General features: G+C 35.1%; 1 protein-coding gene and 2 long non-coding RNA genes across 3 annotated transcripts; all 3 read right to left on the bottom strand.

Annotated features, from left to right (window-relative positions):
• Positions 1 to 20,250: 20,250 nt before the first annotated feature.
• On the bottom strand, positions 20,251 to 26,607 carry LOC141338225 (NLR family CARD domain-containing protein 3-like). The gene is made up of 2 exons (XM_073843770.1): positions 24,795 to 26,607; positions 20,251 to 20,341 (listed from the first exon to the last, which is right to left on the bottom strand). Exons 1-2 carry the CDS (start codon positions 26,567 to 26,569, stop codon positions 20,251 to 20,253), a joined length of 1,866 nt encoding a protein of 621 aa, XP_073699871.1. The 5' UTR covers positions 26,570 to 26,607.
• A 774-nt stretch (positions 26,608 to 27,381) lies between these two features.
• On the bottom strand, positions 27,382 to 27,970 carry LOC141338969 (uncharacterized). The gene is made up of 3 exons (XR_012355885.1): positions 27,904 to 27,970; positions 27,552 to 27,659; positions 27,382 to 27,443 (listed from the first exon to the last, which is right to left on the bottom strand). It is a non-coding gene; the product is annotated as an uncharacterized lncRNA (long non-coding RNA).
• An 8,883-nt stretch (positions 27,971 to 36,853) lies between these two features.
• Positions 36,854 to 47,798, bottom strand: LOC141338968 (uncharacterized). The gene is made up of 3 exons (XR_012355884.1): positions 47,631 to 47,798; positions 38,106 to 38,279; positions 36,854 to 38,021 (listed from the first exon to the last, which is right to left on the bottom strand). It is a non-coding gene; the product is annotated as an uncharacterized lncRNA (long non-coding RNA).
• Between the last annotated feature and the right edge of the window lie 24,291 nt (positions 47,799 to 72,089).

The following is a 72,089-nucleotide window of genomic DNA, read 5'->3' as shown; positions in this document are numbered from 1 at the left end:
AACACATGGATAAACACGTGAAGAACCGAAACACGGTGAGTATCGTCAATTTTATTCAATGATTTCTTTTTTAATCCAACTACTTTATAGCTCATCGATACACCAACATATGAACAGTCTATTTAATATTTGTAATGATAGTTTGTAACAAAATTTGAGCCGTTAATGTATGTTTTTTCGCCTTTTTTCCCCGAAAATATTTTGATAGCTAACGTTAGCCTTTAACCTTGGACTTTTTGTAGACAAGCCATTGTAAAAAAATTGATTAAATTTAGTTGACATTAAAGTAGACCAATTAAATACATTAAGTGTGTTAATATCAAAGAATGTCATCGTTAATTATTTTTTACCTTTTTTTAATTATCGGAACTTTTCTCCTAAAACTATAAATTGAATTAATTAATGCCAGAGTAATTATTTTACTTTATATAATTTATATAGACTACTTAAATTAGTTCTTAAAACGTAAGTATTAAAATGGATCAATATTAATTTTACTGTTTTCTTTTTCCTGAGGTAGGCCCGCACATGTTTGTCAATTGGATTGTTTCTATTATTGCCATATATGAAATGTTTTATACATTAATTAATGTATTTATTTATATGGACAGGCCATCATTCATGGCCTATGTGAGCTGCAGGCATTATCCTGGCAGGAGGCTGAGGAGGTGTTCCTTCGTGGCCCTACTTATCACCCTAGGTATGCTTGTAATTTGCATTTGCAAAAAAAAAATTATTATTACACAATATTTTTGACAATGGCATTCATCTTTTCTTTTAGTGAAGTTGAGGAATTTGACCGGGTGATTGCAAAAAGAATGAGAAAAGAAGCAACATTTGCCTCCCAGAAAGTAATTATTTTACCTTATGCATTTACATTACATTTTATATTTATTCATTTAGCAGACGTTTTTATCCAAAGCAACTTATAAATGAGGAGTTTTTTTTATGCAATTGAAGACGAAAATAAAGTCACTAACACGATTCTTTCTTCCTTTTTTCTTTGCTTTGTCCTGTTTACAGCAAGATGACAGTGATTAAGGTGATCGTTAAATAAAATACAGAATTGTTCATTATTGGTGTTTTGTCTATTATTTGATTTTTGGTTCACATTCAAAATATCAAAAAACAGGTTTTGTAATGTTAGCATGGTATAATGTTAATTAGACCATTATATGTTGAGCTGAAAGAAAAAAAATGGAATTTGAAACATTGTACAAAAACAAAATAAAACATTGTAGCAATATAATGTCACATAATAATTTTCAGATGATAGTTCAATTTGTATTTGTATCGGTTGCATCAGTAATTTCCTTTCAATTACACCCACGCTCAAAAAATAAATACTGGGTAATTAGTTAGTTTGAGAACACAATGATTTTTTTTTTTTTTTTTTTGCCACATGCATTAAGCAGGGAACGCAAATATATATTTGGATAACTTTAAATAAAAAGAGACCGTAATATTGCATTCTAATGTTTTCAATGGCATTTGGATAAGGGTGTTATACGATCTTCCGAACAGCAGGAGGCGCTGTCTCGAAAAACGAGGGGTCTGAGAATGCGGGACTCTGGGTGCGGGACTGTCGATGCAGCAGGCTCCGAGTCTGCAGCTTGATAATGTTGCACTCGATTCATTAAATGCTAAATCATTCAGTTCTGAAACACCGCTGTGTTGCTCGGAGATTCATGGAGGTTCTGCTGTTACTTTGCTTAGAACTATTTTCGTTAGCAAAAACAGTTAATGATGTGTCTAAAATGTAAGTCAGTTAATATTAACTACTAGTTTATTGAACCACTGTTGTATAAAATCAATGTCACGTTTGCAATCGCAATGGTGCTTTTCTACCGCAGTAGGTTTGTTCATGCTTGTTTCTTTGTGTATGCTGTTGCGCCTATTAGTTTTGATTTTCCGTGAGTCAGATAGCCTGCACGAGCTTGATACTTGATACTGCTCGTTTTCAGTCATCTAAAGTAATAAAATCTGAATTATGCTCACCAAAGTTTTGTTGCTGCGCTAGTTACTGTTTGTAATTGATGTTTAAATTGGGTTACTTGTCCGGTCGTGCAAGTAAAATCCTCTTTCACTTGCCCTTTCACAAAATCCACTTGTCCCGGACAAGCCTTAATGTCGAGCCCTGTGAAGTATTATATAGACAATAATATTAAAATATTAAGAGTAACATTATAGCAGAGATGTTCACAAGTCTTTAACCTGAAGTCTGAGTCGTATCTTAAGTCTTTGGTCACGAGTCAGAGTCGAGTCTCGAGTCATTTAATGGCTTGCTAAAAAAATCCATTTAAAATCCTCATGTATTGAAATCTTCCTATTTATGAAGCTGTTAGACAAAATTTATAGACCTTTTTCCTGAGTAAACGATGAGCGCCGCCATTACGAATTCTAACGTCAGATTGAATGCTTTTTTGTTCCGGTTTCCATAGGAACCCATTCAAATAGCGTCCATCTGTTTTTAATGTAGCTAACGTCCGCTGCTTCGTGTCACCTACACACTCATGAAAGTGAGGCACTGACAAATGACGGTCATTGAGACATTGCCAAGTGATGGCGCTATGGAGCCATGTGCTTTTTAAAAACATTTTAATAGGTTTAACATTAGTTTATTAGCTCGGAATATACCCTAATTTGACTAGAAACAATGCAGACCGGAAATGCAAACCATTCTTTCAGTTAAGAGTCTGACTTACTTCCGTGTTCAGGAAAAAGGTCTATAGACAAAATGTGTGATCTGTGATCTGCTTCTTTTAATTTTGATCTTGCTTTTTTTAAGAGGTGTTGAGTTGTAAGGTTAATGTACATCCAGCCTGTTACTTATATGTTTTAATCCATTACTATGTTCAAAACAGTTTTTCTGTAATCAAATTCCAAAAAGAGCATAACATTTTTATATATTTTCATACCGCGTGATGGATATTGCTTTAAAATGAAAAGAAAATGCAGCAACAGGTAAGACTTTAAAACTGCACAACATTTTTCATAGGACTATGAGTTTTGTACTTGAGCGTCAGTCCTCGGATATCAGTTAAAATAGCATCGCGCCACAGACTTAACGCCATCAATTCTAAGCAAAACTGCGTCACTCAAATTTTTGAATTAATCTAGATTAAAATGGCTAATTTGAATTCTGCTGAAGGCATTCAGAATATGTGTGCTCCCCAAATAATGACTAAAAGTAAGTCTTCGAGAACGGGCCAGGTGGCGCATTAGATCAGGTGCTCATCTTCTGTTTCCAAAATGCATCACAAACTGCTTGACAATTACATTTACAACATAAGTACCTATACAAACTTGTGTAACCAAGTACTTCTGCGCAAAAGGCTGCACGACGTGCACCAGTAAAAAGGGTCTAGCAACGCACGCACCTGCCCTGAAGCGGCTTCATAACTGCATCCATGTTTGCTCGACTCATTTGATGTGGTAATTTCACAGAAGTTGAAGACTCGTTCTCGCCCCCTACAGTGCAATTCGACCAGGTATACGTCATCCACGCTAAAATATCAAGGTGAAAGTCATCATATCTTACGTAGTTTAGACCCAGCTCCCAACCCAACTTTGAGAACAGATTAACGGCGATATTTTTTTTAACGGCCGATAAGAGTCTCACGTTAACGCAGCACGCTAACGCCGATAACGGCCCACCACTAAATACAATACAATACAGTTTTTAAATATACTTCAAAACGTGGTGCATTTCTGCTATACATTACTGCGTCTTAAATAATACTTCTATCACTGATGGAAATTATTTTGTATTACATTAAAATAAAGACAAAGTTAATCAGCATATTCTCCTTACGTTTGTATGTGAAGTTGAAATCAACCCCAACTTTGCTTAAAATGCATCGCAAAAGCTCCTAACTGAAGATCACATGATCACTAACCAAAATCACTTCCGTGAAGAGACCCTGAAATATTCCCTTCGCCCACAGACTTCTGGAAGGGCCTTTCGTGAAGGGATTAAGCTATGTTTATGTTTGGTGTGACATCATAAGGGTGTCCCTTGTTTTGCCTGTTTAATTTTTTGTGACCTATTTTTAATTTGTTGAATGTGCTGTATTTTCACACATATTGCATGTTTGTACTTTTATTATTTGTGTTAATTTATTTCTAAACTGCTCTTAGCTGTAAAAATACTCTGCTCTGCACATTTTGTATGTAAGTCTTATCTGACACAGTCTGGCCAATCCAACTTGTACTGTATATTAGAGCTGCACAATTAATCGTTAAAAGATCGCAATCTCGATTCGACCCCCCACACGATCTTAATCCAGCCAATTCACGATTCAGCTAATTATATTTTATTTATATTTTACAAAACTTTCGCTAGTCTAACTACTGCACAGACTGCTGTGAGCTGATGCAGTGACAGGTTCGCCGTTCTCTCCAACATTACATAACCATTTAAACTTCATCTTCATCTAAATTACATTTAATAAAGATTTGATATATTAGCCGTCAATCGCTCCCTGACACTGAAACTGCGCTCCGCTGAACTCGGAACCGGCCGCTTTTTTTCTCTCTCAACCAAACTCCGGTTCTGCACAAACAGCATTGCAATTAGGGGGGTGTGATCTGACGATTTTTGATGTTGGACAATTAAAAGGTTTTTACAATCTGCTTTTGAAGAAATATACTGTCAGATGCAATTCATGGAGCCTCTGTCTCAATGTACTGTACGACGCGGAATACATTCACATCAAATGATCATTGATGTTTCCCCCGGTAAGTCAGCGGCAGAGTTCCACTCACACAGGGGAGCAGAGGTGGGTAGTAACGAATTACATTTACTTCGTTACATTTACTTGAGTAAATTATTGGGGTAACTAGTACTTTTAGAGTATATTTAAAGATAGGTACTTTTACTCTTACTCAAGTACATTTATAGTGAAAAAACTTTACTTTTACTTCGCTACATTTGATGCAGTTCCTCTGTTACTGTGTCGTTGGAATCTTCATTTCATGTCTGATGAAACTGCGTTAATGCTGCTTTGTATTCAGCTGTTACTATGGAAACCGTAATATTTCAGCGCTCCTAAAGCGCCCCCTCGTGACAGAGAATTAATTTTTCATTTCAAAACATTCTTTTCAGCTGTTTATGGTTAAATGATTGCAATTATCGACCCATGTTTTTTTGCAGCAAACACAGAGTTGTAAATGTAAAAAGTTAAGGTGCCTTCTAAAAATCTAAACAAGTACAGTAATATTTATGTTACAAATAAATATAATAAATGATATACTCAATTTATCCCTTTTAATGTTATAAAGGATGAAATGCCATAGTGTAACATATTTTGTTTTTGTGTGAAACTGTATCTGAATGATAAATCATGCCATTTTATGGCTTAATATTCTACTTTACATTGTCCAATCCAATTAATGTTTTTAATTTTACTTTTGCAGATCTTAAAAATGGTTATGAATTGCTTTAAATTAATATTTAAAAATTCTGCAGATACACTAAATGAAATAAATATAATGAAATAAAATTACTTCCTTGATATTTGTTTATATTTGTGTATTAAAAACATTTTTGATTAGATTCCTGACTAATTTTCTATATTAAATAAAAAGGTCTTTTTTTTATTTGGGCTAGTTAAATTAATTTTCGGGCTACCAAAATCTGAAGAGCACCTGCCCAAAGGGCTACCAGAAATTTTGCGAGCCCTGTGTATGTATGTATATGTGTATATATATATATATATATATATATATATATATATATATAATGTTTTCAAGGAGAGGTGTGCGGAAGCTTTCCAAACAGTTTGAAATTCAGGGTCTTCACTTCATATCAAGAAGTAACTAGTAACTAGCTACTTGAGTACTTTTTTCATTGGATAATTTTTTAATCTTACTCAAGGAACTATTAAGATTGTTACTTTTACTCTTACTTGAGTAAATATTTCCATAAGTACTTGTACTTTTACTTGAGTACAGATTTTGGGTACTCTACCCACCTCTGCAGGGGAGTAATTTCCACTGGGGACACGCTTTTCAAAATCCCGTTGGTGTCCACCCACCTTCAGATGGCTTTGTTAAAGTAATTTCTTGCATTGCAGAATGCACGCTCTGCGCCGCCGAGATTTTCGCGCGATCGTTAAAACAACCCAAAAGTAGGCTAAAACACTGACGCACATTCAAAAGCAATTTTAATGCCCTGCGTTTACAGAGCGACTCCCCAATGCGCGCAAATTAGGCTACATGAAATATCTAGGCTGTTATTAGTATGTGGCCTATAATAAGTTGTGTATTAGCTCTGTATCATGCTGCAAAGATTCGGTCTCTATTTGCACTTTGAATATTGAAAGAGTAGTACTTTGATCATGCCAGATTTATGAACTAGCAGAGCAATGGAACAATATATGAGCATGACGATCAATTAACCTCTTAACTGTTACTCCCATTTTTGAACAGAGACGTGAAAATGAAGAATTGAAACTTAAATCTTTATAATTCATGGGCAAAAACATTTTGTAATATGATTTATGTACATTGTCCATGTTAATGCAATGTCTGATTTTAAAATGGTTTCAAAGGATGAATTTTGAAATTAAGTTTTATTCATCTGATATATCATTTCTTATTATTTATAAAGTGTAATAGGGAAAAAGGCAATGAGGAAGTCTGTTTGTTTAAAAGGAACTCCTGTTATGAAGTAGATTTTTGAGGTGCACTCTAGTCATAAAATAATCTATGACACTCTTGTCATAAATAATTTTTCCGACATAATTTGTAGCACAACAAAAAGTCAAATATCTATTTAGGAGCCTTAGACCTTTCCAACATTATATGGTTTGTTATGATTAGATTAGAGTTTATTTGTAAAATGGTGAAGAAAACTTGGGCATCCCACAGACTGGACGATGAAAGCCATAAAATGTTGATAGGCAAGTGTTTCTAGCTAAGAATCTTTAAATCTCTTTACTCTGACATAAGACCTTTGTATGTTTGTTTTTTTATGTTTAATGGTGATTTTTCCCCCTTACATTATTACATTATTTTTCATTAAATGTCTTTAAATTTAAAGCAAAGTTTATTATGTCTTATTTTACTGCTGTTTGATAACCTAATGTTCAGGGGTAAATATTTAAAATAAAAAAGTTCTCCAGAATCGTGAGAGAATCGTGATCTTTATTTTAAGCAAAAAAATCGTGATTCTCATTTTATTCAGAATCGTGCAGCTCTACTGTATATTGTCATCAAGCTGTCAGTTTTGCTTGTTAACTTTTACATTAATAACAATTTTTTTATTTACTGCAGGGAAGAAGACTCCAGCCCAGCAAGATGATGCCAGCTCATGTCCATCTCAGGAAAGAAAAAAAAAGGATTCATGCTGAACGTCACACGCAGAAACCAGAATCAATGCATCCCGTTTAGGTCTTCTGTATGCACTCGATACATATAGAGCTGTTTTACATAAAATTATTTGAAGAAAAGACACCAAAAGATAAGATAAATTGATGTTTGTAATATATGAAGATTGATATATATATATATATTGGTGGCCAAAATTACTTGAACATTAGTATTTTTACCGGCTAAACTGGCTGGTTTAAGGTCAGTTATTTCTATCTTTTGCTGTAGTGTGTAAGTAGGAAATATCAGTTTACATTTCCTAACATTCATTTTGCCATTAATTGAAATAATCCAGTGAGGTTTCTGTGAGATTTCAGCTGGTGAAAATACTAGTGTTCGAATCATTTTGGCCACCACTGTATAAATGTTCATTATTTTTATTCTCACTGAGATTAAAAATGATATTGAAAACACTTTTCTAAGTTAGCTTTTAACTCAAAACAAAATCAATAGATATCACTGTTATTTTATAATGCTGTTAACACTTTCTCTGACAAGCAGCAGTCATGAAAACTGGTTTGTCATGTAATGTTTGACATATACCCTGTACTGGAACTAAAGATTTTATAGTTAAAATCTATACATTTTTAGGTTTATGCAAAATAAAAAATGTTTACAGACTGAAAAATACAAAATTGAAATGTATTGTAGGATATTTTTAAATGTATTTTCACATTTTAAAGTCAATAAATGTTATTTTTGTGAAAAACAAACAAACAGTGGCTTCATTTTAGACTACACACAATTTTTGAAATTGGGGTGAATTTCCCTTTTACGTGACTCTGGGAGGGAGGATTTTTTTATTATTTAAGCGGTTGAGGGGGGCTTTTTTTCAAAATGTTATTAAATGTTTGATCATGCTGTGTACTTTAGTTTTTACAATAGGGCAATTATTGAGTGAGCATGAGCACACCGTCTCTGGAGAGCGCAGAAGTGCTGAATGGTTTAAATACTGGCCAAACTTGAAAAGAAATGCAAATTATAAACTTTAGTGACGATGTAAACTGTGACAATTCCTGTTTCAACCGTGCAGTGTGCAGCTCGCTTATAGTGCAGACGCGATGTGGTCATTTAAAGACAGAGAGCTTGCGGAGATTCACTCGTGCTGTTTGTAAAATAACTCCTCACAGAAAGATTTCTAATTATTTTGTAAGTTATTTAATAAAGAAATATGAATTGTACCTCAACGCAATTGAACACCCTACTGTGAATATCAGTATTTAAGGATAAAAGACTCGAGTTGCTTTTAACATATTCACAAGTCCTTCTCCTGGAGTCGGGTCAAAAGTAATCGTCAAGTCAAGTCTGAAGACTATAAAAATGCAACTCAAGTGCGACTGAGGCCAGAGTTAATTTATCTCTCCCGGGAGTTTATTTGAGTTTACTCTCAAGAGCAGGGGCGGATTAAGGTCGTCAGGGGCCCCTAGGCTGCTCTTTGTGTGAGCCCCCCCCCCCCCCCCCCTTCAAGTGTAACTTTAGTAATTTACGTTTTTGTGCTCCACTTTCATGCTTTCTTTCAGCCATTCTGCCACTATGCAGTCCAGCAATAGCAGTGATGTAAATGTAAATGATTTGACCAGCAGCAGCTGATTTAGAATTATAAAAAAATCGTATAATTATAAGCTCATAATTTGTGCTAAAATAGTCTAAATATTAGTTTTAAAAAGTTAATTTTAAAAAGCTGATTATGTCTTTGATGTTTCTGCGCAAGTTCAGCAGACAGTGGTTCGGGTTTGTTCCGATCAGAGCATGTGAGCGGAGAGCGCATTTCTGAATATTCCACTTGCTCATTCCACTCAGGGTCGCTGGCTCAACCCAGAATGGCCTGCAAATATGTGGAATAAGGGCTACCTCCGACTAAAGTTTTTTCTAGTCGACTAGTATAGTTGTTCATTAGCCATTTGTGGACAAATCGCCCCTTTATATTAATTACTTAGGCTATATACCCGATAGATTAGCGTTTACGTAATATAGCTGCACTCAAGCACACGACCACAAGGAGACATTTAATTATTTATTAATAAACTGATGTTTACTGTGTCGCAGCAAAGATGAAGTTGACGATGTGGTCTCGCCATTAACGCCAGAGAGAAATGCACATTTCATATGATTACATATTCAGAGAGAAGGGTAGCCTATTTATTTTAGTTTGAATATTTTCGTTTAAAAGTAGACATTTCAAACTTTCTATAATAGATAGCCTATATTTCTCAAATCTGTGAGGCACAAGCTGAGTTTCGGCGCCCTCCAGTTCACATGCAATGCAAGTGATCGTGTCGGCGCCTTATTACATTGTCTGCTATATATTTGCTTGTTATTTATTAAATACAGGCAATTGGTTGATAAAACATTGATCAAAATTAAGATACAATTTATACAAAACGAAAATCTTTGAAAAAAAAAAGACTACAAAACAAAACTTAATGAAGTGGTCAAACTATTTTACCCATGTCTCCAGACATATTGCACAATCTCATGATGTATCATATATTTCTCATGCTGCATGCTCACTTTATGCTCACTTTCATAATCAACATTGATTAAATTAAAAAACATAATGCATCACATATTTTCCAACCCAGCCCTCGGCCCTGTTGCAACAGTCATTGTTTAGGTACCTTAAACGCGCGTGTACAGTCTCGGAGTCATCGCTGCAACCAGGAGATGAAGAGGGCCAAGATCCACATCACCAAGCACATATATTTGTCTCTGCCACCCCAGGATGCTAGCGCGACCAGCGCCATTGCTAGGAGGGCGCCAGGGCCTCTGCCTCTCAGCGTCTCTGCCTGGCGAGTGGATGATAGCCCTGAAGACGCCTAGCAATGGTTTAACCTTTAGTTAAGTTATACCTTAAGAGTCTTCGTAGCGTGCTAAGAGACAACGTTATCGGGAAACGCAGCCCAGGAGTAATGTTTATGATGCGTAATGGAGACTCCAAAGCGCTCTTCTTTGGTCAGAACCACGGAGAGCGATCGCGGAAAGGTCCGTCCTAGAGGTCTGCGCGGGACTGCTTTTCTAGTCCCGCTCCCGTGAGGTTTTATTCCGCACCCACCCGCTCCCGCTATGTATTCACGCATTGTTCACCTGCTGCCCGCTTAAAATAATTTTCTTCCCGACCATTCCCGCTAAATTTAGATCTCGTACATCCATTATATTTCCATGTTCCACTTTTAAGACGTATTATAGCTTGCATTCAGCCCGTCATATCAAATGTTAGATCAAAATTATATTTTAGACATTCAATGGTGATTAAAAAAAAAATTGCAGCGCTGGTGATCCTCCTCATCCATCTCCACATTAGAGAGAGATACATGTTTACAGATTAGCTACATAATAAAAGAGTTTTTGTTTTCGATTTATTTCGTTAAGTACTAAGTTAAAGCTTTCTACATATATTTATCATGTCTGACAAAAAAATAACGGTTAAATAGTTTCCACTGAAAATGTAACTGATCACGCTGGCGCCTCCATATAAAACACGTTTCCACTCTCTGCACAAACGATTGGATATGCGCCTAATAGTGTATATATATATATATATATATATATATATATATATGTATGTGTGTGTGTGTGTGTGTGTGTGTGTGTGTGTGTGCACTCAAACATATAGAGAAGGTCAACTTTGGTCGTTACTTTAAGAAACAAAAAAAAAACAAACAAAAAAATACGTTTAATGAACAAAAAATGCTCCAAACGTTTTTTTTTCTAAATGAACTTAATAAAAAAGAAACGAAATTATAACCACTATAACCAAAACTGAACTATTTTACTTGCCAAAACAGTAGTAGGCTATAAGTTGTTTTGGCAAGGGGGGTGGGGGGGGAAGAAAAATCGAAAAATCAGTCAGCATAACCTTATGAAGATTCTGGCACTACAAACATGGCTTTGCGCTCTGGAGTAACGCTGATAAACTGATAAACAGTTGTCCACAGAAAAAACACCATCAGTACTCGCACTTCCCGCGCCTATGAGACCTTGCCAATAAAATGCATGACGCAGAAAGCACTGGTCTATGAGTGCAGCGAGTGAATAGCAGTTTTGAGCGCAGGCTGTAGCCTACAGTTGCTCGATAAGAGTGAGTAAAGCGCAGATTTGCTGTTCAGAAAAGACTTCGGGAACGGGATATTGTTACCGCCCGCTCTCGTGCGAATTACACCAGAGTTACCAACCGCAACGGCTTTTATTTGGAAATTTATTCCCGCGCCGCAAGAAATGTGGTCGGGTCCCGCGGTTCCCCGCGAGAGAGCCTCGGGAATGCAGACCTCTAGTCCATCCTATGCACCAAAACTTTTTTACAATGCAACAAAATATTTTAAGAGCAAGCTATTAAAATCTATAATATGTATAGTCACAGATAATTTAACAGTATATTATTAATTTTTATTAGGTTAAACAATGATTAGATAACGTTTTTAATTTAGCGTTCACAAAAAAAAAAAAATAAATAAAAATTGTCTGGCCAATCCGAGGCCCCCTGAACACATGAGGCCCCTAGGCTGCAGCCTATGTAAGCCTGTGCGTTAATCCGCGCCAGCTCAAGAGTGTAAATTAACACTGAAGCAGAGTTTATGACATTAAAGTTAATGAGATAATTAGTGATTAATTAAGTGATGATTGATCATTATTGAAGACACCTGATGTTAACAAGCAGAATCACCAAAGGAGAAAATCACATTTTGTAAGCAACCTTTAAAGTGGTCAATGTTTGCATTAGTTGATCTCTTGACCCTTACATTTTTAACAATTTAATTTGACATATTACTCTGCTGTTTTTAAGATTGTGAAGTGGTTTAGAGGGCAGGGAAATTTAGAAAATGAACATCACTGTATTTTTTTTCTCACACTGAATTAGAGAAAGTAGTATTTATGAATGATGTTCTCTCTTATATAAATACTCTTCAAACTGATTAAAATATTCAAGTCTTGGTGCCACTGAGTATTTGCAAATCTGTTATTCATGAACAGGAAAAAGATTTGTCAATTTGTATTTTTGTAATTATTTACCTGTATTGGCTGTATTTTATTGTCAATGAACAGACTGCGTTGTCCAGTTAGTAGCCTAATGCTTAACTGCCAGAGGCGCCGACACCATCACTTGATTTATTCCTCCCTTATAAATGTGGAAACAACTTTACTCAACAATAGGCTACTCCTTCTGTGGTATTTTAAGAGTAAGACATTTTTCGAAACTATTCTAAATATTTATTATATTTGTGTAGGCTATATTCACAATAAAAACAACACTTTTTTTTAAATGACGGAAACAAACAGGATGCCACTGTGAGCGCATCACAAAAATGAAACTAAATTCTGCATATAGGCTGCTACTTGTTGCACAGTTTATTTCATTTTGTTAATTTAATAATTATATAGAAAAATATATATAAGAAATATATAAAAGTTAATCAGAAAAATAATGTTTTTTGTTTTTACGCATATTTTCTTTGTCGATAACAAAACATCAAAAACCTGATGGAAACTTAGCAAGTGTTCTTCAAAATGAATTCTAAAAATCTTTTCTAATATTTTTGACTTTGCCGTATCGAATTATGCCTTTAATGTATGACAGAATACACAACAAAAAAAAAAAAAATCATTTATTCAGTTAAAAAAAATGTAGGGTAATGTAGGGTAGATTTAATCAAAACAAGGATTCTCATTTAAGAAATATAAACAATTATTTATAATTACTACAACTGACTTCCAGTCACAGCCTCAGATGAAATCAACTGAAATAAAACATTAAATCTCTGAAGATCTCAGCAGAGGAGGATTAAACAACTCCACAAACAGCAGCACCAGCTTCACGCATTACTAACCGCTTTGACTTCATTTCTGTCATATGTCTAACAAAAAAGTTATTATTGAGAACAGAGGTTTAGATGTCAATCAAAAGTCATCCATGCCTCCCAAAATGCACTGCAATATGAATAAATGAATTGTCTTAGTATTTTCTTTTATACTAACTATTTGCTTTAGTTTTTGCTATTTGTGTCGTGATTCTCTACTGTTTCCTGCAACTCTAAGAGTCATGGTGGATGGAAAGCCCAAACTGTTTCGTTGAGCCGAGGATGCCGATCTTTTTTTCCGTGACTACTTATCCTCTTTTTTAAGTGACTATTTTTTTCCGGACTATTTATTCTTTATTTCGTGAGTGGAGGATTGTGAGTAGGTCTCTGAATTGCAGCTGTTTTTTTGTTGTTGTTTTTTGATTCTGTGAATATCAATTTCCTTTGTGATTTGATTGTGAGTAGCACTTTAAGTATACTTTGCTTTGTAACCGCTGCTAGTAATTTATCTGTTTTTTATCACCTTATTTGTTTATATTATCGAGTTAAAAGGTCCTTTTTATGTTTAATATTATTATTGTATCAGACTTAACCTGTAGTAGCTTTTTCTTTGGTCATTCTGTTTTCTATTTTGTTTTTTTGTTTGTGTTTATGACTGTGTTGTTTTGCAGCTCTTACCCATATGTTACCCTAACCAATTCTACGACTTTATTTAATTTAATTTATTTTTTGAATTATAGTTTCACCTAAAGGTTTAAAAATTGTACATTTGAATATCAGAAGTCTTCTCCCTAAAATTGATCTTTTAAGAGCCTGGGTTTCTCTTTATAAACCTCATATTGTTACTTTATCTGAAACTTGGTCACATGATCGAATTAGCGACGAGGATATACAACTTGAAAAGTTTGTTTTATTTAGAATTGATAGACCTTCAAGAGGAGGTGGTGTTGCTATATATGTTGCTGCTCAGTTAAATTCTGTGTGTGTAACTCCGTTAATATCACCAGTTAATTTTGAATGTTTATTTGTAAATATTAATTTTCATGATAACAAACAGCTAACTATAGGTTGCTTGTATAGACCTCCATCTGCTCCTGCTGATTCCACAAAATGTATTTTGTCAGTTATTAATTCTTTAGGAAGGCATACTGAACTCATTATCTTGGGTGATTTTAATTGTAACTGGTTGGATCGTGCTTCCTCTAATGATAAACATTTATTTAGTAGCATCAATCTTACTCAGTTAATTGATGAGCCCACCAGAGTTAGTCCAAATGTATCATCTCTGTTGGACTGGATATTGGTCACTAATCCGGAAAGAATTATTAAATCAGGTGTAATGTCAGATTGTTTAAGTGATCATTCTGCTATATTCTGTGTTTGGAAAATCAAAATGCCTCGCCTTTCTTCAAAATATATTACAATTAGACAATATAAGAATATTAATTACGACTATTTTATTTATGATTTAGTGTCTATTAATTGGAACAGGCTTGAATTAATTCCCTCAGTTGATGACGCCTGGAACTTCTTTTATTCTGAAGTCATCAATGTAATCAATAAGCATGCTCCTTTGAAAACAATAAGAGTTAAAGGCAGGCATCTTCCTTGGATTAACTCAGATTTGATTCATCTTTTCAAGCAAAGGGATCAGGCTTGGACTATATATCGCAAAACTAAATTGCCAGAGGACTGGGAATCTTATAGACAGCTTAGGAATATGTGTAAAACCAAGACAAGGAATGCAAAATCTAATTACTATAATGATTGTTTTTCTCAAGATTTTCGTAACCCCAGACATTTCTGGAACCATTTAAATAACGTGTTTAATAAGAGAAACAAAACCTCTTTAAAAGAGATAATGATCAATAATGAACATATTTCTGATCCTATTCAGATATCTTATGTGTTTAATAATTATTTTACTTCCATAGGTACACATTCTACTATTAAATATTCTGATACCTTCTCTTCTAGTGGCTGTTTAAATCAGCTATTTTCTTTCAGTAAAATTTCTCCCTCTGATACTTTAAAAGCAATACGTGGGTTAAAAGAATATAGTTGGCCTGGTCCAGATGGTTTGGAAGCTAAATTTGTTAAACTAGCTTCTCACATCTTAATGTATCCTTTGACTGATTTATTTAATCTATCTTTATCTTCTTGTTCAATGACTTCCATATGGAAATGTGCTAAGACTATTCCTCTTTTCAAAAGTGGTGACCCATCTGATTTGAATAATTACCGTCCAATTTCTATTATTTGTACTGTAGCAAAGGTTTTTGAGAAATTAATTTTCAATCAAATATCTAATTATATTAATCAGTTTAATATTTTGTCCCCATTTCAGTCAGGTTTTAGACCTAATTTCTCTACCACTACAGCTCTAATGAAATTCACCAGTGATTTGTTTACTTCTTCTGATAAATGTCAAACTACCGGTGCTATCTTTATCGATCTTTCTAAAGCATTTGATATGGTGGATCATTATCTTCTGCTTGATAAGTTACATTCTATAGGTTTTGATCAAAACTCTCTTCTTTGGTTTAATTCTTATCTTCATAATAGACGACAATATGTTTCATTCCAAGGTTTAAACTCGGATTACTTGGTTGTTGACAAGGGTGTTCCCCAAGGATCAACCCTAGGTCCTTTGCTTTTTTGTTTATTTATTAACGACCTTCCCAAAATCTGCTTACATTCGTCTATTCAGCTTTATGCAGATGATACCGTTATTTATTTTTCTCATTCTGATACTTCATATATTCAGTCCTCTTTGCAGTTAGACTTTAACTCATTACAGAATTGGTTTTATAAAAATAAACTCATTCTTAACAAAAAGAAGTCCTGTAGTACGGTGTTTTCTAGAAGATGTCATCGTTCTCACTCTTTTGACTTAGATATTATTTTTAAAGATGGGTCACTCTTATGTAAAGTCGATCGATTCAAATATCTTGGTCTTTGGCTCGATCCTGAATTGTCTTTTAAGCATCACATTGACTATATTACTAAAAAATCATATGGGTGTCTCGGTTCTCTTTATCGCTCAATTAATTGCTTTTCATTTCAAGTCAGGAAAAGATTAATCTCCCAATTAATTCTTCCTATTATTGACTATGCAGACATTATTTATCAAAATACTTCTGATACCAATTTAAAACCTTTAAACATTATTCATAATTCTTTATGTAGGTTTGTTTTGAGATGTCCTTATAGAACTCATCATTGTATGTTGTATGAAGCTCTTGGTTGGCTTCAACCTAAATCCCGAAGGCAATATCATTGGCTTCAGTTCTTCAAGTGTATTTATTTAAATTTTCCTTCTTATTTAAAACAGTTTTTAGTTTCATCTACATCTATTTATTCACTTCGTCATATGCAGTATCCACATTTTTTTATTCCTAGAATCCTTACTGAAGTTGGTCGAAGGTCTTTTCAATATAAAGCTCCATATGATTGGAACAATCTTCCTTCTTCCCTTAAATCAATTACATCTTTTCATCTTTTTAGGATTAATTTAATATCTCACTTGAAAACAACCTGTTTATGTTTTTAACTTTAGGTTGAGAATTGTCTATAGGCAATATATATATTTATGTATATGTTATTTTTATTTTATTTTATTTTATTTTTATTTTTTATAAAAATGTTTTTTATTAATATTTCTGATAAACTACTTATTTATATTTAGGTTTTCATTACTGTACTAAAATGTATATTATTTTTTATGTACATGCTTTTTTTTGACATAATTGTAGATTATGGGTGGGTGAATAGGGAAGTGAGCTGTGAATTTTTTGTATGTTTTTTTTTTTTTTTTTTTTTTTTTTTACTTGTGTTGTATTTCGTATTGTTCTATGTATGCGTTATAGGGTCCCCCTCGAAAATGAGATGGAGCATCTCAAGGGGCTTTCCCTCAATAAATAAATTCAAATTCAAATTTGTGTTGTGATTTTTTAGTAGCTTGTTTCGTGATGTTCAAAGATCTGTATATCTGAATTTTTCTTTGTTATGATAATGTGCTTTAAAAAACAATGTTATAAAGACAATGACCTAGTGACCAACTAAAGCAAACACTATTCAAAAAATGGTAACCTTCAAATGAAATTCACTAAAACTATGAAAATAAACCTCTGTTAATTCTCAGTGTGAACTTCTGTGTGACAAATAAAGTCAAACTGGGGTGCGTTTCCCAAAAGCATCATAAGCCAACTATGGTCACAACTTCTGTTGAACTCTGTTGGTAACGACTGAACTTGTGACCAAAGTTGGTTTTGGGAAACGCAGCCCTGGTTAGTAATGTGTGAAGCTGGTAATGCTGTGTGTGGAGCTGTTTAATCCTCCTCTGCTTTTATTTCAGCTGATTTCATCTGAGGCTGTGACTGGAAGTCAGTTGTAGTAATTATAAATCATTTGTAATATTATTTCTCAAATGGGAATTCTTGCTTTGATTAAATCTATATCTTTTTGTTTAGATCAAAACTAGAATTTAAATTCATTGACTTTCTTCAACAAGAAAAATATACTTTCGTGCCAGGTTTCATAAAATAGTTTTCATAGAAATATTGTTTAGTGCAAGTTATAAAATATCGATGTGAACCATTAAATGTGAACCTGGACAAATCTGTTTTACATTCAGAACTTGTTTTTTCACAGTCTTGACTGCAAATGTTTGTGATTTGTTTTCATATTATTTTATTTGTTATGTACTATAGATTCTGACAATTCAAACAAAAATCAGGCTCCTGTATTCATGAAATCAATTACTATCTTTGGTCAAAAATGCAAGTAAATGTTATTTGTGTGCTATACTTTTATATTTTTAGTAGCTATATACAGCAAAACTACAGCGCTTCCATTAGACTATTTTTTATGAAGCTGTCAACACTGTAAACTCTGACGACATGCAATCAGTTGATGAACATCCATTCATATGTAGACTATTGTTATTAAATTATATATATAACATTTTTATTTTATTCAGCCTGTAGAGAGTGAAGAACATGAATGATCTCTGAGATTGTGTTTAATCTTTAGGGTGAGAGTGTGTTTGTTTGTGTGTTTGTATGAGCACTACTTTTTCTATACACCAGGATTGGCACTATGGAGATTTCAACTTGCCAGAACAAGCACAAGCTAAGAAACTAATTGAAATGCACTTTACCCACATGATTCCTGATACTGAACTAGTTCATCATTTTCGTTCATCAAACCATGTGTAGTACTATATAGACAATAATATTAAAATATTAATAGTAACATTATAGTATAACATATTACTCTGGTGTTTTTTGAGATTGTGAGGTGGTTGAGAGGGCAGGGAAATTTGGAAAATAGACATCACTCTATTAAAGTAGCATTTATGAATGCTGTTTCCTCTTAAATAAGTACTCTTCAAACAGATTAAAATATTCAAGTCTTGGTGCCGCTGAGTATTTGTAGATCTGTTATTCATGAAATTGATAAATATTTGTCAATTTGTATTTTTGTAATTATTTATCTATATGTTTTATTTTGGATTATGTTATATCATATTATATTTGGACTCGTGTGGTAGTTTACAATGGGGCTAAAGATGCACAGACACATTTAAAATTATTACAGACTTATGTAGCAAATGAGAATCATTAAAATTACAGGCTTATATTTTGAAACAAAGGTCTTGTTTATGTTTTCAGCTTTAACTGGAGCATTTAAAAAAAGATGGTATTTGGTGTTAAAAAAAGAAATAATCACCATATTTTTAATGCAACATCATATTTAGTAATATGATATCACTCACAAGATATAAACAATCTTTTAATTAAGATAGTATAAAGCCATTTTAAGTTATGGGATCTTCAAGCAGTGTAAGAATCTATCACAATCTTTTAATTTTTCTTTAGATGAAAAAAATCTTTAGATGAAAGTTTTTTTTTTGTTTGTTTGTTTGTTTGTTTTTTAACCTCTTCAGCTCTGTATCCCCCTCATCAGAGTTATTGAACAGAATTAATAAATTGTGAAGTGAACTAGACATATATGCCATTTGAAAGCTTATAGCCTAAACTTTCTTGTCCATCCCATCACTTTCCCATTTATTTTACATAACATAACATAACATAACATAACATAAAAGGTCTGAATTTGCCCCATAAACAATGCCCCCTTCGTGAAGATGATGAAGTAATATTTATATTTATATTCATATCGCTCAAACTGACCAAACATAGATGAGTTATTTATCAAATGAAGCTTGCCTTAACACGTTTATGTTGACTGGTGCTTACGTCATCACGTATTGTGTCATATGTCTGAAAAGCTCCCAATCAGATCTGTCCAAAGAGACACAGATCAAACTCCTAGACCAATCCGATCTCGATTTATGTCTTTCCAAACACGAGGGAGGAGGACGCACTGCTCATGAACTGGACACCGGCCCCTAGCGCTCACCGCGATCTTGACCAGAGTTAGGACAGTAAAAAATACAAAATATGCCGCAGAGCTGAAGGAGTTAATAAATCCATTTTACAGTGTACTCAGTTAATAAAAGTGAATTGTTTGTTTAAAGCAGAATATGGTACAATCATTGCTGAAGGGGTTGTTTTAGACAATAATTAACTTAGATATAATGTAAAACATATTACTTTAGTTGAAATATTTATATCAATATTGTAGAACTATTGCCCCATACTGGCGAGTCTTTTACCTCGAGTGTGACATAAAAAGCTGTTCTTTCCACCTCATATATTTCTATATTTTCCCTTTGGAAGTTGCGTTCAATATTCATTTGTCTGATAACTCTGAGGAGACACGTGTCTTTGGCCCGATTGTACTCTAATACTGGTGTGCAGTAATGAAAGAAGCACTTCTAGATTCTAGCAGTCACTGTAGCTGTGATATTAAAGACAAACACTAAAGGCTTCATCAAAATATTGCAATTAATAAGATGCCAATTTAATTATTTTTATTTATTAATTATTTATACATTTAATTAAAAAAGGTTTGAACTGAGGGTGAAAGGGCAGCAAACAAAACCACTGCTACAGAAAACACATCTGAGTTTTTACTTTTTACTCCAAACCTTATAGTTACTGAGATGTGATGAGACTCACTCTAGTTTCTCCAGTTTACAGTGTGGATCCTCCAGTAGAGCAGAAATCAGAGCAGCACCTTTCTGTGTAATAGGACAGCCGGAAAGACTGCAGAGAATAAACAGAACAACTAAAGATGAGTTATTAGTGCTGGACTCATGTGTCTAATTTAATTGCTGATAAACACAGATGTAATACATATCATAGATATCAATTATTAAACCAGGCACTGAGAGTGAATCAGAGTCAAGTCCAATTTTAATAGACTTCAGAGTCAAAATTAAATAAATTCACATTTGACTCAAAAAATAGGACCCAAATATTCCCATAAATATTCCCCAAAATGACTTGAGTCTTAAACCTGAACTATATTTTAATTTGTATTCAGCCCGTTTATTGTGCAGCAGTACATTTACATTTAGTCATTTAGCAGACGTTTTCATCCAAAGCGACTTACAAATGAGGAAAATGAAAGCAATCAGAATCAACAAAAGAGCAATGATATGCAAGTAATATTACAAATCTCACTAATTCCAAAACGTCAGTTTAGAACTAGTAACGAAGGAAAGTTGAGTTGCTTCATTAAAAGCCTATGATTACTGTATTAAAACCTCACTGTATCATGTTTGAGTATTATGAGAGAGAGAGATGGACTGAGCAAGTGATTAACGGACCTGCATCTGATTCATTATTCATATTCACGATCATATGACATTAGTTTAAAAGTTTACTGAAGAAAATATTAACATCCATTCTTCTGTTAAAGGTGATTTTGCTGCTCAGTCCATTTATTCGCTGTGGCAAACTGTTGCTGAAGCTAAACATAACTTCCGCTTAAATTTTCAGTTTAAAAGTCCCAAAGTCACTTTTAACTGTTCACTCATAAAACAGTCTCTGTTTTACAATGTAATGTTAACTAAAATCACCATCACGAACACAGGCACGCTTCTTAATACTAAACAATTATCATTAAATACATTATTTAAAATATAGTTTACATTTTTATTTATTGAGTAATAATATTTAATAAACAACAACAACAACAACAAAAACAGCTATCAAAAAGTTGCTAGAAAAGAGTAAAGGCAGCTTTCTGATATACAGCATTGAATTGACATAAACATGCTACATAAACTATCTTCTTCTCTGGAACAAATAATAGATAAATGAGACCAAAGACTGCCCCTTAGATTTACTCACAACGAATTACATGTCATGTGTAACCCAGGGCTGCCAACTTTTGAGTTCAGCTTGGAGTGAGTATTCCCACAGTGTCTTTAGGGGGGTCCGGGAGCATGCTCCCCCGTAAGAAAATTTTGTACATTTTACAGTTAAATTCATCTATCTGGTGCACTTTGAGAGTTCACAATTCAGAGCTCCAATACTTTTGTTGTAATTTCTACACTTACAAGCAGGGCCTAAAACTTTTTGCCATATCTGCCATTTTATTCATGATACAAACAACATTTTTTGGTGATTTGAGAGAATTTACCAGCCATAAATATATATATTTTTTTCTGGCAATGAAACTGTTTTTGCAATTAAAAAATAATAATAAATTGAAAATTAGAACTAAACACTGCATTTTAAATCATGATACAAAAAAGGTGCTACACACATGTTCGCATGAGCAGTTTTTTTTAATTAAAATTTGATCTGACTTCAGCATTGTGAAATTATTTGTTATTTTTTTTTATATATTTATAAAAATGTCATACTGTGTTTTTATCATAAAATAACGTAAAATAACTGCTGCAGTGCTGCAAAACTATTTACTTTTCTTGTTGTGGTAAAAAGTTATGTGCAGTAAAAGAATTCCTAGATTTAGTCATTATAAATAATTGCAACTGCATTTAAAACAATATATATTTTGACATATTGACTCATATTGACTCATATTCGAAAATTCATGAGGGATTTATCACTCCCGAAATTCTGCTTCTTGTACCGGATATACAGCTGTTAGCAGAACGAAAAACAAAACTTTTATTCAAATTCTAAACGGATTATACGTAGCCTTGGTGTGCGCAATAGCCCTTCCTTGATAATCACTAAAACGTGTCGCTGCAGTTAATCGCAAAAGTCCTTTTATTATCAATGAACCGCTTATTTACAGTGAGAGTCCACAAGTGCAATCTGGCATTTAGAGGTGAGCGAAAAGTGAAAAGTGTCAATTGCGTGAGTCTCACACTGAATACGTGAGAGGTGGCAGCCCTGTGTAACCATAGACATAATATGAATTACATGTCATGTGTAACCACTACAGAGACATCGGTAAATTCCAGAAAATCTGGCCATGGTGAGAGCGCTCTCGAGCGGATTGATGAGTGCAGAACGCCCCCTGACGATATGGCTCTCACACGTCCGAAAACGATAAAGCACATTTTCAAATAGACGTTATCTTTATTAACAAACTGCATACCAAACAGTAACCATATTTTTCTGGAGAAAAAAAAAAGTAAAATGTCACATGACTACATGCTTGCATCTATTGTCCCTTGAGTGGCATTGACTAAAAATCTTTCACTTTTTCCCCAGTTTCACCAAAAAGCATTTTGTCTAGTAACCAGAGGTGGAAAGTAACGAATTACATTTACTCGCATTACTGTTATTGAGTAGGTTTTTTGTGTACTTCTACTTTTTAAAGTAACTTTTAAATTTTGTAATTTTACTTTTACTTATATGTTTTCATTTACGTATTGTACTTAACTACATTTTAAATATCATCCGTTACTGAGTAAAAATAAATAAATAAAAAAAAAATAATACAAAAAAATGTATTTAAAAATATTGCGTGGAGGGAAGGAGGGGATCGCGCACCGGAAACTACTGATTGTTTGGTGAGCGGGAGAACAAACACAGCGCGCTAACTCAAGAAAGATGGAGACGGACAGATTTGCAGAGTTACATCTCTCGGCTGCATGTATGAAGCAAACCGTCGCGCTAATGTCAAGGTAATAAACTTGCGCGTGCCTAATGTATAACACTCGTGTATATCAGAGTCGTACATTCTGCACGCATAAGTCCGCTATTGATTCACAAACTATGCGCGTTCTCTGGGCTCTGATCCCTATCGTATTTTTGCGTCAAAACATTTGCCTAGTTGTCCAAATTATTGTCCTGTGAGTGTTTTATAATGAATGCTCACCCATAGAAGAGGAGTGAGGCTCTGTGTTTATGAGCATCAGGCGCGCACTGACAGTTCAATGATTGTGTCTGTGTCGAACCTTCACATCGATGCGTTTCAACAGATTTAGAATGTATTTGCTGTAGTTTGAATTCGTGTGTTAATTTTTTAATGGAAACAGTAGATATTCAGTCAGTCAAGTTCAAAGGGATAGGTTGCAAACCTGGTTTAGTGGTCTTTTGGCATCTCCCTGTCCTGTTTGGTAAGGCAGGTTCACTTATTTAAGAAAAAGTTCTCTGGAGTTGTAAAGAATGTCTTCAGTAAGGAATTCAGGTGCTTTAAATCTGTATATATAATTTTAAAAAGTTAGAATTTAGCAGAGGTTTTCTTTAAAGGTTATAAGGTATATTTAAAGTTTTATTTTAAAGTTTGTTTGAATTTTAAGTTTTTTATAACATGCAGTAGAAGAATAGTAAGGCAAAACAAATGTTTTGGTTAATAAAAAAAGACTTAAAAATAAATACTTTTCTCTTTACTGCAGAAGTAAATAAATAAATAAATAAGATAATAATAAATAAGAGGACATGTCTGGCATAGGGGGGCCTTGCAAAATTGAACGGAGAAGGAGGGGGGCCCCGCAGTAAAAAAGGTTGGGAGCCCCTGCTCTACTGAATTCACAGTTTATGCAACATTCAGTGGTTGTGATGTTTAAAGTTTTATGGGATTATTTGCCTAAAAAATTCCCTAAATGTTTTATATGGTTATTTTTTTATTGTATCTTATTTATTTGTTTTTATTGCACTTTAATTTGTAAAGTTGTTTCCTCAAATAAAAACAACCAGGTTGAGAATTATATCCCCTTGTTCTTTTTTTTTTTTTTTTGAATAACACTAGAATCCCCCACCCAGCACTGCTGTTAAAAAAAAAAAAAATACTGACTAAATTTAACTCAGAGTAAAATTTTATGAGTTACTTTTTTCTTTTACTTGAGTAGATTTTTTGACCAGTACTTTTACTTGTACTTAAGTAAAATTTCATTGAAGTAACAGTACTTTTACTTGAGTAGCATATTTTATTACTCTTTCCACCTCTGCTAATAACTTATGAATTATTAGATTGAATTTAAGTTTTTTTTTTTTTTTTTCAAAAAATCTGAATGTAACTTTTAAGTGATTGGTAATGATCCCAATTCCAATATTTATAATATCAGAGAGTCACAACCCTGTTCCTAAAGACATATTGACTTTGCACAGATTAGACAAATCTCTCTAATCAAACACTTGATTCAACTCATCAGGTCATTAGTAGAGCGCTTTATGATGATAGCTGAGTGTCAAATAAGAAAGACCTTAAAATATACAGTAACACAGAGAAACACAAACCTATACCGTATAAAACAATGTCAATAAAACAAAGACAATGTAAAATACTCACTCAGCCTTTCTAGATGCTTTGATCACTGGCAGCAGCCTCAGGAGACATTCTTCTGATCGATCATATTTACTCAGTTTAAACTCATCCAGCTCTTCTTCTGAGTTCAACAACACAAACACCAGAGCCGACCACTGAGCAGCAGACAGAGAGACTCCAGAGAGACAATTGGCTCCTAAGACATCTTGTCTATCTTTTCTGCTGAGGTATGTCTGGACTTCCTGCTCTAGTGAGCGATCATTCAGTTCATTCAGACAGTGGAACAGATTGATGGATTTCTCTGGAGAGGGATTCTCTCTGATCTTCTGTTTAATGTATTCAGCTGTTTCCTGATTGATATCAGAGCTGCTTACTGTCTTTCTCAGGAGGCCTTGTAAGAGAGTCTGATTAGACTCTAGTGAGAGACCTAGAAGGAACCGGAGGAAAAGGTCCCAGTGTCCGTTCTCACTCTGTAAGGCCTTGTCCACTTCTCTCTTCAGTAAACTGGTCATTGGTGACCTGAACTCATTCCTCAGTCCTGTGTTTTGTTCAGAAAAGGACAGCAGCTTGAATAAAGCAGCAAGAAACTCCTGAATACTCAGATGAACAAAGCTGTACACCTTCCCCAGCTGCAGTCCAAACTCCTCTCTGAAGATCTGGGTGCAAACTCCTGAGTACACTGACACTTCTCTGACATCAATGCCGCTCTCTTTCAGGTCCTCCTCATAGAAGATCAGGTTCCCTTTTTCCAGCTGTTCAAAAGCCAGTTTTCCTAGAGACAGAATAGTCTTTCTAGCCTGATCAGGATTGATTTCATATTTCCCATCATACTTCTGTGTCTTCAGTTTGGTCTGAAAGATCAGGAAGTGTGTGAACATTTGTGTGAGAGTCTTGGGAATCTCTGCTCTCTCTGCTTTACCCATCATCCTCTCTAGAACAGCGGCTGAAATCCAGCAGAAGACTGGTATGTGACACATGATGAACAGACTTCTTGATGATCGGATGTGTGTGACGACTCTATCAGCCAGACTCTGATCATTTATTGTCTTCCTGAAATATTCCTCCTTCTGAGGGTCGTTGAATCCTCGTACCTCTGTGACCTGGTGGACACACTCAGGAGGAATCTGATTGGCTGCTGCTGGTCGAGAGGTGATCCAGAGGAGAGCAGAAGGAAGTAGATTCCCCTTGATGAGGTTGGTCAGCAGCACATCCACTGAGGCTGATTCTGTTACATCAGACAAGCTCCGATTGTTTTGGAAATCTAGACGTAGTCGACACTCATCCAGACCATCAAATATGAACATGACTTTGTAGTCTTCATAATCTGATGACTTAAATTCTTTGGTTTCTCTGTGAAGGTGGTTTAGAAGATCCACAAGACTGAGATTTTTCTGTATCAGATTCAGCTCCCTGAAAGGAAGTGGAAATATGAAATGAACATCCTGATTGGTTTTTCCTTCAGCCCAGTCCAGAATGAACTTCTGCACAGAGACTGTTTTTCCAATTCCAGCGACTCCTTTAGTCAGCACAGTCCTGATGGGTTTGTCTTGTCCAGGTGAGGGTTTAAAGATGTCATTGCAGTTGATTGGTGTTTCCTGTGTCTCTGGTCTCCTGGACACTGTCTCAATCTGTCTCACCTCATGTTCATTATTGACCTCTCCACTGCCTCCCTCTGTGATGTAGAGCTCTGTGTAGATCTCATTCAGACGTGTTGAGTCTCCATGATTGGACATTCCTTCACTGATTCTCTGATATTTGTCCTGGAGTCTGGATTTGAGTTTTTGTTGATACACAGGCATCAGTTCTGAGCAAAGGAAATAACTGTTGTTATCGGCAGAGCAATGTTTTAGAAATGTATTTTTAGGTTTGATATGTTAGATGTGTCGTGACATTCAGGAACATTAGTGACTGAAGACAGAAGGTTGATCATAAAAACACAGGCTATAATCTGCTGATCCAGAGCTCTTACTGGTCTGTAGTGTGTTAGCAAGGTCTGTCTGCTTCATCTTCCTCAGGATGAGCAGTGTGATCTTCAGAAGCCCCTCTCTGACTCTGTTATGACCCTCATCATCAGAATGGTCTCTTTCAGAGCATTCTGGGTAATCTGGACTCAGTAGTCTCTTAAAGCTTTTTAACTCAGAGACGATTCTGTGCTCAATCTCCTGAAATCATAGTAAATATTCAAACAATAAACCTCCATTCAGTCACAGAGAATGTGAATCAAAAAATCAATACACAAGAGTCAAGAGTGATTTTTTTTTTTTTTTGTAGTTTAGTCAAAGGCATAAATACTAATAAACATCACTGAATTATATCACACCTGATAATAACTTCCACTTTATGCTCAAACATCAGCGTCTACAGATAATGAAGTTAAAAGAGGGAGTTTGACTGGATTGTCTGTTTGCTAGATTGATGTTCATCTTTGTGCAGCAGTCAGGTTACATATGGATTCATCTTCTCTACTTTAGTGGTCATTGATCTGCTTTATAGTACCTTACCTTACAAATTATCTTAAATGTGAAGAAAAGTAATTGTGTCTATTGAAGAGAGAATTTCACAGATTTATTTTAGGGTTATTATGTTTCGGTGGACAAACACACAAAACCAACCTTGAAAATGCAGTCTAAGTTCTTCTTTGCTGTATGTGATTCTGGTCCTTCAGGTTTTTGACTGTAGTTAAACAAATATTTATAATTTTTGTAAATATGTGTTATATTTAATGCAAATCAGCAAATAAATTAATTTCATATGTGTTTTATACTGTAAACTTAACAACACCTCAGATCAGCAGATGATTCTCCCGAACTGAAATTAATTGGACGACCCATAGACGCGTCACTCTTCATGGACACACAGCTGGGTTCAGGAGATTCATTCTGACAGAGACTAAAATAACAGCAAAACAAAATAGTTTCTCAAAGTTTCTGAAAATCTCATCATGCTCTGACAGAAACACCTTTATTTTCTAAAACCTCCTCAAAAGTTAATCTTTCATTTGAGGGGTCTGTTGTGACTTGATTGTAAAAAGGTTAACATATTTCCTTAAAAGCAATGTGTCCTTTTCATTCATGTAGTATTGTATTTATTATTTATACTGAACATTAAAATGTGAAATGTCAAGTTTTCTCACCTCTTGACGGTCTTTATCTGTGTGTCATGTTCTTTAGAGAGATTCATTCTGGAGGCCATGGTTTCATCTAAAAGCAGATACAGATGTTGGTCCACAGATTATATTTAAATTAACTTTCTCAAATTCACCTCTGTCTCATCAGTCAGTTCACAGTAATGACCTGGGCTGCGTTCTCCGATAACGTTGTCTCTTAGCGTGCTACGAAGACTCAAAAGGTACACCTTAACTACAGCTATACCTTTCCTACGTGTGTTCTCCAAACTATACCTTAGGATATTGCTTAAGGTAAACCTTCTTAAGTGCGACCTTAGCAGGTGCTGTCCATGGTGGAGGTGCTGAATAGGTTGATATCGATGCCTCGGTGATCGATTGTGCGCTCTTTCTTTCACAGCGGTATAGGTAAAGTATTGAGAAAACAATGTTTTTTTTTAATAAAGAAGCGTTTTAGAAATAGTACAAACTGCATTTATCGGGGCTCAATGAAATATGTACATGCAGAAATACATGTGTATGTGTTTCAACTTATTCTCATCATTTTGCGTACGAATAACACGACTTTGCAATAGCGTGTAATGCATAAGCCAAAGTCCAATTTTGCGTGCATATGATACGCCAATCCTTCCAATTAACTTCAATGGAGAGAGGATGCGTATAAATACCACGCATCATCTTTTATATAGATGATATAAAAGATGATGCGTGGTATTTGTATGCATCCTCTCTCCATTGAAGTTAATGGGAAGGATTGGCGTATCATATGCATGCAAAATTGGACTTTGGCGTATGCATTACACACTATTACTCTCCACGCACGGCGCCGTCTTTGATTTAAAACAAGTACTCAAGGTCTCGCTGCCATAGCTATAAAGTTTGTGTAAACTCATCTTTCTTTATATAGACTCATAGCCTTTTCTGTCAAATGGTTCGCCCGCTGATGTGCCTCGAGATAGTAATTAAAAAAAGCTAACAACCATGAAAACTTTATTGATGAAAACACTTCCATACACTGGCCAGAACTGGTCCCCCGACTGAGCCTGGTTTCTCCCAAGGTTTTTTCTCCATTTCTGTCACCTGTGGAGTTTTGGTTCCTTGCCGCTGTCGCCTCTGGCTTGCTTAGTTGGGGACACTTTCCAGCGATACCGTATACTATTTGAACTGAACTGGATGATGATATCACTGAATTCATTGATGAACTGCCTTTTACTGAAAATTGATTGTTTACAATAATGCGTTACTTACACACTATTGTGCTGTTTAAATACTGTGCAGTTGCTTTGACACAATCTGTATTGTTAAAAGCGCTATATAAATAAAGGTGACTTGACTTGACACTGGGTGTAGGCTATAACAACTTAAGTATTTTATGTGTAAAATTTTAAAGTAAAAAATGCAATTTTAATACTAAATCAGATTTTATATTAAATGTTCATATAAAATTTTCTATTTGTAATTAAACTGCGATGTAAAAAAGCTTTTTGCGTGGTGCCCACTAGCGGTATGAACCGCCAGCAGCGGTAAGGTATAGCTAAGAGCGCTCCAGACCAACCTTACGAACGTATGACTTACAGAAGGTATACTTAACTAAGAAGGTTTCGGAAAACACATATTAACGATAAGGTACTTCTTAAGGTACAACTTAAGAACGACGTAGCGTTAAGGTGGTTTCGGAGAACCCAGCCCTGCACTCATTTAATACCCTGACATTATTTACACAGAATCAAATTATTCACAAACTGCAAAACAAATCCAGAGCATTGTGCGCTGTGTTAAAATGAAAGTAAAGGTGCAATCTGACGATTTACAGACTCTGTTTTCTCTCCTAATGTCATTCAAACTACTTTTTAAATATTTGATACTGCTTACTGTTGTAGGATTGAGTTTAGCTATTCAAGATGATTGTGAAATTGAGATACTCACTGTGTTTTTCTCTCTTAACGTAGTTTACTTCCTCATTCACCAAACAGATCCTGCTGTAAGAGTTTCACTTTCATGTGTCACCTGACAAGGAGGAGTTTGAGAATATTAATATTTAATTTTATTCTTTATTATTTAAAGTTATAACCCCTAAATGTATTTCCCTCACAGATGTACTCTGAGTGTTATTTAACTGAATATATAAAGGCAGTTCTCTCTCATATAAAACTTCTGGTTCTCTGTCGACTTCCTCACCACTTGCTCCTCCTACAGGATATGAGTGGAATATTTGAACAGTGTCCAGAATAACAAACAAGATCATTTTCAGCCTATTTTTGGTTCATTTTAAATATTTAAAATCTATTTAACACTAAAATAGTTGCCTATAGTCTTTTGCAAAAATTTAAATAGACTTTTGCTCTTTGAAAGCATATAATGTCTTACAACTAAAATAACTTGAACCATATGAAACAAAGTCTTAGGTAACATTATGAAACACTACAGCAGGAAATTGATTACTTTGAGGTAGACTTTTATTTGAGATACAGTGGGTTAATATGACTTATTTGTTCAGTGTTACAATTGCCCTCAAAACTCTGACTTCTTGCATTTAGTTTAATATTAGTCTTATCCTTATTAGTGAAAATATATCAGTTGTATTATTAATTAGTGCACATATAGTTCTTTCTTGTCAAAAGATGATTGGTGTATTTCAAGTAGTTTGTGAGTTATTAAGGAAAATATAATATATATTTTACAATTGCCCCTGGTCTACCTTATTTGGACTCGTGTGGTAGTTTACAATGGGGCTAAAGATGCACAGACACATTTAAAATTATTACAGACTTATGTAGCAAATGAGAATCATTAAAATTACAGGCTTATATTTTGAAACAAAGGTCTTGTTTATGTTTTCAGCTTTAACTGGAGCGTTTAAAAAAGATGGTATTTGGTGTTAAAAAAAAGAAATAATCACCATATTTTTAATGCAACATCATATTTAGAAATATGATATCACTCACAAGATCTATATTTCTATATTTTCCCTTTGGAAGTTGCATTTAATATTCATTTGTCTGATAACTCTGAGGAGACACGTGTCTTTGGCCCGATTGTACTCTAATACTGGTGTGCAGTAATGAAAGAAGCACTTCTAGATTCTAGCAGTCACTGTCGCTGTGATATTAAAGACAAACACTAGAGGCTTCATCAAAATATTGCAATTAATAAGATGTCAATTTAATTACTTTTATTTATTAATTATTTATACATTTATTTTAAAAGGGTTTGAACTGAGGGTGAAAGGGCAGCAAACAAAACCACTGCTACAGAAAACACATCTGAGTTTTTACTTTTTACTCCAAACCTTATAGTTTTGGATTTTGGATTTGTTATAATTGCACATCAACAAAAATGTAATACCTCCAACAAAGGAAAATGCTTGCTGTGGAAAGATATACCAAACTGAATTTTGATTTTTCAAATACTGATTTAGCCAATTTATTTTAAAAGCATAATTTAAAGAATTGAAATCTATAAAATTTAGGCCACCTTTGTTATATGGATTTAGTATAACAGACTTTTTCAATAAGACTTTTTTTTGTTTTTTTAATAAACAAATTGAGAAATTGCACTGCAATTAAAAACAAATAAGGAGATACAGGGCATCCCTGCCTAACCCCACAGTTTAAAAAAAAACCTTGGAGAGGTACCACAGCTTTATTTAATTGAGCTATTTGCATTTTTATACGGCATTTTAACCATATTACAAAATATATCACCAAAACCAATTTCTTTAAGGGCCTGAAATAAAAAAACATGTTCTAAAGTGTCAAAGGCTTTATAATAATCCAAGAAAAAGATGAAACTGTCTTCATTAATTATGTCAGAATAATCCAAAATGTCTAATATTAATCTTATATTATTCGATATGTGTCTATTTTGCATAAAGCCCGATTGCGTTTCATCAATGACAGAATGTAATATACCTTTTAATCTTTGAGCTAATACTATAGCAATTATTTTGTAATCATTGTTTAACAACGTTATAGGACGGTAATTATCTAATAAATTTGGATTTTTATTTGGCTCGGGAATTAAAGTAATCAAACCTTGGCATAAAGTGGGTGGAAGAAAAGATTTATTTACACTTTCCTTTTAAACATTTAACAAGAAGGGAGCTATTTTTTTTATTAAACATATGATAAAATTCTGATGTGAGGCCATCTGTGCCGGGTGATTTGTTTAATTTTAATGATTTAATTGCTTCCTCCACTTCTTTTAAAGTAATTGGAGCCTCACAAAAGGCTTGATCCGCATTACTCAATTTATTTATGTCTGATAAAGATTCAAAAAAATCGAGAGCATGTTGTTTGTGAAAATTAGATGTATACAAATCATTATAAAATTTGGCACAAAAATTAGCGATAACTTTCTGGTCTTCACAGAGTGTTTCATCAATTATAAGCTTTTCCATCAAATTTTTTTTTTATTTGTTGCTTTTCCAATCTAAAAAAATAAGAAGAATTTTGTTCACCTTCTTCCAACCGTTTTTTCCGTGATCTAACAAAAGCTCCCTCAGCTATTTGTTTATAATACTCATCTAACATATTTTGATAATGGGTAAGTTCAACCTTTTCAGCATCAGATAAAACAGACAAAAGATCTGAAATTTTATAAATTATATAATTTTCATCATTTCTTTTCTTTTTCGCCGATTTACTACTAAATGTTCGTAAAAATTTACCAATTTCATATTTTGCTAACTCCCAATTACTACCAAAATTATTTTCTTTATTTGCTTTTTCCCAATAACTGCAAATTATAACATTGATTTTTTCCTTTACTTCTTTATAACTAAGCAATGTAACATTTAATTTCCAATAGGAAGTAGTTCTATGCAAATTAGCAGTATTTGAAAAGGGAATAAATAAAGAGATGCATTTGTGATCAGAAAGTGGTGATGGAATAATGTCAGATCTAGTATTATTTAAATCTCTAGAGATAAGCCACAAATCGATTCGAGACTGTTTTGAAAGAGAATTATTGCACCATGTAAAACATTTTTGAGAAGGATGAGTCTCTCTCCAACTGTCAACTAAAGAAAATCGTTCCATGAACGTCTTTAAATAAAGATGTGAATTATCTGCTGCTTTTGGAGGACATCTGTCTAAGATACCATCCAAAGCAACATTAAAGTCGCCTCCAAAAATTAAAAATGAATTTGGGTATTTGGTTAGTAAATTCAAAACGTGTTCTTCCACTTGATCAATAAGTTTTTCGTTGTCTTTGTGTTGATTAAACCCATAAATATGAACAATAATACACATTACATTTGAAGTTTCTATTACAAGGCAAGTATAACGGCCATTTGGGTCACAATTAGAATGTATAATCTTTCCATTAAACTGATTCTTAAGGATACAAACCCCAGCTGAATTACTTGTTCCATGAGCCATCCATAAATCTAAACCCCATTGAGATCTCCAGAAATTACAATCCTCTTTGGTGGAATGACATTCTTGCAAAAAACAAAAGTCAGTTTTAAATGTTTTAAGATATAAAAATATTGCTTCCCTTTTTGTAAGGTTTCTTAACCCTCTTGTATTAAAAGAAATTAAAGATAGTGACATGAAAGAGAAATCTCTAATATAAAGGCAGATAAAACAGATATTTGCAATAGGTTTAGCAAAAATATACTCAGAATGATGAGAACAGCAAACTCTAAACCAACATAAATGAAGTAGTGCAAATCAAAGTGCACATCTCTACATTACAGAACAGCAATTCCTCAGAACACAATCAACTTTTCTATAATGCAAGTTCAATTAACAAAGTAATAGCATTATCCAACTGACCTTCAATCCTCCATAGGCAACAATATTACCAAAGAAACAACTTTTTTTTTCCTTAAAGCAACAGGCATTACAAAAATAAAATGTTTCAAGTATCAAAATGTCAAAAAAGGTCTAAATAAAAATATGGTGGCATTCATTTGTATTTAGTTTACCTCATAATACCCGTTAAATTCCTTAAGATTAAATTTAGAAACAGAATGAAACTTACAAAAAATAATTTAATTCAAATTTCAATATCCCAAAACGCCACCGACCTCTTAATTAAACAGACTCTTGTTAACCTCCTGTCTCAGTACAAAAAAGTCTCTAATTGCTTATCTGGAGTATAATGTTTCATGCTGGAGGGAATATTTCGATTCCTTCAACAAAGGCCCTACCTCCAATAAAGTAGGCACGTTTGTTGTCTTTTCTTGCTTTTTCCACTGCTGGCCATAGTTTATTTCTTCTTTCTTTATCCACAAGAGACAAGTCAGCAACGCAATGCATGTTGGGAATTTAGGTAACGGAGCTGCGGTAGACACTATTTGTTAATTGCCACAATCGCACTCACGACCGGCATGTACGCCGACTGTCAAATGTTCGATTTTTCAGCTTTCTAGCTTGGACAAATCAACTTGAATCCCAAGTGTCCACAAAACGGCGTTGCATGGCGTGGGTAGCAGATTAATATATGCCCCAGCGTTGTTATGAAACCATAAAGTAAGAAATTAATGCTGTCAAATCAGTTGCTCTCAAGGAATGTAATCCAACGTAAACTTTTCTGTGTAAATATGTTCATGTATTGTGTGTATTTATATGTATATATTATGTATGTAAACATAATGTAAAACATAAAATCATGTCTTAGGACAACTTTTACTTTTTTGATCCACTTTAAATGTTGACTACTAATATATACATACACTGTAGATATAGATATAACGCGTGTAAAATATACACATGTATATACACATATACTCAATGCTTTACAGCCTTCAGTTATGCCGTGTTTCAGGCAACCCGTTACTCGTGTTTTTCAACCTTCTACCCCTGAAAGTGCACTTGAGCGACAGTCAAACCGTGACTTCCCATCTGTGAACTTGTTCTAGATCGATGTAAGTTACTCCCAGTTGCGAGCTCTGATATCACATGCGGTGCGGTGTTTATGCAAGTTGTACACGGTGGAAAAATAGACTTTAGGACAATATAACGTTGCATTCAAATTAATAATAATATAATAATAATAATAAATGCGCTCAGACAGTTTGGTACGACTTGCCTGGAACGCCTGACTCCTGGTTTGATGTCTGATTTATGGGCAGGGGCGCCGCTAAGGGGGGGTAAGTTAGGATAATTCTAAGGGCCCACGCCTTTTAGGGTCCCCCAGAGATCTGCTTTTGTGTGGTAGGGGGGGCCCAACCTCATATTTTGTCATAGGGCCCAAAACTGCGAACGGCGCCCGTTTACGGGCATTAAAATCTGCCTGGAACGCAGCATTAAACATGCATTATCTGTTTTGCATATTGCATACCACGTTGCAGCAATAAACTGAAAAAACACGAACATTTCTGTATCCCTTTATTTGTGTATAACACACTGAGGTATATGTGTACAGTTCACAGTCACATAAGAATCGACAAAATGTAAAAGTTCAGTTCCACTACTATATAGTGCAAACACAACTGGTGTAAGATGTGACAGTGCTGTACACTTCAAGTATCAAGAACAGAGGTAACAATGCAGTAGGTAAAAAGGCAAATAACACCACAAACAAGGAAGGAAAACACCATCTGGGAATGTTAAGTGCAGGATCTCATTTTGATCGTCCACCACTCTTTATGCTTGTACGGATCGAGCCGTTGATTATTTTTAGTTTTCCTAATACCTCAGCTTTGACACTTCATTAAGCTTTTGTCGGTATAGAAGATTTTGCTTTTCCTTGGATCGGTGCATTGTTTTTTCTTTTTAATATTACTATCTTGTAATACTGACGGCTGACGACGTTACCTAAAACATGGCGGCGACTACCCATAATTCAATGCACAGTGACGTAGTTTGCCAAGCTCTATAAGGTTGAAGACTACAACCAAAGAACTTATACAAGCACAGTAGGTTAACATAATCTTTAATATAAAACAATGTAAAAAAAATGTGGTCATATATATTTTTATTCTGAAAGTCATCTTAAAATGTCACAGGTGTAAAATTTATTTATTATGGAAATATTGCCGATATGTGTACATTTTATTTTTGTTTAAATTTTGGCTGTTAATGCACATCTAAATATGCTGGCCTAAATTTGTCATTTTTTTTTACTTATAAATATTACTAATTGTTATTTTAAATATTACATAGATAAAAAAAAAAATATATATATATATATATATATATATATATATATTATTTTTTTTTTTTTTTTTTTTTTTTTTTTTTTTTTTTACTTGTGTAGGTCTTGTTAACTGTAAATCTGTCAGTCCAGAAGTGAGGGAAGAATACAGAGTGGAGTTTGAGCTCAAGTTGCTCTTGCTGTGGATACATCTTCAAAAACACCTTTGGATACAGTGACAATGGAAAGAAGGGGGTCTTCACAGCATTCTATTCAGACAAAGAGATGCTGGCTTCTGTTCAATGGACTGCTGCTACAAAACGAATAAATGTTTTTGTTTACTTGAATTTAAAACAAAACAAATTTTTTTTGTGTGTGTGTTAATTCTGTGGTGTTTTATTAACTAGTTTTCTGGATCGAGCAAAACATTGTTTTCAGGGTAATATATTACAACAGGTTTTTGTTTGTTTAAATTAGTGTATTAACTAATGTTAACTATGATATGATATAGTAGACACAATTTTCTATGAAATACATAGACCTACACTTTATTGGCTGAATAATATTTACCTTTTGAATGTTGAGCGTTATTAACTGTTGAATAAATGCTGAAGTCGGACAAAATGCCAGATTTCCAACACGTTGAACTGAGCAATGCCACTGTACCATTTTAATAGGCTACTTTTAACCGCGTATAGCTCAGTAATTTCAGTTTAATGTATTTTCTGAGAGGGGGAGGGATTTTTGTTGGGAAAGTCGGAGGAGAGACGCACACTTCGATTAGAAACACATGCAGCATCTTAATTGTTAAGAAAATGGTATTCCTAATAAATGTCTCGAATATTTTATGTTCAATGCTTCTCTTTCTTTTTTGGAATTATTAGACACATTTCTTTCAAATGCCTAGGTCTGTTTAATTTCCTTAATTAAAAACATTCTTGCACTATTTTTAAACACTATTTTTCAAGCAATAATATATAAATTATCTCATGTAAATGCTAGTTTAAAACCAGGGGTTAAAAACTAATTCCAAGTAAAAACTGTATTTTTCTTTACATTCCCAGAGAGCGAAACGAACAAAATTGTTTTGTATTCATTTTATTTATTTATTATTGTATTATATACATGTATAATGCTGACAATTTTGTACTTTTGTGCTTTGTACCTTGGAAAAAATAACAAACAAACAAAAAAAAAACGTCCAGTATGTATTGGACCTGATCCATCTTCGTCATCGCGCTGCAGTCTGCAGGACCTCTTGATCTTTTCCTGAAACAGTCAGAAGTAAACCTCAGTGCTTCATGAGGCTTCATTTCCCTATCCATATAAAGCATATTACATCTACATACATACCCGAGAACTGCTTATATGTATATATTTGTATGTCTGACCTGTTTTCTGTTGTTTGTGTAATTGTGTAATTGTTGAGTCAGAGGAGGAGGTGAAGTTGAGCGCTACTGTGGGCGACTCTTATTGTGAAGTTTGTCTCTCAGTAGACCAGACAAGTGAGCGTGCAGCAGTAGTGCCATGAACGAGTCAAAACCCTTTATCTAACGTCTATATTGTGGATACCTGTATATTTTGTTTGTTTATTTTCGTACAGTCTTTTTTTTTTTTTGCACTTTGTAAATACTGCACACCTGTGGATCACCTGAACCTCACTGTAAATAAACATCATCTTGCACCAGAGTGCACTTTACAGTCAAGACATCCTCTACATTTCTGTGAGTGCAGTTAGATATAATAGAAGTCCCACTGTGAAATCACTGTGTAAGTAATGCAATTATTAGCTTGAAATATACTGTAGTTTCACACTAAAAATGTTATGGTACAGGTAGTATGTCCAATATACTTATTTATAAAAAAAAATGTTCATGTGAGACTGAAAAAAAAAATCTAAGCTGAATGAAAATTAAAAACAAAACTCCTTCAGATATGAAACTGCTGGATCAGTGTCTGCATTTGTCCAGGTGACAGTCTTGTTCAGGACGTGTTGTTTTGATTCACTTGTTCGGAGCTTGTAGAGTTTCCACTGTCAAATACTGTACAATAAAGAGAAAGATTAAATACACTAAGATCTGCTTTAATAGAAGATAATTAATGAAAGCATTGACTCAATAACTTACAGTAGTTTCTCCAGTTTACAGTGTGGGTCGTTCTGTAGAGCAGAGCGCAGCTTCTCTCCTGTCTCTACTGGTATATTATATCTCAGATCCAGTAGTCTCAGGTGTGAGGAGTTTGATCTCAGAGCTGAAATCAGAGCAGCACAGCCTTCCTCTCCAATACTGCAGTTACTCAGCCTGTAGAGAGTGAAGAACATGAATGATCTCTGAGATTGTGTTTAATCTTTAGGGTGAGAGTGTGTTTGTTTGTGTGTTTGTATGAGCACTACTTTTTCTATACACCAGGATCAGCGCTAGAGAAGTTTTTTGACTTGCCATCAGCTAAAACATTCATTTAAATGCACTCTACCCACATGATTCCTGATTGTGATGCTCAACTTGATTATGCTATATAGGTATAAACAATATAGGTGTTCTCCGACAACTGTCTGTCATGTGCTTTGATTTATGATATGGGCAGCATGCTGTGATGTGGATGTGTTCCCCACACGTGAATATAACATGCTGCACTTTGGTAGTTTACAAGATAAAAAAGTAATCTAGTTAATAAATATCTCTAGTTTTAATAATTTAAACAGGTATTTTAAGTTTGGCCAATAACTCCCCGCAGTGATGTGTTTTCATGTAGTTGATTCTGTGCAAACTCATATTTGATTTTTTTTTTTTATGTTAGATTTAAGAAGCAAATGATAATCGCTAAAATTATTGAATATATTTTGAGACAAAGGTCGTCTTAATGATTCCCATTTTGGTTTAAGACAATTAAAGCAACAGTTTTTCAATAACGAAAAGAAAATGTAAAAGTATGGTATTTGGGGTAAAAATCGCCCTGCTGTTGGGGCTAAAGGCACAATAATTTACAAAATAATGAATAGATGACTGACTTTTCCATTTGTTGACATGACTCAGATGGTAAATATCATATATTATGTTGGATGTGTATCTTAGAGATCATCACCATGTTTATAATCAAACAATCAGATTTAAAACATATTAAACATATCATTTGTTGTTACTACTGTAAATCCAGATTAAATTATTATGGGATCTACTTCAATGCTTTCAGAATCTTCACTTTTTAAAATGATTTTGTCTCTGTTTTAAAATATTTTATTTAATATATTTTAATGATATTTATTTATTGATTATTTTATTTAACAATAGTCTAACTTAGCTAAAGTAATAGTTTTGAACAAGTATTAAAGTATTAAATAATAAATAAATAAAAAACATTAGCTAAAGTATTTATGTGCATTTGCCCCATGCTGGTTAGCCTTATAGCATGTGATTGTGAAACACGAAACTTATTTAAATAATTTTATGGTGAAATTGTTATTTTTCATGTTAATCAGGTCAATTCTGATAGCAAACCGCCAAACAAACTTTAAGAAGAAGAAGGCCAATCAGCATTAAACATAAGTAATTTCCTTTAGGCAAGAGAAAGATGATGGTGGTAAGATATGGTGTAATTTATATGTTTATCTATGCTTTATATAACGTAAGTATGTATATTACAATAGCTTATTCTAATGCAAATTACTTTGTGTTATTCCTTGCAGCATTTAGTAATCAGTTTAACGTTACTGTTGTTGACAGACACATGTTACAGTGAGAAAAACTGACTGGGCAGTATATATTTACAATAATATATAATATATATATTATATAAATAAAATATAAAAATATAATTTTATAATTTTAGGAGTAATGTTAAATAGCCACTATAAAATAGCACATCTCAGTTACAAGAATCAAACCCATGAAATAACACTTTGAACAGTGAAACCAGAGTATTTATTAGTTTATTTATTTTTGCAATATGATAATTATTATTTTATAATAACTATCCAATTATTAGTAGTAGTTGTAGTATGTATTGCTATAAGAGACTGTCGATTTTTATTATTATATATGATTTTTTTAATTATTAAATATGTATGTCATCTTTAATGTTCAATTGTAATGTAAAATTCAGTTATTTTAGATAAATATGACACTATAGGCGGTTAATAAATCAGCATCAACCAAAGTCATCTTTGCACAGGTGTATTTATGGGTTAATGTTGATCAGAAGGCAGTAAATGCATTTACACACCACAGTTGTAGAACATAATGTGATTAATGTTTTAAACATAACATTTTGATTAAAGAAATTTTAAATGAATTACAGAATGAAATGGTACTTGGAATATAAAAGGATTATCGCTAGAAGGTGGCAGTAAATCATTGAGTTTATGAAGGAGACATCCCACAGAAGGGCATTAAAGCAGCAAAACACAGTAGGGCTGTGCAATTAATCGAAATTCGGTTTCGATTTCGATTTCTGCTTCAAACGATCATGAAAATGCAGTAATCGAGATGAAACGATTATTGCGCCCCACTCCGCCCCCTTACCAGTGGTGCGCTTTCGCTCCTCCATAAACGCCTAATTTCACATGCAAATCAGCAAAATCGTGTAACGTTACTTTCATAAAACATGTTTCTTTGATTTTGTGTTTTAAATAGCGCATAAGAAAACTTGTTCCGTGTATGCGCTCAGAGACGGAGCATATCACCGACATGAAAAGTTATCTTTTAGCTCATGGTGCGCCTAAACGGTCAAATACATGCAAAAATATTTCAAAATGAGGCGCTTGGTGATTATTCATGTAAACTCTTGTCAGTTATGTCTTAAATGATCATAAACAGTTGAGAATGAAAATACGTGTGTAACAGTATAAAGGGTCCGTGTGGTCAAAGCGGCAACACGTAATATTCCTTCTGCCGTCTCTGTGCTTAATATGAATAAAACGTAAAAATACAAAGAGAAACATCACTCACTGCTCTTGAATGAAGGACGTTTTTAGTTTTAATAAGAAACAAAGCATGTTTAACTATTACAATGAAGTTTCTTTTACATTCAAATAATTACATTCAATTTCTGTAGTATTGTTAGACTACTTTGAACTTGCATAAAAGTATTCAGTATTTTTAAAGCACTGTTTTTTTTTTTTATCTTTTTTGCTGTATTGCTATCTTTAAATTAATCAAGTTTTGGAGCCTGTCATAATCGTTTAAATAATCGTGATTACAATATTGACCAAAATAATCGTGATTATGATTTTTGCCAAAATAGAGCAGCCCTAAAACACAGATATCAGCAACGCATTGAGGACTATTTCGAAAATAACAACCCCCGCAGCATGTGGAGAGGCATTAAAGCCCTAACGGACTATAAGAACAGCCCCTCGTTGTCCAGCCATGATGCCACGCTTCCTGATACTCTGAACCAGTTCTTTGCCCGCTTTGACGGACACTCCAACAGCATGGAAATTCAGACAGCACCATCACCCACAGAGGAGCCGGTACCTGTCTTCGAACGCCATCAGGTTAGATCCACGTTGAGGAGGATCAATGTCAACAAAGCAGCCGCATCAGGTTCCAGGCCGCACGCTGAAGTCATGTGCTGACCAACTGGCGGGGGTGTTCACCAGCATCTTCAATCTGTCTCTGCAGCAGGCTGTAGTCCCAACATGCCTCAAATCTACTACCATTATTCCTGTGCCCAAAAAACAGTCAGTAAAATGTCTGAATGACTACTGCCCGGTCGCTCTGACACCAATAATCATGAAGTGCTTTGAGAGACTTGTTCTCACACACATCAAAGCCAACATCCCTGTGGACCTGGATAGCCTACAGTTTGCTTACTGCAGAAACAGATCAGCAGCAGATGCAGTCTCAATCGCTCTTCACACCAGCCTTACTCATCTGGAGCATACAAATACATATGTTAGGATGCTATTTGTAGACTTCAGCTCGGCATTTAATACCATTGTGCCATACAAACTTGTAAACAAGCTGTATGACCTGGGACTAACCACCACACTTTGCTCATGGATTCTGGATTTCCTCACTAACAGACCTCAAAATGTCAGGGTGGGCAACCATACATAATCTGTTATCACCATTAACCCAGGAGCGCCGCAGGGCTGCATTCTTAGTCCAGCTCTTTTCACCCTTTTCACACATGACTGCAAACCCATCCACTCCTCTTCTAACACCATAGTGAAGTTTGCTGATGACACCACAATAGTAGATATCAGACAACAACGAGTCTCACTACAGAGAGGACGTCCAACACCTAATCAACTGGTGTGTGAACAACGATCTGGTTCTGAACACTGCCAAGACAAAGGAGATCGTTGTAGACTACAGGAGAGCCAAGAAAACAACACCACCACCCCTCCACATAAATGGTGAGGACGTTGAGGGGTGAACAACATTAAATTCCTGGGTCTACACATAACAAAAGATCTCACTTGGACCATTAACACATCCCACTTAGTGAAGAAAGCTCAACAGAGATTCTTTTTCCTAAGAAAACTCAAAAAAGCAAAAGTGCCAACCCAGCTCTTAGTAAATTTTTACAGGAGCACAATAGAGAGCATCCTCTGTTACTGCATCACAGTGTGGTACTCCAGCTGAACTGCAGAAAACCGCCGAGCTCTGACCCGGACCGTCAAAACTGCTCAGAGGATTCATAGGAACCAAACTCACGAACCTCGACATGGTCTATGCTAGCCGTCTACAGAAGCGAGATAGCAACATCATCAAGGACCCAACTCATCCAGGACACAGACTTTTTGTACTCCTCCCGACTAAAGAACAGTTTTATTCCCAGAGCTGTAGCCTGTGCCGCCACCGCCCCCCACCCCCCGCAGTATCGGTCTCGTCTCATTCAAGAGAAGCGAACAGAAAGGCGAGTGCGGCACCCTGTGACCGACTTTGTTTGATAAAGAACACAGCAGGAGTGCTATCTGGAAATATTTCAGATATGAAACAAATGAACATGGAAAGCCGAAGCCAATATGCAAGAGTTGTTACAGAGCAGTGCTATCAAAAGGCGCTAACACCACTAATTTCGCAAAATGTATTTTTTAAATCACACTATTCCACATTCTGAATGCTATGAAAACACAGTGCTTAACAATTTACAACAATTCACCTGTCGTAATAAAGAGAAAAGACAAATATCTGAAGAAAAACACACTAACAAGCATAAAATCCACTGTTTCTGCTATTTATTCTGCCGTGGAGGTGTTTAGTGTCCCGCCAACAGCAGCAGCAGCATCAGCGAGCGCAAGTCTCTTCAGCAGAGGTCCACGTTCAGATGCACGCAGTAAAGGCTAAACTGGTGAGCAAAGCCACAGCTGAAGTAATTACCATGAATGTGGCAGGGAAAAAGTAAGGAGATATTAAAATGATTTATTAATAAACTAGTATTTTCTGAGTCAGTGTGGCAAAGATGAAGTTGACGATCCTAACTCACCATCTGCTCACTGGACGCGCTTTTAAAGCCTAAATGTATCTTTATGGATTAGGCCTATAGCTAATAAAAGAGTTTTGTTTTTGATTTGAATTATTTCGTTTTACAGTAGTGAAGTAATAATTTAAAGTAAATTTATTACTCTTACATTTATGAGCAAAAATGAAGTTTCACATGGCGCTTGCTAGCGGTGCAACGGATCGCAGATGATCCGTGATCCGTACGGACCGGACTCCACGGTTCGGTACGCATGTGGTTCGAGGATTAACTGTTAAGTTGAATCATCACAGAGTAAAAGTGTATAATTTGCACATGTTTTGTCTTGCCAATTTACCCATTCAAACTAGTTAAACTGCTGCAGCAAAAGAGAACACGCGTGCTGTTTCTTGTTTTCTTCTTTTTTTTACCGCTGCAGCTCATAGGCTACCTGAAGCGAGCACGCGCACAGAGAGAGAGAGACAGAGAGAGACGCGCGGTTCAGACTGCGTGATTCACAGATTGATTCCTCTTTAAAACTTATCTTAACATGCATACAAAGTTATGTTTAATTCCCTTTTTGGTATTCTGGTAAACACAGTGGGTTATGTCTTCAGTGAACCGAAACAGCTGAGAAAGATGCGTGCCAGTATTAGAGACGTGCATTAGGCCAGGGCTGCTCAACCCTGTTCCTGGAGATCTACTATCCTACAGAGTTCAGCTCCAACCCTAAACAAATACACCTGAACCCGCTAATTAACCTCTTAAGTAGCACTTGATAATTACAGACAGCTGTGTTGGAGCAGGGCTGGAACAAAAGTCTGCAGGTAGGTAGATCTCCAGGAGCAGGGTTGAGCAGCCCTGCATTAGGCCTTAAAGAGACAGCGTCCTATAAATACCTGCAGTGAGAAGCACTAGTTATTTTACCATTAAATATTACATTTCTGCACCTGAATACTAGTGTTATTGATTTAATTAGTAACTTTATGTTGTATTCATCTACACTTGTCATTTTAGTAATTGACTTTATTAGTTCAGCTAGTAGTTTTTGCTGTGGATTAGAAGTACTTAAAGTTAGCATTCAGTAATAATTAAAAAAAAACGAACTTTTTTTGTTTTGTTTGTTTTTTGCTGATCCGAAAAATTATCCGATCCGTGACTCCAAATCCGTGATATCTTCCGAACCGTGAGTTTTGTGATCCGTTGCACCACTAGCGCTTGCACCTCCATGTCCTGCAAAGCTTTGACTCTCCGCACAAACGATTGGATTTGCGCCTATTTGTACACATTTATCTAAGTTAAACGATTAAACTAATATTGTGATATGCTTTCAGTTTTTTTTTTTTTTATATCTAAGGATTTTAATTTAAATCGTGATGATTTGAGAAGGCTAAATTGATCTGTCTGCCGCTGGCCGCTTCTTCGTTATTTTAAAAAACAAAAACTTGAATTTCAAAAATAAAACGTGTTCCAAATATATTTCTAAATTAACTTTATAAACTAAAGAAATGAAAATAAATGTAATTACTTTGCTATTAAAAACAGCAGCTGCGCAATGGGGAAGTAAGGGCCAGTAATTCTGATCAGCTGTTGAGGTTGTTTTTTGCAACAAATGTTTGTTTAATAGCCCATTTAACTCTTATTTAGGCTTCTTTCTTATTTAAATGTATTATTTTGTTGATTTATTTTAGCGTTATGTAGGCTGCTTGTTCACCGACGGAACTGTTAACCACGCACGTTGGTGAATAATGTTTGAGCCTAATTTTTTTTAATATATAAACACCGCACCACCGCTGTGGTAAAAATCTGCCACCGTCACAGCCATACAGATCCTACCCTTCATAAATACGTGCACTACATGTTGTATTTAAATCTAAATTTAACAATCAAAGACTGACATGAATGTTTTTGCGCTGACTGAGTATTTATTGTGTACCTGTATGTGTTCTTGTCTGACGCTCATTCAGTAAAGATTTTAACTGAACACAGACTGCCAGAATGGACTTCTAGGCATAAATGGAAATGCTCGTGTGAATTTGTGACATTTACAGATAAGGATAGCACCTCACAGGGCAAGTCATTACACTATCAGCTTCAAAATAGAGATAGTTAAAAATAAGTAATCCTCATGTTTTGGGCAGCTTGGATCAGTAACTCTCCTGCAGCATCTCAGTCTGTTTCCTCCACTATTCTCAGATGCATTGTGTCTATAAATAAATCATTCAGTGCTGTAATTTGAAGCTGTAAATGCACTGTGGGCGGACCCCATTAATCCATAATGAGAATTGTTGTCGACGGATTTCATTATCGATAATAATCGATTTTATCGACTGGTTGTTGCAGCCCTAGTTTAAATGAACTTTAACTACTAACTTTAACTAAGATTAATAAATATTTTGGAAGTATTTTTCATTGTTTATTCATGTTAACTAATGTTAACAAATATCTTTTACCATTAACTTAAGTTCTAAGATTAGTTAGATAGTTAAGGTTTTTTTTAAAGTGTGGTCTAAAAAAAAATAAAAAAAAATTTACAACCTACACTACCAGTTGTATTTAAACAGCAAATAAAGTATGAAGCTAAAACACAAATGAAGTTAAGAAGCTGAACAGAGCTGCAGCAGTGTACATATGCATATACCTCATTTTCATGTTCTAGACTGTATTTATTTAAAAAAAAAAAAATTCCTCAATATTGTGGTAGTTTTTATCTCTGTGGTATCGAAAATCATATCGAATATCGATATTTTTCAAGGTATCGTATCGAAGTTAGAAATTCCAGTATCGTGACAACACTACATTCTGGAATAAGAATCAAAAGTCTTTCTCTACTATTGGGTCATTATAAATCACTCACTCAACAGATGCATTCAAAGAGTCATATTCATTCAAGAACGAAGCACCATTCTGTGTGTTATGCTGGAGTCAGTTGCAAAGCGGTTCTGTGTCTTTACTTAAAATGTTTATTTGGCAGAAAAATAAAACACCATTTTGTGAGACATCAGTTAATACTGAATATTAATGAAATAAAATAATCATATTGTTTAAAACAAAAGGTATGACTGTTGCTTATTTACACCTAATGGATAGTGGTCTGCAAAATGCAGTGTCCAGTGTGTCGCATGCACTGATCTATAGAGTTCTCCATGGTCACATACTTTGATATGTCAGCTCAATAAAACAGGCAATGTGCCAAAGATGGGGGTAGCTGTGAGTGAATAAATTTATATTTAGGCTATGAGAAAATAATTAATTGTATTTCTCACACAGGTTGTCGAATTTATGCCTACAGAAGTAAGGCCTGTCTATAGGCTCTGCCCAGTACGGGCTATTATTTGTTATTCTGGTAAACGTCTAAAAAATAAATATCTATTTTTATTTTCCACAGAAGAAAGTCGTACTGTTTTGAAATGACTTAAAGAGAAGTAAAGTGACAACAGAATTTTCATTTTTTGGGTCATCTATCCCTTTAACATGAATTTTTTGGCAGTATTTTCACCATGGGCGTCGGAACCATTGAACGTGGGTGGGACAGGACCCACCCACTTTTGAAGACCAATGATATTGGACCCACCCACTTTTACCGTCTCTAATTCAGCGAGTATGTCTTTGCACTTTTCGTCAGACTCAGTCAAATCCATTGTATGAGGTATGCCTTAATAAATTAAACTGCATTTAGATAAAGCCTTAAATTACATGCTGTGGTTTCCTCAAATTTATTCCACTTGGCTTATTCAGAGTCCATATCAATTAAACTCATTCCGGGTTTTCACTAGTTGGTCGTGCCTGCTGCACTCCCGAGACACAGCAAAGTAAAACAGCGTAACTTCTGCTCAGATACACGGTACCTAACCCTAGTTGATACTTTATTTCAACTTTTCAATTATTTCATTAATTTACAAATAAACAAATGCCTTTCCGATGTGATATAAGTGAAAAGGGAGACGATTTCGAAAATGATTTCAACAAAAGGCGGACGCGAACTCGGGTCTCCCGCGTCAAAAACGATATGTTACTCGTGTTATCAATTGCGCCACTGAAGATGTTGTTTCAATTGCCGTATTTTGTAATATTTGTAAATATGGCATTGTATAAAAATGCATTAAATAAAAGGCACCAGTCTACAGAAAATGGCATATACTACAGTATTTTTTTTTTTCTGGGGGAGGACCCACCCACATTTATTTTGCTTCCGACGCCCATGATTTTCACACAGTTTTTGTGTTCAATAATATAATAACACTCACCAGAGTTTCTCCAGTTTACAGTGTGGATCCTCCAGTAGAGCAGACAACAGCTTCGCTCCTGAGTCTCCTGGTTTATTATCGTTCAGATCCAGTTGTCTCAGGTGTGAGGGGTTTGATCTCAGAGCTGAAATCAGAGCAGCACAGCCTTCCTCTCCAATACTGCAGTAACTCAGCCTGCAGAGAGTGAAGAACATGAATGATCTCTGAGATTGTGTTTAATCTTTAGGGTGAGAGTGTGTTTGTTTGTGTGTTTGTATGAGCACTACTTTTTCTATACACCAGGATTGGCACTATGGAGATTTCAACTTGCCAGAACAAGCACAAGCTAAGAAACTAATTGAAATGCACTTTACCACATGATTCCTGATACTAGTTCATCATTTTTGTTCTTCAAACCATTTGAAGCAGGGCTTGACATTAAGCTTTGACATGTGCTTGTAAACTAGACATTCACTTGTCCGAATGAAAAATGTACTTGTCCGGGGCAAAAAAAAAAAAAAAAAGGCTTTTTTTGCAGTAAATTAATCCATTCTAAAGCAATAGTCTCATCACTACTCTATAGGCTTTCTTTAATCTGAATATTTGTGATATTTACTTTAAACTGATTTCTAGGACACTTTTTAAATTTATTTTCGTAACCTTACTGACTGTATGTGTCACCATTCACATCAAATTCTTAAATTTTATCAGTACATCAAATTAGAATAATTAGACTCTGTATGGTTACACAAATTAAATTAGTATCAACAAACTCCATCTTTCCATAGCACAGGAAAGACGAGCATGCAATGAAATAGACATTTAACTGTATTTACTTAGACTGTTTCATGAAGATAAGAGGTTCCAAAAAAATGCATTTACACAGTAAAATTGCAAATACATAAATAATGTAATAAGATTAATGTTATACTTTTTTTAAAACATAAATCTAAAATATTGGAAAAATGCAATACCTTTAAATATAAAACCGAACCACCAATAGGTGGCAGTAGTCACTGTCTTAATGAGCGAGTCACGGATTCAACCATAGATGGATTCAACCAGTTCGTTCACTGACTCACTCGATGAGTAGTATGAAACTGCAGACTCGGAGCCTGCTGCATCTACAGTCCCGCACCCAGAGTCCCGCATTCTCAGACCCCTCGTTTTTCGAGACAGCACCACCTTTCAAATTGGATCGGATAAACACATGGATAAACACGTGAAGAACCGAAACACGGTGAGTATCGTCAATTTTATTCAATGATTTCTTTTTTAATCCAACTACTTTATAGCTCATCGATACACCAACATATGAACAGTCTATTTAATATTTGTAATGATAGTTTGTAACAAAATTTGAGCCGTTAATGTATGTTTTTTCGCCTTTTTTCCCCGAAAATATTTTGATAGCTAACGTTAGCCTTTAACCTTGGACTTTTTGTAGACAAGCCATTGTAAAAAAATTGATTAAATTTAGTTGACATTAAAGTAGACCAATTAAATACATTAAGTGTGTTAATATCAAAGAATGTCATCGTTAATTATTTTTTACCTTTTTTTAATTATCGGAACTTTTCTCCTAAAACTATAAATTGAATTAATTAATGCCAGAGTAATTATTTTACTTTATATAATTTATATAGACTACTTAAATTAGTTCTTAAAACGTAAGTATTAAAATGGATCAATATTAATTTTACTGTTTTCTTTTTCCTGAGGTAGGCCCGCACATGTTTGTCAATTGGATTGTTTCTATTATTGCCATATATGAAATGTTTTATACATTAATTAATGTATTTATTTATATGGACAGGCCATCATTCATGGCCTATGTGAGCTGCAGGCATTATCCTGGCAGGAGGCTGAGGAGGTGTTCCTTCGTGGCCCTACTTATCACCCTAGGTATGCTTGTAATTTGCATTTGCAAAAAAAAAAATTATTATTACACAATATTTTTGACAATGGCATTCATCTTTTCTTTTAGTGAAGTTGAGGAATTTGACCGGGTGATTGCAAAAAGAATGAGAAAAGAAGCAACATTTGCCTCCCAGAAAGTAAGTATTTTACCTTATGCATTTACATTACATTTTATATTTATTCATTTAGCAGACGTTTTTATCCAAAGCAACTTATAAATGAGGAGTTTTTTTTATGCAATTGAAGACGAAAATAAAGTCACTAACACGATTCTTTCTTCCTTTTTTCTTTGCTTTGTCCTGTTTACAGCAAGATGACAGTGATTAAGGTGATCGTTAAATAAAATACAGAATTGTTCATTATTGGTGTTTTGTCTATTATTTGATTTTTGGTTCACATTCAAAATATCAAAAAACAGGTTTTGTAATGTTAGCATGGTATAATGTTAATTAGACCATTATATGTTGAGCTGAAAGAAAAAAAATGGAATTTGAAACATTGTACAAAAACAAAATAAAACATTGTAGCAATATAATGTCACATAATATTTTTCAGATGATAGTTCAATTTGTATTTGTATCGGTTGCATCAGTAATTTCCTTTCAATTACACCCACGCTCAAAAAATAAATACTGGGTAATTAGTTAGTTTGAGAACACAATGATTTTTTTTATTTTATTTTTATTTTTTGGCACATGCATTAAGCAGGGAACGCAAATATATATTTGGATAACTTTAAATAAAAAGAGACCGTAATATTGCATTCTAATGTTTTCAATGGCATTTGGATAAGGGTGTTATACGATCTTCCGAACAGCAGGAGGCGCTGTCTCGAAAAACGAGGGGTCTGAGAATGCGGGACTCTGGGTGCGGGACTGTCGATGCAGCAGGCTCCGAGTCTGCAGCTTGATAATGTTGCACTCGATTCATTAAATGCTAAATCATTCAGTTCTGAAACACCGCTGTGTTGCTCGGAGATTCATGGAGGTTCTGCTGTTACTTTGCTTAGAACTATTTTCGTTAGCAAAAACAGTTAATGATGTGTCTAAAATGTAAGTCAGTTAATATTAACTACTAGTTTATTGAACCACTGTTGTATAAAATCAATGTCACGTTTGCAATCGCAATGGTGCTTTTCTACCGCAGTAGGTTTGTTCATGCTTGTTTCTTTGTGTATGCTGTTGCGCCTATTAGTTTTGATTTTCCGTGAGTCAGATAGCCTGCACGAGCTTGATACTTGATACTGCTCGTTTTCAGTCATCTAAAGTAATAAAATCTGAATTATGCTCACCAAAGTTTTGTTGCTGCGCTAGTTACTGTTTGTAATTGATGTTTAAATTGGGTTACTTGTCCGGTCGTGCAAGTAAAATCCTCTTTCACTTGCCCTTTCACAAAATCCACTTGTCCCGGACAAGCCTTAATGTCGAGCCCTGTGAAGTATTATATAGACAATAATATTAAAATATTAAGAGTAACATTATAGCAGAGATGTTCACAAGTCTTTAACCTGAAGTCTGAGTCGTATCTTAAGTCTTTGGTCACGAGTCAGAGTCGAGTCTCGAGTCATTTAATGGCTTGCTAAAAAAATCCATTTAAAATCCTCATGTATTGAAATCTTCCTATTTATGAAGCTGTTAGACAAAATTTATAGACCTTTTTCCTGAGTAAACGATGAGCGCCACCATTACGAATTCTAACGTCAGATTGAATGCTTTTTTGTTCTGGTTTCCATAGGAACCCATTCAAATAGCGTCCATCTGTTTTTAATGTAGCTAACGTCCGCTGCTTCGTGTCACCTACACACTCATGAAAGTGAGGCACTGACAAATGACGGTCTTTGAGACATTGCCAAGTGATGGCGCTATGGAGCCATGTGCTTTTTAAAAACATTTTAATAGGTTTAACATTAGTTTATTAGCTCGGAATATACCCTAATTTGACTAGAAACAATGCAGACCGGAAATGCAAACCATTCTTTCAGTTAAGAGTCTGACTTACTTCCGTGTTCAGGAAAAAGGTCTATAGACAAAATGTGTGATCTGTGATCTGCTTCTTTTAATTTTGATCTTGCTTTTTTTAAGAGGTGTTGAGTTGTAAGGTTAATGTACATCCAGCCTGTTACTTATATGTTTTAATCCATTACTATGTTCAAAACAGTTTTTCTGTAATCAAATTCCAAAAAGAGCATAACATTTTTATATATTTTCATACCGCGTGATGGATATTGCTTTAAAATGAAAAGAAAATGCAGCAACAGGTAAGACTTTAAAACTGCACAACATTTTTCATAGGACTATGAGTTTTGTACTTGAGCGTCAGTCCTCGGATATCAGTTAAAATAGCATCGCGCCACAGACTTAACGCCATCAATTCTAAGCAAAACTGCGTCACTCAAATTTTTGAATTAATCTAGATTAAAATGGCTAATTTGAATTCTGCTGAAGGCATTCAGAATATGTGTGCTCCCCAAATAATGACTAAAAGTAAGTCTTCGAGAACGGGCCAGGTGGCGCATTAGATCAGGCGCTCATCTTCTGTTTCCAAAATGCATCACAAACTGCTTGACAATTACATTTACAACATAAGTACCTATACAAACTTGTGTAACCAAGTACTTCTGCGCAAAAGGCTGCACGACGTGCACCAGTAAAAAGGGTCTAGCAACACACGCACCTGCCCTGAAGCGGCTTCATAGCTGCATCCATGTTTGCTCGTCTCATTTGATGTGGTCATTTCACAGAAGTTGAAGACTCGTTCTCGCCCCCTACAGTGCAATTCGACCAGGTATACGTCATCCACGCTAAAATATCAAGGTGAAAGTCATCATATCTTACGTAGTTTAGACCCAGCTCCCAACCCAACTTTGAGAACAGATTAACGGCGATATTTTTTTTAACGGCCGATAAGAGTCTCACGTTAACGCAGCACGCTAACGCCGATAACGGCCCACCACTAAATACAATACAATACAGTTTTTAAATATACTTCAAAACGTGGTGCATCTCTGCTATACATTACTGCGTCTTAAATAATACTTCTATCACTGATGGAAATTATTTTGTATTACATGAAAATAAAGACAAAGTTAATCAGCATATTCTGCTTACGTTTGTATGTGAAGTTGAAATCAACCCCAACTTTGCTTAAAATGCATCGCAAAAGCTCCTAACTGAAGATCACATGATCACTAACCAAAATCACTTACGTGAAGAGACCCTGAAATATTCCCTTCGCCCACAGACTTCTGGAAGGGCCTTTCGTGAAGGGATTAAGCTATGTTTATGTTTGGTGTGACATCATAAGGGTGTCCCTTGTTTTGCCTGTTTAATTTTTTGTGACCTATTTTTAATTTGTTGAATGTGCTGTATTTTCACACATATTGCATGTTTGTACTTTTATTATTTGTGTTAATTTATTTCTAAACTGCTCTTAGCTGTAAAAATACTCTGCTCTGCACATTTTGTATGTAAGTCTTATCTGACACAGTCTGGCCAATCCAACTTGTACTGTATATTAGAGCTGCACAATTAATCGTTAAAAGATCGCAATCTCGATTCGACCCCCCACACGATCTTAATCCAGCCAATTCACGATTCAGCTAATTATATTTTATTTATATTTTACAAAACTTTCGCTAGTCTAACTACTGCACAGACTGCTGTGAGCTGATGCAGTGACAGGTTCGCCGTTCTCTCCAACATTACATAACCATTTAAACTTCATCTTCATCTAAATTACATTTAATAAAGATTTGATATATTAGCCGTCAATCGCTCCCTGTCACTGAAACTGCGCTCCGCTGAACTCGGAACCGGCCGCTTTTTTTCTCTCTCAACCAAACTCCGGTTCTGCACAAACAGCATTGCAATTAGGGGGGTGTGATCTGACGATTTTTGATGTTGGACAATTAAAAGGTTTTTACAATCTGCTTTTGAAGAAATATACTGTCAGATGCAATTCATGGAGCCTCTGTCTCAATGTACTGTACGACGCGGAATACATTCACATCAAATGATCATTGATGTTTCCCCCGGTAAGTCAGCGGCAGAGTTCCACTCACACAGGGGAGCAGAGGTGGGTAGTAACGAATTACATTTACTTCGTTACATTTACTTGAGTAAATTATTGGGGTAACTAGTACTTTTAGAGTATATTTAAAGATAGGTACTTTTACTCTTACTCAAGTACATTTATAGTGAAAAAACTTTACTTTTACTTCGCTACATTTGATGGCGTTCCTCTGTTACTGTGTCTTGGAATCTTCATTTCATGTCTGATGAAACTGCGTTAATGCTGCTTTGTATTCAGCTGTTACTATGGAAACCGTAATATTTCAGCGCTCCTAAAGCGCCCCCTCATGACAGAGAATTAATTTTTCATTTCAAAACATTCTTTTCAGCTGTTTATGGTTAAATGATTGCAATTATCGACCCATGTTTTTTTGCAGCAAACACAGAGTTGTAAATGTAAAAAGTTAAGGTGCCTTCTAAAAATCTAAACAAGTACAGTAATATTTATGTTACAAATAAATATAATAAATGATATACTCAATTTATCCCTTTTAATGTTATAAAGGATGAAATGCCATAGTGTAACATATTTTGTTTTTGTGTGAAACTGTATCTGAATGATAAATCATGCCATTTTATGGCTTAATATTCTACTTTACATTGTCCAATCCAATTAATGTTTTTAATTTTACTTTTGCAGATCTTAAAAATGGTTATGAATTGCTTTAAATTAATATTTAAAAATTCTGCAGATACACTAAATGAAATAAATATAATGAAATAAAATTACTTCCTTGATATTTGTTTATATTTGTGTATTAAAAACATTTTTGATTAGATTCCTGACAAATTTTCTATATTAAATAAAAAGGTCTTTTTTTTATTTGGGCTAGTTAAATTAATTTTCGGGCTACCAAAATCTGAAGAGCACCTGCCCAAAGGGCTACCAGAAATTTTGCGAGCCCTGTGTATGTATATATGTATGTATGTATGTATATGTATGTATATATGTATGTATGTATGTATATGTATGTATGTATGTATGTATATATATATATATATATATATATATATATATATATATATATGTTTTCAAGGAGAGGTGTGCGGAAGCTTTCCAAACAGTTTGAAATTCAGGGTCTTCACTTCATATCAAGAAGTAACTAGTAACTAGCTACTTGAGTACTTTTTTCATTGGATAATTTTTTAATCTTACTCAAGGAACTATTAAGATTGTTACTTTTACTCTTACTTGAGTAAATATTTCCATAAGTACTTTTACTTGAGTACAGATTTTGGGTACTCTACCCACCTCTGCAGGGGAGTAATTTCCACTGGGGACACGCTTTTCAAAATCCCGTTGGTGTCCACCCACCTAGGGCTGGGCGATATGGCTGAAAACTGTATCACGATATCAGTGTTTCATATCGGTCGATATCGATAATTATTGATATTTTTATGACCCATTTAAAATAAGGACCAGGAGAAAAATATATTACACTCAAGCATTTTTATTTTAAACTTAACCTGCCTCTGATCATTATCCCCTCAGTTATTAAGACAGAAATGTCAACAACCATGGAAAACTCAAATAATTAAAATGTAAACATAAGTCTAAAGTCACAATATACACTTAATTATCTCTTAATCCTCAATTCAAACCCCTTTCATTGGTCAATGAAGTGAATGGTCAAGCTAATGTATGGCCCAGAAGTACGGCTTGACCACAGGTCAGAGGTTGTTGCAAAGTATTTGGCTGATTATATTTTTTTCTGCACAGATTGCTGGTTGCCAGTAGCCAACATTACTTCTTTCTCGGTACTTCAGCCTATACTTCGTGTAATAAAAAAAATATTTATTTAAGTGAAAAAAAAAAGTCCAAAACTTTCAACATTTTGAACAATAGGGCCCTACAATCTTTTTTTTTTTTTTTTTCAGAAATTCTTGTTTTAATTTTTCTGATAATCAAATGAAAGCAAAATCACTGATTTATTTTTAAAAATAAAAATAAACGGAGCTTTGCTGTTAAAATTAATACATAGAAGAAAATTATATTCAGTTAAAAAAAAAGGTTTAATAATAATAGTATTTTGGCAACAATTAAGTGGTGACTCTTTCTTTTATTTTTTATCATATATATTGTTTTATGTAAATTATTTAAATGTGAATATATAAACACCTACATTATACTGTACAGTAATACAAGACTAATATTGTTCTGTTACATGTTAAACCGTACTTTTATTTTGACAGGTTGCCATGAAGTTTCAGTGTGTAATTCAGGATGAATGATGCTAGTTTCACTAATGAAACGGTAAAATTGACAAAAAGTGACACTCACAGCAGCTTTGGAGATGTATTTATTGGAGTTTGTCTGTTCAGTGTTCATGTGAGATGCAAAGGCCAAAAATTTGCGGGAGCGTCACGTGTGCAATATGCGTGTAGTGAAAATAAAACGTGTCTCCTCCATTCATACATATAGAGGCAAACGGAATATGCAGGATTCTTATTGAAACGGTCTTTTTGCACTTCAGTTTTCACAGACACTAGTCCATATCGCGATCTGAATTAATTAACAGACCAACTTTTGATTTATTGGTCCAAAAATCGACGAATTCCGCGGCATTCCGCCCTATAGTAAAGTCCGGTTTTATTAATGGAGTCCGCGTCTGTGAGGAGACATTGTAAACGCGCGATCATGTAGAGACAGAAATCAAATGCCGTCGTGTAAATAAGATAAATACAGGGCTGCCAACTCTCACGCATTCAGTGTGAGACTCACGCAATTGACACTTTTCACACGCTCTCACGCCACACATCCATTTTCTCACGCAGTCAAAAGCACCCTCAGTTAAAACTGTAATAATAAGATATTGGCTAAACAGATTTGGCAAAAGCTCCAGTGCGTATTTGTGTTTGTGCTCTGGAAATCGCCAAAAGACAACGTGTTTTCGTAGCGCTGAGCAATGTAGCCAATCACAGACATTTATGTTGATCTAGAACGCCTGTGATTGGCCATTGCGTTCTGAATTCACTCACCTCTAAACGCCAGATTGCACTTGTGGACTCTCACTGTAAATACGCGGTTCATTGATAACTAGAAGCTAAAGTTCGATGACAAACTTTAAATGTTGGCTTGGAGAGCCAAATTGGGCAGCCTTGGGGCAAAAGGGCCAGCCCAGAACACTTAGAGCTCTCTGATTGAATTGTTGCTAGTAAAAATGGCAGTACGACAAGAAATGCTTAGTATATTTTAGGCTAAAACATAGAGGATCGTGTGTGGATTTTACGTTAAAACGGCTTGCCATACAACAAGTTTGCAGCGCGTGCTTGGAACCCACGACGCGTTGCTGTGCGGTTGAGCCTAAAAGCAGAAATAAGCAAGCATTTAAGCTGTGTATTATATTACTCTACTATTATTGTGTTTAATCGCTGGAGTGTTTGTATTTAAATACCTTTAAAGGACGTGCAAATGATGTGTTTGATGATGCAGAGGAAGACTGAGCAGTGCATCCAATGTTAGTTAGTTAAGCCTATGAAAAAAGTCATTTGCACCCAATGTAGGTCTTTAAAATATTCTTCTATATTTATTGTGTGCAATCGCTGGAGTGTTTGTATTTAAATGCCTTTAAAAGACGTGCAGTCATGTATAATTGTCAGTCGGACATCTCGGAGCTCATGTCTAACACACAGCTGAACGCAGCGCTCTCTGTATGAAAACAAAATGCTCACAAACAACTGCATTTAGCTGTTGATATTTTCTAATGGGTGGACTGAATTAAATCGCTGCAATATTGTAATTTTAAAGGCGTTCTAATTCGTGCAAATTATGTCGTTCGTCTCCATGTATACTCGTTGAAAGCAATCTGTACGCGGTGAAGGAAATGCTTAGGGGTTTCAATAAATTCACTCAAACAGCTGAATTCAGGTCTTGATGTGTTCTAATGGGTATTTACAATTAAATGGCTGGAATATTGTAATTTTAAAGGCGTTATTTATATGCATTTTCCACCGAAGTCAAAGTGAAAGTATAGGTCACAGCTCGGTAACATGATCGTTAGTGAAACCTATTGAATAGCTCATTTGCAGCTAATGTAGTTCTTTAAAATATTCTTGTATATTTATTGTGTTGGATCGCTGGAGTGTTTTTATTTAAATGCTTTTAAAAGACGTTCAGTCATGTATTATTCTCAGTCGGGTAAGTTAGCTCCGAGCCGTGAAAGCTCGTCTGTGTAACACATTTGCTGAAGACAGTGCTTTAACTTTGAAATAAAACAGATCACAAAAGGCTGATTTGTTGATGTGTTCTAATGAGTATTTACAAACAAATCGCTGAAATATATTTATTTTAATGGCGTTCTAATTCGAGCAATTTATGTTGTTTGTGAGCACATGCACAGAGAGAGTAGCCTAGTGCTGACGGCTTGTATAAGCGCTGAAGGGTGCGAGCTTTTCTTTTACAAGAACTATAAAACCACTGAATTTAACTGTTGATATGTTCTAATGGGTATTTAGAGTTAAATCGCTGTAATAATTAAATTTTTAAGGCGATATTTATTTGTATTTCCACCGATTTCAGAGTGACTGTAAGTGAGAGGTTTGAGTCCCGCCTCTTCAGTCGAGAGGTATTACTGTTAGAGGGCGCATTTTTTCTCAGCCCATGTAATTCATTGGGAAATGTGTCATATTCAAAAATTAATAATAAATCAACTGTAAGTCTGATCAGTCTAAAAAGATATAGCAACTAACTTCAGAGCAGGACCCAGGTATCTGCCAAGTTTGGGGCTTGTGGCATTCAAGCCCTAGGAGGAGTAGCGTTTGTAAATTCGTGTACCATAAGAATAATAACATATAATAATAATAATAAGTTTAAATAGCATAACAGTATGTTGGCTCTCCAAGCCAACATAATAATAACTAGAAGCTAAAGTTCGATGACAAACTTTAAATGTTGGCTTGGAGAAGCAAACCGGGCAGCCTTCGGGCAAAAGGTCCAGCCCAGAACACTTAGAGCTCTCTGATTGAATTGTTGCTAGTAAAAATGCTATTACGATAAGTAATGCTTAGTATATTTTAGGTTAAAACAGCTTGCCATAGTGGATTTATGTGTATTTTAGGTTAAAACGGCTTGCCATACAACAAGTGTTTCAGCGCGTGCTTGAAAGCGTTGCTGTGCGGTTGAGCCTAAAAGCATTAATAAGCAAGCATTTAAGCTGTGTAATATATTACTCTACTATTATTGTTTTTAATCGCTGGAGTGTTTGTATTTAAATGCCTTTAAAAGACGTGCAGTCATGTATAATTGTCAGTCGGACATCTCGGAGCTGTCTAACACACTGCTAAACACATCGCTCTCTGTATGAATACAAAATGCTCACAAACAACTGCATTTAGCTGTTGATATTTTCTAATGGGTGGACTGAATTAAATCGCTGCAATATATTAATTTTAAAGGCGTTCTAATTCGTGCAAATTATGTCGTTCATCTCCATGTATACTCGTTGAAAGCAATCTGTACGCGGTGAAGGAAATGCTTAGGGTTTTGAATAAATTCGCTCAAACAGCTGAATTCAGGTCTTGATGTGTTCTAATGGGTATTTACAATTAAATGGCTGGAATATTGTAATTTTAAAGGCGTTATTTATATGCATTTTCCACCGAAGTCAAAGTGAAAGTATAGGTCACAGCTCGGTAACATGGTCGTTAGTGAAACTGAATAGCTCATTTGCAGCTAATGTAGTTCTTTAAAATATTCTTCTATATTTATTGTGTTGGATCGCTAGAGTGTTTTTATTTAAATGCTTTTAAAAGACGTGCAGTCATAATTCTCAGTCGAGTAAGTTAGCTCCGACCCGTGAAAGCTCGTCTGTATAACACATTTGCTGAAGACAGTGCTTTAACTTTGAAATAAAACAGATCACAAAAGGCTGATTTGTTGATGTGTTCTAATGGGTATTTACAAACAAATCGCTGAAATATATTAATTTTAAAGGCGTTCTAATTCGTGCAAATTATGTTGTTTATGAGCACATACAGAGAGAGTACATGCCGACGGCTTGTATAAGCGCTGACGGGTGCGAGCTTTTCTTTTACAAGAAATACTCACAAACCACTGAATTTAGCTGTTGATATGTTCTAATGGGTATTTAGAGTTAAATCGCTGTAATATTTACATTTTTAAGGCGGTATTTATTTCTATTTCCACCGTTTTCAGAGTGACTGTAAGTAAGAGGTTTGAATCCCGCCTCTTCAGTCGAGAGGTATTACTGTTAGAGGGCGCATTTTTTCTCAGCCCATGTAATTCATTGGGAAATTTGTCATATTCAAAAATTAATAATAAATCAACTGTACATCTGATCAGTCCAAATAGATATAGCAACTCTTTCGGGACCAGGGCCCAGGTCTCTGCCAAGTTTGGGCCTTGTGGCTTCAAAGGCCTCGGAGGAGTAGGTGTCAGAAATTTCTTTAGCTCATAAGAATAATAAAATATAACTAGAAGCTAAAGTTCGATGACAAACTTTAAATGTTGGCTTGGAGAGCCAAATTGGGCAGCCTTCGGGCAAAAGGGCCAGCCCAGAACACTTAGAGCTCTGTAATTGAATTGTTGCTAGTAAAAATGCTATAAGTAATGCTTAGTATATTTTAGGCTAAAACAGCTTGCCATAGTGGATTAATGTGTATTTTAGGTTAAAACGGCTTGCCATACTGGAATATGTGATGAGCGCCTGCTTCAAAGCCGCGTCGCGTTGCCGTGCGGTTGCAATAAGCAAGCATTTAACCTTTTTATTATATGACTGTACTATTATTGTGTTGAATCGCTGGAGTGTTTGTATTAAAATACCTTTAAAAGACGTGCAAATGATGTCTTTGTTAACAGACACATAAATGCAGCCGTGCATCTCATGTTAGTTAGTTAAGCCTATGAAAAAAGTCATTTGCACCCAATGTAGGTCTTTAAAATATTCTTCTATATTTATTGTGTTGAATCGCTGGAGTGTTTTTATTTAAATGCCTTTAAAAGACGTGCAGTCATGTATAATTCTCAGTCGGACATCTCGGAGCTCATGTCTAACACACTGCTGTACGCAGCGATCTCTGTATGAAAACAAAATGCTCACAAACAACTGCATTTAGCTGTTGATATTTTCTAATGGGTGGAATGAATTAAATCGCTGCAATATTGTAATTTTAAAGGCGTTCTAATTCGTGCAAATTATGTCGTTCGTCTCCATGTAAACTCTTTGAAAGCAATCTGTACGCGGTGAAGGAAATGCTTAGGGGTTTCAATAAATTCGCTCAAACAGCTGAATTCAGGTCTTGATGTGTTCTAATGGGTATTTACAATTAAATGGCTGGAGTATTGTAATTTTAAAGGCGTTATTTATATGCATTTTCCACCGAAATCAAAGTGAAAGTAAGTCACAGCTCGGTAACATGTTCGTTAGTGAAACCTATTGAACAGCTCATTTGCAGCTAATGTAGTTCTTTAAAATATTCTTTTATATTTATTGTGTTGGATCGCTGGAGTGTTTTTATTTAAATGCTTTTAAAAGACGTGCAGTCATGTTTAATTCTCAGTCGGGTAAGTTAGCTCCGATCCATGAAAGCTCGTCTGTATAAATTTGCTGAAGACAGTGCTTTAACTTTGAAATAAAACAGATCACAAAAGGCTGATTTGTTGATGTGTTCTAATGGGTATTTAGAGTTAAATCGCTGTAATAATGACATTTTTAAGGCGATATTTATTTGTATTTCCACGGATTTCAGAGTGACTGTAAGTAAGAGGTTTGAGTCCCGCCTCTTCAGTCGAGAGGTATTACTGTTAGAGGGCGCATTTTTTCTCAGCCCATGTAATTCATTGGGAAGTTTGTCATATTCAAAAATTAATAATAAATCAACTGTACATCTGATCAGTCCAAATAGATATAGCAACTCTTTCGGGACAAGGGCCCAGGTCTCTGCCAAGTTTGGGCCTTGTGGCTTCAAAGGCCTCGGAGGAGTAGCTGTCAGAAATTTCTGTAGGTCATAAGAATAATAAAATATAATAATAATAATAAGTTTAAATAGCATAACAGTATGTTGGCTCTCCAAGCCAACATAACTAGAAGCTAAAGTTCGATGACAAACTTTAAATGTTGGCTTGGAGAAGCAAACCGGGCAGCCTTCGGGCAAAAGGGCCAGCCCAGAACACTTAGAGCTCTCTGATTGAATTGTTGCTAGTAAAAATGCTATTACGATAAGTAATGCTTAGTATATTTTAGGCTAAACAGCTTGCCATAGAGGATTTATGTGTATTTTAGGTTAAAACGGCTTGCCATACAACAAGTATGCAGCGCGTGCTTGAAAGCGTTGCTGTGCGGTTGAGCCTAAAAGCAGAAATAAGCAAGCATTTAAGCTGTGTAATATATTACTTTACTATTATTGTGTTTAATCGCTGGAGTGTTTGTATTTAAATACCTTTAAAAGACGTGCAAATTATGTCTTTGATGCAGATGAAGACTGAGCAGTGCATTCAATGTTAGTTAGTTAAGCCAGTGAAAAAAGTCATTTGCACTCAATGTAGGTCTTTAAAATATTCTTCTATATTTATTGTCTGCAATCGCTGGAGTGTTTGTATTTAAATGCCTTTAAAAGACGTGCAGTCATGTATAATTGTCAGTCGGACATCTCGGAGCTCATGTCTTAACACACTGCTGAACACATCGCTCTCTGTATGAAAAAAAAAAAAGCTCACAAACAACTGCATTTAGCTGTTGATATTTTCTAATGGGTGGACTGAATTAAATCGCTGCAATATTGTAATTTTAAAGGCGGTCAAATTCGTGCAAATTATGTCGTTCGTCTCCATGTATACTCGTTGAAGGCAACCTGTATGCGGTGAAGGAAATGCTTAGGGGTTTCAATAAATTCGCTCAAACAGCTGAATTCAGGTCTTGATGTGTTCTAATGGGTATTTACAATTAAATGGCTGGAATATTGTAATTTTAAAGGCGTTATTTATTTGCATTTTCCACCGAAGTCAAAGTGAAAGTATAGGTCACAGCTCGGTAACATGTTCGTTAGTGAAACCTACTGAATAGCTCATTTGCAGCTAATGTTGTTCTTTAAAATATTCTTCTATATTTATTGTGTTGGATCGCTAGAGTGTTTTTATTTAAATGCTTTTAAAAGACGTGCAGTCATAATTCTCAGTCGAGTAAATTAGCTCCGACCCGTGAAAGCTCGTCTGTATAACACATTTGCTGAAGACAGTGCTTTAACTTTGAAATAAAACAGATCACAAAAGGCTGATTTGTTGATGTGTTCTAATGGGTATTTACAAATAAATCGCTGAAATATATTAATTTTAAAGGCGTTCTAATTCGTGCAAATTATGTTGTTTATGAGCACATACAGAGAGAGTACATGCCGACGGCTTGTATAAGCGCTGAAGGGTGCGAACTTTTCTTTTACAAGAACTACTCACAAACCACTGAATTTAGCTGTTGATATGTTCTAATGGGTATTTAGAGTTAAATCGCTGTAATATTTAAATTTTTAAGGCGGTATTTATTTGTATTTCCACCGTTTTCAGAGTGACTGTAAGTAAGAGGTTTGAATCCCGCCTCTTCAGTCGAGAGGTATTACTGTTAGAGGGCGCATTTTTTCTCAGCCCATGTAATTCATTGGGAAATTTGTCATATTCAAAAATTAATAATAAATCAACTGTACATTTGATCAGTCCAAATAGATATAGCAACTCTTTCGGGACAAGGGCCCAGGTCTCTGCCAAGTTTGGGCCTTGTGGCTTCAAAGGCCTCGGAGGAGTAGCTGTCAGAAATTTCTTTAGGTCATAAGAATAATAAAATACTAGAAGCTAAAGTTCGATGACAAACTTTAAATGTTGGCTTGGAGAGCCAAATTGGGCATCCTTGGGGCAAAAGGGCCAGCCCAGAACACTTAGAGCTCTGTAATTGAATTGTTGCTAGTAAAAATGCTATTACGATAAGTAATGCTTAGTATATTTTAGGCTAAAACAGCTTGCCATAGTGGATTAATATGTGTATTTTAGGTTAAAACGGCTTGCCATACGAGATTCGTGCAGCGCTTGCTTCAAAGCCACGACGCGTTGCTGTGCGGTTGAGGCGAAAAGCAGAAATAAGCAAGCATTTAACCTTTTTATTATATGACTGTACTATTATTGTGTTGAATCGCTGGAGTGTTTGTATTAAAATACCTTTAAAAGTCGTGCAAATGATGTCTTTGTTAACAGACACATAAATGCAGCCGTGCATCTCATGTTCGTTAGTGAAACGTTTGAAATAGCTCATTTACACTCAATGCAGCTCTTTAAAATATTCTTCTATATTTATTGTGTGCAATCGCTGGAATGTTTTTATTTGATTACCTTTAAAAGACGTGCAAATGAATTCTTTGTTGACAGAGGGATGCAGCCGTACATCTCATGTTCGTTAGTAAAACGTTTGAAATAGCTCATTTACACCCAATGTAGCTCTTTAAAATATTCTTCTATATTTATTGAGTGCAATCGCTGGAATGTTTTTATTTGATTACCTTTAAAAGACGTGCAAATGAATTCTTTGTTGACACAGACGGATGCAGCCTTGCATCTCATGTTCGTTATTAAAAACCTTTGAAACAGGTCATTTGCATTCAATGCGGCTCTTTAAAATATTCTTCTATATTTATTGTGTGCAATCGCTGGAGTGTTTTTATTTAAATGCCTTTAAAAGACGTGCAAATTATGTATTTGTTGACAGACTGATAATGCAGCCGTACATCTCATGTTCGTTAGTAAAACGTTTGAAATAGCTAATTTACACCCAATGTAGCTCTTTAAAATATTCTTCTATATTTATTGTGTACAATCGCTGGAGTGTTTTTATTTAAATGCTTTTAAAAGACGTGCAGTCATGTATAATTCTCAGTCGGGTAACGTAAGTTAGCTCCGAGCCGTGAAGCTCGTCTGTGTAATACATTTGCTGAAGACACTGCTTCAACTTTGAAATAAAACAGATCACAAACTGATTTAGCTGTTGATGTGTTGTAATGGGTATTTAGAGTTAAATCGCTGTAATATTTTAATTTTAAAGGCGTTCTAATTCGAGCAAATCATGTCGTTTGTGAGCAGATATACAGAGAGAGTACGTGCTGAAGCTGTACACGGTGAAGGAAATGCTTAGAGTTTTGAATAAATTAGCTCAAATAGGTCTTGGTGTGTTCTAATGGGTATTTACAATTAAATCGCTGGAATATTTTAATTTTAAAGGCGTTATTTATTTGCATTTTCCACCTAAGTCAAAGTGAAAGACCGGGGTTAAATTGGTTTTGTTTTTGATATTCGTGACACATTCAGCGATAAACACCAATAACTTTAAAACGACTTGCCCTAAAAAAGTCTAAACGGTGTGATAGCCAAAAGGGCATAGCTGATCATGTTTCACAGCCTTCATTTTCAGTATTTTCGCTCTGTATAATGAGTACTGCCCCAAACAAGCCGTCGCAATGTGCATTAAGCCGGGAGAGCTCGCTCTCAGCGGAGCGTTCAGTAAGGGACCGTGGGGAAAGTGCAAGTTTTCTTGTTTTTTTTTTTTTTTTTTTTTTTTTTTTTTTTTTTTTTTTGCTGTAGCTCAGTGAGCGTTGTTTTTGTGATAGCTTATTTGTAAAGCCTTTCATGCATGGTACAGATGCTATAAATTGTATTATATTGTAAAATAACAAATATATCAACATAAATAACCATTTAAAATGAATTATTATATCATTAAATGGCAACTTTACACATACATATGGAGACAAATTTACATTTTGCCTGCCAAACATGTACAGCACAGGTCAAGGAGTCAGTACAGAATAATTTAGAATATCCAGAGGACAGTGTAAGTAATACAAGGATGAAAGTATAATAAGTTCATACAATCAGCTATTTTTTATGTTTGCCTATATTGCTAACAGGTTTCTGCACATATGTAACAATTGTTATTGTTCCTACAATGTGTTTTATTAATCATATATATATATATATATATATATATATATATATATATATATATATATATATATTGTCAGCTGTGGCTTTATGTCCCATTTTACTCCTTTGTTGCATGGTTTCCACATACGTGGACAGGTAAATCATTTTTTAATGGAACTGAATTTTATGAAAATGGAATTCAATTTTAGCGTCATGTTAAAATTATGAAAAAAATCATAAAATAATTTAGATAATGTTTTCCATAATTCATGCATGAAAGGGTTAAAGGGCCTATAGACATGAGACCACTGTCAATCAATAGAAGGGGACAGGAGATTAGGGAATTGCATGTCCAAAATTAACATTCTTTTTCAAAAAACTTTCATCAGCAGGATCATAGAGACATGAGACCAGTGTCAATCAATACAGGGGGACAGTGGACATTTTTCACATCCTTCCAATTTACCCCCAAAGGTATAAAAGGGAATTACATGTCCAAAATTAACTTTCTTTTTGTAATAACTTTTTACAACAGGAAGATAGAGACATGAGACCAGTGTCAATCAATAGAGGGGGACAGTGGACATTTTTCACATCCTTCCAATTTACCCCCACTGGTAGAAAAGGGAATTGCATGTCCAAAATTAACCTTCTTTTTGTAATAACTTTTTACAGCAGGACGATAGAGACATGAGACCAGTGTCAATCAATAGAAGGGGAGAGTGGACATTTTTCACAACCTTCCAATTTACCCCCACTGGTAGAAAAGGGAATTGCACGTCCAAAATTAACCTCCTTTTTGTAATAACTTTTTACAACAGGAAGATAGAGACATGAGACCAGTGTCAATCAATAGAGGGGGACAGTGGGCATTTTTCACAACCTTCCATTTTACCCCTACTGGTAGAAAAGGGAATTGCATGTCCAAAATTAACCTTCTTTTTGTAATAACTTTTGTCAGCAGGACGATAGAGACATGAGACCAGGGTTAATCAATAGAGGGGGACAGTGGACATTTTTCACAACCTTTAAATTTACCCCCAATGGTAGAAAAGGGAATTACATGTCCAAAATTAACCTTCTTTTTGTAATAACTTTTTACAACAGGAAGATAGAGACATGAGACCAGTGTCAATCAATAGAAGGGGAGAGTGGACATTTTTCACAACCTTCCAATTTACCCCCACTGGTAGAAAAGGGAATTGCACGTCCAAAATTAACCTCCTTTTTGTAATAACTTTTTACAACAGGAAAATAGAGACATGAGACCAGTGTCAATCAATAGAGGGGACCAGTGGACATTTTTCACAACCTTCCAATTTACCCCTACTGGTAGAAAAGGGAATTGCATGTCCAAAATTAACCTTCTTTTTGTAATAACTTTTGTCAGCAGGACGATAGAGACATGAGACCAGGGTTAATCAATAGAGGGGGACAGTGGACATTTTTCACAACCTTTAAATTTACCCCCAATGGTAGAAAAGGGAATTACATGTCCAAAATTAACCTTCTTTTTGTAATAACTTTTTACAACAGGAAGATAGAGACATGAGACCAGTGTCAATCAATAGAAGGGGAGAGTGGACATTTTTCACAACCTTCCAATTTACCCCCACTGGTAGAAAAGGGAATTGCACGTCCAAAATTAACCTCCTTTTTGTAATAACTTTTTACAACAGGAAAATAGAGACATGAGACCAGTGTCAATCAATAGAGGGGACCAGTGGACATTTTTCACAACCTTCCAATTTACCCCTACTGGTAGAAAAGGGAATTGCATGTCCAAAATTAACTTTCTTTTTGTAATAACTTTTTACAGCAGGAAGATAGATACATGACTCTAGTGTCAATCAATAGAGGGGGACAGTGGACATTTTTCACAACCTTCCAATTTACCCCTACTGGTAGAAAAGGGAATTGAACATCCAAAATTAACCCTTTTTTTGTAATAACTTTTTACAGCAGGAAGATAGAGACATGACTCCAGTTTCAATCAATAGAGGGGGACAGTGGGCATTTTTCACAACCCTCCAATTTACCCCTACTGGTAGAAAAGAGAATTGCACATCCAAAATTAACCCTTTTTTTGTAATAACTTTTGTCAGCAAGATCATAGAGACATGTGACCAGTGTCAATCAAAAGAGGGGGACAGTGGCCATCTTTCACAACCTTCCAATTTACCCCCACTGGTAGAAAAGGGAATTACATGTCCAAAATTAATCTCCTTTTTGTAATAACTTTTTACAGCAGGAAGATTGACACTAGTCACATGTCTCTATCAATAGAGGGGGACAGTGGACATTTTTCACAACCTTCCAATTTACCTCTACTGGTACAAAAGGGAATTGCATGTCCAAAAGTAACCTTCTTTTTGTAATAACTTTTTACAGCAAGAAGATACAGACATGAGACCAGGTTTAATCAATAGAAGGGGACAGTCGGCATTTTTCACACCCTTCCAGTTTACCTCTACTGGTAGAAAAGGGAATTGCATATCCAAAATTAACCTCCTTTTTGTAATAACTTTTTACAGCAGGACGATAGAGACATGAGACCAGGGTTAATAAATAGAGGGCGACAGTGGGCATTTTTCACAATCTTCCAATTTACCTCTACTGGCTGTTTAGAGAATTGCATGTCAAAATTAACCTTCTTTTTGTTATAACTTTTATCAGCAGGTGCACAGAGACATGAGACCAGAGTCAATCAATAGAGGGGGACAGTGGACATTTTTCACAACATTTCATTTTACTAGTGGCTGATTAAGGAATTGCATCTCCAAAATGAATATTATTTTTGTAATAGCTTTTTCCATCGGTTAGATAGAGATATAAAAACAGTGTTACAACGTAGGTGTCACACCCCCAGACTCTCATGTTGGTTTCTCCCATTCTCCCCCGCAGTTCAGAGTGTTTTTGGTTTCTCCCTCATTGTCTACACCTGGATGTGTAATCAGTCTGTCTATTTAGTGTGTGTGTTTTCCCCTCAATGCGGTCGGTCTTTAATGTTACCACTCTGTGTTCCTGTGTCTGCCTGTTTCCCATTGGATTTATTAAATACACGTCTTTTTATTACGTCGTTGTTCGTGTGTTCCTGCCTGATCCATGACAGTAGGGGAGGAGAGTGTGCAACTTTCAAAACCTTTAATTTTTCCTTAGTAGCTGATCAGGGAATTGCATGTCCAAAATTAACCTTTTTGTAATAACTTACTTCAGCAGAAAATTAGAGACATGACACCAGTGTCAATGAACAGAGGGGGACAGTGGCCATTTTTCACAACTTTTCATTTTCCTTTGATTGAATCCATGAAGCCATGTACCTAAACAGGATGTCCAGGACCTCTGGCAGAAAAATAGGCCCACAACATTAAAGATCCAGTAGTATTTTTAACCGTGGACATGGGGTACTTTTTTAATCCCTGTCTTAGCTAGCTTTAGTTTCATTTGACCATAGAAGACCTGTTTGAAGTTCCAATCATGTCTGACAAGTGTTGAGTTTGTTTTTGGATGAGAGAGGAGGATTTTTCTTGAAACCCACTTTAACAACATGTGCTGATGTACAGGCTGTTTGATAATTTTATTTTAGGCTTTCTGACCCCAAGACTCAACAATTCTCTGCAATTCTCAAGCTGTGATCCTTGGAAAGTATTTGGACACTCAAACTCTCCTTTATATAGTGCATTAGGATGATATAGACACACATCCTCTTCTAGGCAGATTAGTAACATCTTTAGTTGATTAGAACTTCTTAATTATTGCCCTGATGGTGGGAATGTGAATTTTCAATGCTTTAGCTCTTTTCTTACAGCCCCTTTCTATTTTGTGAAGCTCAACAAACTGTTTCACACCAGAATTACATTCTTTGGTTTTACTCCTTGTGATGGATGATTAATGGCATTTGGCCTTTGTGTTTCACATATTTATAATCCTGTGGAACAGAAAGTCATGGCTGGAATACACTTCAAAGAGATATTTTACTTAGACAAATTTCTAGGGGTGCCAATAATTGTGGCCAACGTGAACTAGAGGAACCATCATACCAACAGTAAAATATGGTGGTGGTAGTGTGATGGTCTGGGGCTGTTTTGCTGCTTCTGGAGCTGGAAGACTTGCTGTGATAAATGGAATCATGAATTCTGCTGTCTACCAAATCCTGAAGGTAAATGTCCGGCCATCTGTTCGTGACCTCAAGCTGAAGGCTTGGGTTCTGCAGCAGGACAATAATCCAAAACACACCAGCAAATCCACCTCTGAATGGCTGAAGAAAAACAAAAAGAAGACTTTGGAGTGGCCTAGTCAAAGTCCTGATCTGAACCTTATTGAGATGCTGTTGCATGACCTTAAAAAGGCGGTTCATGCTCGAAAACCCTCCAATGTGGCTGAATTGCAACAATTCTGGCAAGATCAGTGGCCAAAATTCCTGCACAGCGCTGTAACAGACTCTTTGCAAGTTATCGCAAACGCTTGATTGCAGTTGTTGTTGCTAAGGGTGGCCCAACCAGTTATTAGGTTTAGAGGGCAAACACTTTTTCACACAGGGCCATGTGGATTTGGATTTTGTTTTCCCTCCATAACAAAAAACTTCAGAAAAAAAAAAAAAAACAGAAAGGGCCAACACTTTTTCACACCACTCTAACTATATATTCAGACTTAAAACTATATATTCAGATTTACATTTATATATTTAGACTTATAACTATACACTCAGATTTATTTTATATACAGGTGCATTTAAAAAAAAACAATTAGAATATCCTGAAAAAGTGCTGAGATGGTATCAACTTTTAATTTACTTACTAAAAATGTCAAAACATATTGGCAAAACACATGGCAATTCCCTAATCAGCCACTAGGGTAAAAAGAAAGGTTTTGAAAGTTGTGCACTCTCCTCCCCTACGTTATAACACAGTTCTTATATCTATATCTACCCGATGGAAAAAGCTATTACAAAAATATTATTCATTTTGGAGATGCAATTCCCTAATCAGCCACTAGTAAAATTAATTGTTGTGAGAAATGTCCACTGTCCCCCTCCATTGAATGACACTGGTTTAATGTTTTTATCTTCTTGCTGTAAAAAGTTATTACAAAAAGAAGGTTACTTTTGGACATGCAATTCCCTTTTCTACCAGTAGGGGTAAATTGGAAGGTTGTGAAAAATGTCCACTCTCCCCTTCTATTGATTGACACTGGTCTCATGTCTCTATCTTCCTGCTGTAAAAGGTTATTACAAAAAGAAAGTTCATTTTGGACATGTAATTCCCTTTTCTACCTTTGGGGCTAAATTGGAAGGTTGTGAAAAATGTCCACTGTCCCCCTTCTATTGATTGACACTGGTCTCATGTCTCTATCTTCCTGCTGTAAAAAGTTATTACAAAAAGAAAGTTCTTTTTGGACATGCAATTCCCTTTTATACCAGTAGGGATAAATTGTAAGGTTGTGAGAAATGTCCACTGTCCCCTTCTATTGATTGACACTGGAGTCATGTCTCTATGATCCTGCTGACAAAAGTTATTACAAAATGAAGGTTCATTTTGGACATGCAATTCATTTTTCTAGCAGTAGGGGTAAATTGGAAGGGTGTGAAAAATGCCCACTGTCCCCCTCTATTGATTAACCCTGGTCTCATGTCTGTATCTTCCTGCTGTAAAAAGTTATTACAAAAAGAAGGTTAATTTTGGACATGCAATTCCCTTTTCTACCAGTAGGGGTAAAATGGAAGGGTGTGAAAAATGCCCACTGTCCCCCTCTATTGATTGACACTGGTCTCATGTCTCTATCTTCCTGTTGTAAAAAGTTATTACAAAAAGGAAGTTAATTTTGGACGTCCAATTCCATTTTCTACCAGTAGGGGTAAATTGGAAGGTTGTGAAAAATGTCCACTGTCCCCCTCTATTGATTGACACTGGAGTCATGTCTCTATCTTCCTGTTGTAAAAAGTTATTACAAAAAGGAAGTTAATTTTGAACGTGCAATTCCCTTTTCTACCAGTAGGGGTAAATTGGAAGGTTGTGAAAAATGTCCACTGTCCCCCTCTATTGATTGAGACATGTGACCAGTGTCAATCTTCCTGCTGTAAAAAGTTATTACAAAAAAAGGGTTAATTTTGGATATGCAATTCCCTTTTCTAGCAGTAGGGGTAAATTGGAAGGATGTGAAAAATGTCCACTGTCCCCCTGTATTGATTGACACTGGTCTCATGTCTCTATGATCCTGCTGATGAAAGTTATTTGAAAAAGAATGTTAATTTTGGACATGCAATTCCCTAATCAGCCATGGCTGTCTCCTGTCCCCTTCTATTGATTGACAGTGGTCTCATGTCTATAGGCCCTTTAACCCTTTCATGCATGAATTATGGAAAACATTATCTAAATTATTATAATAATTATTATAATAATTATTTTTTTTATAATTTTAACATGACGCTAAAATTGAATTCCATTTTCATAAAATTCAGTTCCATTAAAAAATGATTAACCTGTCCATGTATGTGGAAACCATGCAACAAAGGAGTAAAATGGGACATAAAGCCACAGCTGACAATATATATATATATATATATATATATATGATTAATAA

The sequence above is a fragment of the Garra rufa genome, chromosome 7 (genome assembly GCF_049309525.1).
Source record: "Garra rufa chromosome 7, GarRuf1.0, whole genome shotgun sequence".
Lineage (NCBI taxonomy): Eukaryota > Metazoa > Chordata > Actinopteri > Cypriniformes > Cyprinidae > Garra > Garra rufa.
This window is presented reverse-complemented; position numbering and strand designations above follow the sequence as displayed.

What these genes read in the sequence shown, in the direction of transcription:
- LOC141338225 (XM_073843770.1), bottom strand. Translation starts at nt 26,569, where the DNA reads ATGCCTGTGTATCAACAAAAACTCAAATCCAGACTCCAGGACAAATAT. An exon ending in AAAGCATCTAGAAAGGCTGA is followed by an intron (nt 20,342 to 24,794) that starts GTGAGTATTTTA and finishes TATTCTCTGCAG; the next exon opens with TCTTTCCGGCTGTCCTATTA.